The 53,044-nt window shown below is 52.0% G+C and overlaps 1 protein-coding gene, 1 long non-coding RNA gene and 1 other non-coding gene across 3 annotated transcripts; 1 reads left to right on the top strand and 2 right to left on the bottom strand.

Annotated features, from left to right (window-relative positions):
• Nucleotides 1-1,227: 1,227 nt before the first annotated feature.
• Nucleotides 1,228-35,105, bottom strand: C3H6orf132 (chromosome 3 C6orf132 homolog). The gene is made up of 7 exons (XM_055574682.1): nucleotides 34,961-35,105; nucleotides 24,148-24,254; nucleotides 7,526-7,601; nucleotides 3,693-5,278; nucleotides 3,483-3,602; nucleotides 1,939-3,392; nucleotides 1,228-1,345 (listed from the first exon to the last, which is right to left on the bottom strand). Exons 1-7 carry the CDS (start codon nucleotides 35,103-35,105, stop codon nucleotides 1,228-1,230), a joined length of 3,606 nt encoding a protein of 1,201 aa, XP_055430657.1.
• Nucleotides 35,106-37,589: 2,484 nt separating this feature from the next.
• TRNAW-CCA (transfer RNA tryptophan (anticodon CCA)) lies at nucleotides 37,590-37,662 on the top strand. The gene has a single exon. It is a non-coding gene; the product is annotated as a tRNA-Trp (tRNA).
• A 178-nt stretch (nucleotides 37,663-37,840) lies between these two features.
• LOC129647615 (uncharacterized) lies at nucleotides 37,841-49,494 on the bottom strand. The gene is made up of 3 exons (XR_008712387.1): nucleotides 49,375-49,494; nucleotides 45,836-45,944; nucleotides 37,841-38,169 (listed from the first exon to the last, which is right to left on the bottom strand). It is a non-coding gene; the product is annotated as an uncharacterized LOC129647615 (long non-coding RNA).
• Nucleotides 49,495-53,044: the final 3,550 nt, after the last annotated feature.

The raw sequence follows: 53,044 nt of genomic DNA, 5'->3' as shown, positions 1-53,044 counted from the left end.
AGGAATACTGTTCCCTGATATGTCTGATGGCCAGACACCATCTACACCAGGACTTTTTTTGAAAGTGGAAGGGGTTCTAATTCACTGGAAAACAGGCCTAAACCCAGACTTCCCACCAAACAACAAATGGTCACCCTACTGATCAGGCTTCCCTGCTCTGAATGGGCCTGGTCCTGCACTCTTGACTTTCCAAATCACGGTCCCTACTCGCAGCAAACTCTTCTCAGACCTCTATTCCCATCTCTGTCGCCTTCTACTCTCCAAGGCCTTCTGGCATCTTGGTTACACATCACAAGGCCTCAATAATATTGGGGACCTGTAGTCCTGGGGTTGGGAGGGGTGGTTGGGATGATGCCCCTCCAAATGCCATACAGGACCTGACCACCACTCAAGGCCTTTGGTGTCAAGCCCCAGGCTTTCTGGCTCCTTGGGCCCAACCCCCCAAATCATGGCTGCCTGGGTCTGAGTAGAAAAGCAAGCCTCCACCGTGCCTTCCATCCCAAACTTGCCAAGTCTCCCCTCTCTAGGCCCTTCTGTAGCTCAAGGCCAGGGAGAAATGAACCACCAATTCCCCCATCCCCACTCATGGTCAGTGCAAAGCACTTTGTTCCGGTACCTTCCCCACTTGTTGTGCCCGCATATTCCTGATCCCACCTCAGTGTGGCTTTCATACCAGCAACCCCAGGTATCACCTCTGGATTGGCAACTGGTGGACAGGTGGAAGCTGAGAGCAACCTGTAGCACCCTGCACCCCCACCCAGACAGAGCTGGTCCCCAGCCCCTCATGAGAGCCTGACCGGCAACCACAGCCATTCTGATGGGTTCCCATTGGGTTCCCATTCGGAGCCAGTGCCCCTGTCCTTGCTTTTAGAACCTGCTCAGCAGGGCTGCTTGGAAAACTGCTTTCAGTAAGCCCTACTAAAGCAAATAGTCCCAGATAGTGAAAACTCAGGCTCTGGGTCCTTAAAGGTTCTTTCTCTTCTCCCTTCTCCTCCCTCCCACCCTCCTCTGCAGACAGTCCACAGCCACACCAAGGCTATGGGAAACAGAAGTCCAATCCTGATCTTCCTGGGGCCAAGGCTTCACTCGTTGTCCATCTGTCTTTGGGAAACAAAGACTCTTCTGTGTCTGAGTGAGGCCACCTAACACCAGTTGCATCTCTCCCAACTCCACCAAAACAAGCGCCTGGATCCGACCCCTTGCAGGAGAGCTGAGAAAACCCTGAGCTCAGGACGGGGCCTTCCAATGGGCCCCTGAGTAGGCATAGGAGATGGGATGGCGGGTCCCAGGCCTCACAGTGAATGTGTTGATGGAGCTTCCGTAGTGCGTGTTGTTGTGGGGAGACCTGGCGAGAAGCAGGAGAGAGACGAGGTTAGTATCTGCAGCTGGTTAACCATCACCCTGAGAATCTTCCCAGGGCCATCAGAGGAAGGATGGAGCTGCCCCTCAAGCCCAGGGCTTATCCTCCCCAGTGGAACCCCAGTATTGACTCATCAGCCACCGGGTTCCCTCCTGTCCAGGCCCTGTTGCCAGAGTACATGCCCAATACCCTCCTTCTCAGAACCCTTCCCTCCTAGCCTGGCTCTGGATGCAACTCGGTGATGGGAAATCTCAGCACTCAAGGACCACTCAGCTCTCCCCCACCCCACACGGGGACTCTAGGAAGAGGGAGTCAGGAGAGAGAAGACAAAGGAGACAGTAGGTGTTAGGGAAGCGGGCCTTCCTGCCCCTTCTCTCTGCCCTGAGAGCCAGGAGGGAGAAAACCAAATGTCCAGGCTAATGGCTGCAGCCTGGCCAGCTCCGGGTGGTCTGGGGGTGAGCCTCCCTCTCCCCTGCTTTCCCAGCCCAGCCCCCCTCTCCCCTGCCTTCCCTGCTCAGCTCCCCTCTCCCCTGCTTTCCCAGCCTGCTGTCACCCTGACCATCTGGCCCGCCTCTCACCTGCCGGTAGCCTGGGCGCAGCCGTAGTCGCCGCCGCCGCCGCCGCCGCCGAGAGCTTTGTACTTGGCCTCTCCGCGAGGGGCGCCCTCCAGGGGCATCTTCCGCGAGTGCAGGCCGCCGGGGGGCCCGCGGCCCGCCGAGTTGACGCGCCGCATCTCCGGGCCGCTGGGCGCTGCGAAGGGGCCCCCGGGCTGCGGCCCGAAGCAGTTGGGGAAGCTCAGGCTGCGGCCGGTGCCGCCGCGGGGCGGCCCTGGGTTGCGGTGGGACTCCCCGACGTACAGGCGCTTCTTGATGAGCGAGCGGCCCCCACCCACGCCGGAGAAGCGCTCCAGGCCCCGGGCCGGACCTGGATCCGCAGAGAAATGAGAGAAGACGCGAGGTGGGCCCGCATTCGCGGGCTGCCCCAAGTCTGAGTAATTGTTCCGGGGAGGGGAACCCCGGCGCCCCAGATACTGCAAGGGGGCGGCCGGGGGCTTGGGGTCATTGCTGAATTCTGGTGGCGGCGGGATGACCTCAAAGTTGAACTCCTCCTCCTTGTCTTCCTCCGGCTTGTGGGAAGGAGAAGGAGGGGACGAGAAAGACTTGGGCAGCAGGCGACCCTGGAGGAGGCTGGAGGGCGCTGGTCTCTCCCAGGCCGCGGAGGCCTGGGGCTTCACCTTCATCGAGCTGGGCCCGCGGCACGACTCCGTGTCCTCTGGGTCCCTGCGGGGCTGGAGTTCCCACTGACAGAGTTCTTTGGGTTGTCCTGGCGAGGTTTGCTGGGGGACCTTCTCAGTCTCCTTGGACACCTTGGGGACCACAGTGAAGGAGCTGGGCTGGCCCTCATTGTACAAGATGGTATCAGACCTTGCCTTGGCCTGGCTGGGGCCTTGGAGACTCCCTGGCAGGGAGGACCGGCCCAGGGCAGGCCCCCTGGGCCTCCCTTTCTGGGCCCTCTGCTTGGCCGCAAGAAGCAGGGCCATAGGGGAGCCCCTCTCCACCACCTCCCCCGTCACCGGGTGCCTGAGGAGTTCGTCAGCAGCCTGGGATGAGACCGGGGGTTTGGGTGGCAGCTCCTGGGGCTCCTTCACCTCCACAGGCTTGCCTGACCCTGCAGCTTCTCCTCTGGACAGGGTGGGCATCACCACAGCCACCTCTCTGCTGGAGCTGTTCTGGCTGCAATGGGGCTTGTAGAAACATGGCACCTCTTCTCGCCCAGGTGATATCTTTGGGGGGAAGGCTGGAGATGAGAGGACTCCCTGTGTAGGAGGCTTACTGGTCTCTGAGGAGTGCCCCTCTACCTCTGGCTTGGAGGGCACTGCAAGTTCTTCATGTTCTGGCTTCTCCCACTGCCCAGCTGGGACCAGGTTCTTTTCTGCTATCAGTTGGGAAGATGTGATGGGTAGAGGTGTGGCCTTGGGTGGTGTGGCTGGTCCAGACGTGGCTTTGGGTGTTGTGGCTGGTCCAGGTACGGCCTTGGGTGTTGTGGCTGGTCCAGGTACAGCCTTGGGTGTTGTGGCTGGTCCAAGGATGGCCTTGGGTGGTGTGGCTGGTCCAAGCATGGCCTTGGGTGGTGTGGCTGGTCCGGGCGTGGCCTTGGGTGGTGTGGCTGGTCCGGGCGTGGCCTTGGGTGGTGTGGCTGGTTCGGGCGTGGCCTTGGGTGGTGTGGCTGGCCCGGGCGTGGCCTTGGATGGTGTGGCTGGCCTGGGCGTGGCCTTGGGTGGTGTAGCTGGTTCAGGTGTGGCCTTGCGTGAGGTGGCTGGTCCAGTTGTGACCTTGGACTGGAGTGGTGTGTTTGGCAGAGGGGTGGTGGATAGAGGTGGCAGATTCTTGGCCACAGGCTTGGGGAATTTGCTGTTATCATCTCTGTTTTCAAAGATTCTTCCCCCTTCTGGCTGAGGTTTGGGAGGCAGAGACCCTCTGCTGGGCCTGGCCTCCTTCTCAGCTAATGAGGAAAGCTGGGCCTCCAGCTTCTTCCGGATCTCCCAGACGCTAGGAGTTGGCGCGTCTTGGGGGAGGTAGTCCACAGGAGGGAGGGTCAGGCTGGTGGCAGCCTTCTTTGGCCGGCTGCAGGGACTCTCCTCAGGAACACTTGAGGGGGCCTCCTTCTCTGGAGGGCTTGGGGGAACCTCCTTCTGTAGCAGACTTGGGGGCGCCTCTTTCACAGGCAAGCTGGGATGCTTGTGGTCCTCTCTTTCCTGAGAGGCTGCTGTTGGACCTGGTCTGTGACTGGCGAGCCGGTCCTCTCTCCTGGAGCCGCAAAGATAGGCTGACAGCTGGTCCCGCAGCTTTGCCATCTGGCTGGGGTCCCGCCAGTCCATGGGCTCCGAAGAGGCTGTCTCCTCCGGGCTGGGGGGTTCAGGTTTGGGTTTGGGAGCAGGAGAGCCAGACTTGGGTCTTTTCATCAAGCCAGCAGGTGCAGGGGCTGCCTTCTCGGCAAGTGGCAGAGGAGGGGCGGCTGGGGGCAGCGGGGGTGCTGGCGGAGGGAGTGGGGGTGCAGGAGGGGGCAGGGGAGGGGCTGGAGGTGGTGTCTCGGCTTGTTCACTGCTCTGGACCTGAGGCTGGCCCAGCCTCGGACCGGCCGGTGCCACAGCACCGGGCTCCTTGGGGAGCGCTAGCTCAGCAGCCTTGTCGGGGTAGGCCTGGCACGCAGAGCGGATATGGAAGCTGGGAGGCAGTGAGGGTCGAATGGGGCCCTTCTTGGTGGACTCTTCGTCCTCAGGAGGAGTCCCCTGTGCCTCTGGAATAGAGATGGACGAAGTCCTGACTGGGGTTGGGGGAGGCACCTTGAATGACCGGGGGAAGGTGAGGTGGGACTCCGGACCTGGGAGGGCCTCCGTGGGCTCAGCAGGGCTCCTGGGGGGGCTGCTTCTGGGGGCCTCTGGCTGCCTGCCATTCAGCGCCACTTCCGATTTCCACTTGGTGACACCCCCAGCGGGGAAGAGGCGTGTCCCCATGGTATGAGGAGTCCCTGAGGCTGGGGGTGTCAGGGCTGGCAAGAGGGGTAGAGGTGGGGCTTGAACGGCCTGGGGTGGGGCGGGCGGAATGAAGTCAGGAGGCGTGGGTATGGATGGGGAGGAAACGGTGGGTGGCGGGGGAAGGGCCCCCATTCCTGGGGGCAGAGCTGGGGCCGTGCTGGGTGGGGGTGGGGGTGGTGATTCCAGCAGGGGAGGAGGTGGGGGAGCTGTGGAGGGTGGAGGTGGCGGTGAGAACTCTGGAGGCTGCAGAGCGCCTAGGGGTGGCGCCGGCGCGGGGCCCGGGGGAGGTGGGGGGATGAGTAAGTCCTGGCCATAGTGCCCAGGCCTTAGGTCCCCCACAGAGCTGTATAGTCGGAGGTTGCCATTGACGAGCGTGCTGGTGCCTGAAAGGAGGGAGAGGCAGAGGTGAGGAGGGTGAGTGGGCAGCGCGGGCTTGCTGACCTCCTGAGACAGCAGCTGGCCAGTTTCGTGAATACCAAGCGAGAAGCAGCCATGTCTCCAGTCTCCTGACCTCTCCTGGGAGGGACCCTCTGCTTTCCAGGGAGGGACCCCTGCCCCTGCCTGTCCCTGGCACAGCCTCTGGAGCCTGTGCTGAATTTTCTCCATTGGCTTCCGAGGCTCAGGTTTCACGCTTCTCTGCCCTGCTCACAGTCCTATATAATCCCTTTTCTCTTCAGTTAGCCCCTTGGAGTGCACCGGGTGTTTCTTATAGGTGCCTCAGCTGGTACAAAGCCAGAAACGCCAGGTTCAAATCCAGGCTCTCCACTTACTAAATGTGTGACCTTGGACACACTGGTTAAACTTGCTGAGCCTCAGTTTCATTATCTGTAAAATGGGACTAACGTCAGCAATTGCCTCATAAAGCTGTTGTGAGCATTAAGAGAATTTATGTAAAAGCATGGAAAGAGCTTATCAGGTGCTGCTGCTGCTACTGCTGAGTTGCTTCAGTTGTGTCCGACTCTGTGCAACCCCACAGACGGCAGCCTGCCAGGCTCCCCCGTCCCTGGGATTCTCCAGGCAAGAACACTGGAGTGGGTTGCCATTTCCTTCTCCAATGCATGAAAGTGAAAGTGAAGTCGCTCAGTCGTGTCCGATTCTTAGCGACCCCGCGGACTGCAGCCTACCAGGCCCCTCCGTCCATGGGATTTCCCAGGCAAGAGTACTGGAGTGGGGTGCCATTGCCTTCTCTGTATCAGGTGCTAGGTCCAGAGAATGGTAATCACTTTGGCTACTACCACCTGTGCTTAACTTTTCATTCTGCATAAGACGGGGAAGCTGGGAAAGATAGGAAGTCATGGATGGAAGTAGGGGCCTGGACACCTCAGTGAGGAAGTTTGGGTGAAAGTTTGGGAGGAAGAAATCTGCATGAGCAACTCCTGCTTTCTAAAGATCCTGAATCTACCAAGAACCCAGAGAACCTCACAGAGAACTGGAATGGACTCTGGACTGCCGGATGGATGGGGTGTGTAGAAATGAATTGACTTGGATGATTCAGGCACTAGAGAGATACTGAGTCCTCTACCCTGGCCCCAGAGGCTCAAATCCCTATCCCCCGGCCCCAGTCCCTGCCCCCTCCCTAGTGTCTGCAGACCACCAGGATGCCCTGGTTACTCCTCTCTGAGGGGCACATATCTTTGCCTCCCCCACCTCTCAATTTCTGGCACAGAATGAAACAAACCCAGAAATGTGCAGCTCTGAAGGGCTCCTCTCAGTTTCCTGACTTCAAAATAAAGACCAGACAACATCCATTGAGCACCCAAGTGTTAAGAGCTAGGACACAGCAGAAAAGACAAACCAAAAAATAGTCAAAATACTGGCCCTCTGGCAGCTTGTGTTTTAACGGGACAATGAAATAGACAGTGAATATATTAGTAAATTTCCAGCACATTGAGGTGAAGAGTGATACGGAGGGGAAACCCAGGAGGGGTGCCGGGGGTGCAATGTGAATAGCAAGGTCCGGGAAGACCTGGGTGAGAAGGTGACATTGGAGCAAAGACGGAATGAGAGAGAGCGAGCGAGCTGTGCACGAGTGCAAGGGAAGAACAGACTGGACAGCAGGAAGTGCAACGGCCCGAGGCTGCAAACGAGCCTGGATATTGAAGGAGCAGCAAGGAGAGTGGGATGAGACAAGAAAGCCAGCAGATTAAGCCAGGTGGGGCCAGATTCTGGCCATCCTGGCAAGAACCCTTCCATTAGGTGACAAGGGAAGTCGCTGGTGGGTTTTGAGCAGAGATATGACAAGAAGTGACTCACTTCCTATCCAGTACTTTGTTTGCGCTTCCAGAACTGGAATTGTCTTGCCCGGAGATAAGGAGGGGCAAGGGGTTAAGTGACTTGCCCCAGGGAGCGAGGCTAACATGGGGGAGCTGGGATTCAAAGCCAGGACTGCCTGACTCCAGGGTTCTTTCTATCACTGACGCTGCCCTTGTTCCTGCTCTGGCCATGTCCCTAACCATCCTTCCTCCCCTGGGTCTTAGCCCTGGCTCTCCTCATCTCCCACCCACAGCAGCTAGCAGCCAAGAGGCCTGGGGACTCCAGCTTTATCACCAGCTGGAGAGGGAGGTCCAGATGCTTGGGCTTAAGGAGGAAATTAGAAAGATGGACAAGTCTCAAGCCTGGGGTCCTCTTACCTGTCACTTGTTTGTCTGCAAAGCTGTCTGGCACACAGGGCGTGGGTACAGCCAGTCCATGGTTCTCCTGGGCATCCTGAAAGACAGCAGAACCATCAGGGGACAGGGAAAGACAGAAAGTTCTTAACTTGCTGCTCCGTGAGGCTGTTATAATTGCTGGAAAATCCACAGGGATAACCTTGTGAGTATATTGAAATATGGGCTCAGTTAAAAGGGTGAATTCTGTGATATAGTCAAGTCTTGTTATTTGTGGTAGTTAGGGTCTGTGAAATTGCTGCAGTGAATTAGTAAAAACTGGACCCATGCCTTGAGGGAAATACAGGGTAAAGATTCTGTAAATCTTGGTGAAGTCACTTTCATCAGCTGATCAATATACAACTTTGTCTTTATGCATGTTTCTTTTTAAAGATACCTTATTTAATGTCTGGTGTTAACTCCCTGATATTGAACTCATGGCCAGCAGCACCATAACTCACGCCTTCGAAGCTTACCTAACACGCGTATTTTCTCTGTAAGGCACCTCGTAGCTTCCTTGCACGTAGGGATATTAGACAGCACATCAGCCCTGTGCTTAGGGGGCATTTTATTTAATTTTTAAAATTAAAAATGTTTTTCTAGCCATTCCACACAACATGTGGGATCTTAGTTGCCCGACCAGGGATCTAACCCATGCCCCTCTGCATTGGAGACACAGAGTCTTAACCATTGGACTACCAGGGAAGTCCTTAAGGGCTATTTTTAAATAGCAAAATCACCAACAAAAAGCAAAGAAATATGAAAAGCACGGCACTAAACAGAAAAGGACGCTTATTTACAGTACCAGGACTGAAACAAGGAAGCGAAATGTCCTGTTCGACCTCAGCTGGTTCCCTGTGCAGCAGGTGGCAAACTTTTCACTGCTCCGCTCGAGCCAAAGTGTCTTGAATACTGATTTGGGGGGTTACAAATAAATTTTAGCGAGTAGGCGAATTACAGATACCGAATCTGCAAATAATGAGTCAACTGTATATAAATCTCAATTGAAACAGATAAAAACAAAACAAAACTGTTCATGACTCCCCAGGGATGTCCACAAGATCAAAAGCCAACCCCCCTTGGCCTGGCCTCCCGTTCACGCTTAGTTTTCATTAGGTAGTTACAGAAAAGTAAATAAGAAAAGACCGGTGACCTGGAGTATTGACAACACTGTGGATACCTTTCAGATCTCTAGGCTTGCAGACCATAACGCGTTTACACAGCTGTTGGTCTGTACATACTATTTTGCATTCTATTTTTTTTTTCCCTCCAAACACACATTTCCATATGTCAACAAAGTCCACACACCTGTCCTTTGGAGGAGCTGTGGGGCGTTTTGTGGTAGCCTTCAAGGTCCTCAACACCCTGGCGGTATCCTTCAAGCTAGTGTTAATTTCCATTCACCTGTTACAGCAAATCCAACAATCTAACTGAACCAGCTCCCTCTCTAGGATCCTTCCAACCCACCCCTCTGGTTCATGTTCATCCCTGATACTGGGTGTTGGTCAGGCTGTGCCCCTCTTCCCACCATCCATTTCTAACAGTAACACCCCTTGCTCTGTGCTGTAAACACATGCTCACCATCACACCACCCTGCAATGAAGACGTTGTCCCCATGAGCCAGAGAACGCAGAGGTTTAGAAGTCTGACAAGTTGTTTACACTCTCACGACCAGTGGTGCTAAGCCCAGGTCTGTGGAGCTCCCACCCCTGAGCATTTTGCTTCACTAAAGTCCAAGTCTCTAATCCTAAAAGGATTCACAGAGCCCCTCGAGAAAGACGGTAGAGGGAATGAGAAAATTCTGGAGCCAGACTGCTTGAATTTGAATTCTAGCTCTGCCTTCCACTGGCTATATGACTCAGCCAATGACTTAGGTTCTCTGTGCCTCAGTTTCCTTGACTATGAAACTGATTTAAAAATAAAATTTACTGGGACTTCCCTGGCAGTCCAGGGAAGTGGTTAAGACTCCACACTCCCAGTGGCAGCGGGCACAGGTTCGATCCCTGGTTGGGGAACTAGGTTCTCACATGCCACACAGCATGGTCACAAAAGAAAAATAGAATTTACCTATTCTAGGGAAGTTGTGAGGATTAAGTGATGCAATACACAAAAAGCACTTGCTCCTGGCATGCAGTGAAACCCAACAAACGTTGCTGCTGCTGCTGCTGCTAAGTCACTTCAGTCGTATCTGACTCTGTGCGACCCCATAGACGGCAGCCCACCAGGCTCCCCGTCCCTGGGATTCTCCAGGCAAGAACACTGGAGTGGGTTTGCATTTCCTTCTCCAATGCATGAAAGTGAAAAGTGAAAGTGAAGTCGCTCAGTCGTGTCCGACTCTGAGCGACCCCATGGACTGCAGCCTACCAGGCTCCTCCGTCCGTGGGATTTTCCAGGCAAGAGTACTGGAGCGGGTTGCCATTGCCTTCTCCAACAAACGTTAGCTCTTGTTATTCCTACAGAGCCATCCCTTGTCTGCACCAGGCCATACTGACCGACTGCTGTTCAGAGCAACCCGCAGCCAAGTCCCACAAGGGAGGACTCCTGTTCGCGCTCTAGATATTCCCCCAGTTCCTCCAATGAGATCTGGTTGTTCCTTGGAGCCCAGGGACATGTCTTACATGAATCCCCCAAACATGGACACATAGTAAGCCAAGCTATTGCTCACTGATGGGCTGATGGCACCAACCCTCTAGACTTAATGGTTTAATATATACGAAGGGGGATTCCAGGCAGATGTTTCACAAACATCCACAAGACCTCGGGGTACCAAGGGCAGTCTCAGAATTACTCTCTGGTTATATGAGGGCAGCAAACAACTCATTTTATTCTTAAAGAATTCTGAAGAACTGGAACGGCCTTGCTCCACCATCTACTTTTTTTCTGCCTCTGTTTGAGTCAAATGGCCACATACTTGTTCTCAGCCTCTCTCAACCCTGCATTCTGAGATGCGGAACATACTGCACGAGAGGCAGTACACAAGACTGTCTAGCTGTTCAGTCGCTAAGTCCTGTCCAACTCTTTGCGGTATACCCACGAGTGACTGGCTAATAACCCTCATGGAGTATGTATAATCTGATTTTGATGAGATGGAGGCCAGGCCTTTAAAAGCCAGGGTTGAGCTCTCATTACTCTTTTGCACATAATTAGAAAGTAGAAAGACCTAGGGACTTTTCTTTTTTTTTTTTGGGGGGGGGACTTTTCATCAAGAGTTTTCGGATTCCAGTCGTGCTCTGGATTTCGCCTGTGCGTGTGTGACGTTGCCAGTAGTGTGAGCTTGGATGAGCCGTAGCAACTATGATGTTCATCTATCATTTATGCACCTACTGTGTGCCAGCACTCTGTTATCTCAAATCCCTTAAGAGACAGGGTGCAAACCTAGGCCTCCTAACTTCCCTTTTCTACAAATCAGAGACTCATTTTCTTCATGTATAAAATGGATGTATTTCCTGCTTTGTGGGGCGATTATGACGACCACAGGAGATAATGCTCCTAACCCTGGAATCTGTGTTCTAAATCTTCTCCCCACAAAGGTGAAAATACTGTGAACAATCAAAGCAAGCTGCCTGGAATCCCAGAAGCACCTTCTGGGTCACCCTATAATTATGTGTGAATTAGGAACACAGACGGACTTTATGGGCTGGAGGTAATACTGTCCACCCCACCTTTGATCTTAACTCTGAAAACGAATTAGATCCCAAAGACCACAGGATGGAAGTCTGTCTCCCGAGCAGCCTTGGAACGCGCACACACATACACACACAGAGTCCAGAACACACCTATCACATCCCCAGAGTGCTTGAGGTGCTGTGGTACTCTGTTACCCTTGGGGTAGGTCCCAAAGTCCAGCCTCACTCCTTCAGTTCAGTTCAGTTGCTCAGTCGTGTCCAACTCTTTGCAACCCCATGAATTGCAGCACGCCAGGCCTCCCTGTCCATCACCAACTCCCAGAGTTCACCCAAGCCCATGTCCATTGAGTCGGTGATGCCATCCAGCCATCTCATCCTCTGTCATCCCCTTCTCCTTCTGCCCCCAATCCCTCCCAGCATCAGGGTCTTTTCCAATGAGTCAACTCTTTGCATCAGGTGGCCAAAGTATTGGAGTTTCAGCTTCAGCATCAGTCCTTCTAATGAACACCTGGGACTGATCTCCTTTAGGATGGACTGGTTGGATCTCCTTGCAGTTCAAGGGACTCTCAAGAGTCTTCTCCAACACCACAGTTCAAAAGCATCAATTCTTTGGCACTCAGCTTTCTTCACAGTCCAACTCTCACATCCATACATGACTACTGGAAAAACCATAGCCTTGACTAGACGGACCTTTGTTGGCAAAGTAATGTCTCTGTTTTTTAATATGCTATCTAGATTGGTCGTAACTTTCCTTCCAAGGAGTAAGCGTCTTTTAATTTCATGGCTGCAATCACCATCTGCAGTGATTTTGGAGCCCCAAAAAATAAAGTTTGATACTGTTTCCACTGTTTCCCCATCTATTTCCCATGAAGTGATGGGACCAGATGCCATGATCTTAGGAGCCCCCAATACTGAAATGAACGCAGCCCCAAGCCCCAGCTGGCCCTGCTTCTTCTCCTCACACCTGCCTGGGCTAGCTGTCCCTTCCACCAGTGTGGACTGAGGAAGGCAAATACAAACTTATTTTAATGCAAGTGCTAGTAAAACAGACCTGGAAGGTACGTCACTCCCCTTTCAACACGGGGACCCAGGGAGCTGGCATCCAGTGCCCTGGCTTGGGTGGTGACAGAGTTCAGTGTGCAAATGCACAGGTGTGAACAGCATCCATCTCCACGGGGAGTGAACTTCCTCACCTGCCTCCCTTAGCCTCAGAGGACTGAGGTGAAGCCTCCTTTGGAAGAGGGGCTGGAGGTACATCTCAATGCGATGTGTGATCCTGCGATAGGGGAAGGGTGTGCTGTAAAAGGGTCTTAATGGACAATCAGCGATGATTGAATGTAAAAGGTATATCAGGTAATAGTATCGTATCAATATTAAATTCCTGAATTTGCTAGTTGTGCAGAGAATGTTTGTGCTTACATAGCACACACATGGTATGTAAGATTTTTTTTTTTTTGAAGAGGAAGGTTTTGGTTTTTTACTAATTGCATTATAGTTGATTTACAATGTTATGAATAGGTAAGTAGGAATAAAGGGATCCGATGTCTCAAATTACTCTTTAACATTTGGGAAGAAACAATGTGTAAATAACAAGAGAGAGAGAGCAAATTAAGCAAATGGAGCACAATGTGGTGAATCTAGGTGGCGGTGCTAGGGAGTCCTTTGTACTATTCCTGCAATTGCTCTGCACATTAGGGTTGGTTAAAAAGAAAGAGTTACTTAATACCCTTGAATGGTCCATTTAAAAATGGTTAAAATGGTAAATTGTATGTTATGTATCTTAACAATTTAAAAAGTTAAAACATAGCAAACAAAAGACCAAGGGCTTCCCAGGTGGCGCTAGTGGTAAAGAACCTGCCTGCCAATGCAAGAGACTTAAGACACGAGAGTGCAGTCCCTGGGTCAGGAAGATCCCCTGGAGGAGGGCACAGCAAACCACTCCAGTATTCTCACCTGAAGAACCTCAGGGACAGAAGAACCTGATGGGCTACAGTCCATAGGGTCGCAAAGAGTCGGACACGACTGAAGCGACTTGGCACACACTCCCGCAAACAAAAGAACAAGAACACCAAGAGAGAAAGTCTTGAGGGAGACTTACAGCTTACCCATCCACTGGACAGACATCAGCATCTCACTTCTTTCTCTCGTTTCTAATATTCCCGACCCTAACCATAACCATAACAGCTGCTCAGTTCAGTTCAGTTCAGTTCAGTTGGACTCTTTGCGACCCCATGAATCGCAGTACACCAGGCCTCCCTGTCCATCACCAACTCCTGGAGTTCACTCAGACTCACGTCCATCGAGTCAGTGATGCCATCCAGCCATCTCATCCTCTGTCGTCCCCTTCTCCTCCTGCCCCCAATCCCTCCCAGCATCAGAGTCTTTTCCAATGAGTCAACTCTTCGCATGAGGCGGCCAAAGGACTGGAGTTTCAGCTTTAGCATCATTCCTTCCAAAGAAATCCCAGGGCTGATCTCCTTCAGAATGGACTGGTTGGATCTCCTTGCAGTCCAAGGGACTCTCAAGAGTCTTCTCCAACACCACAGTTCAAAAGCATCAATTCTTCGGCGCTCAGCCTTCTTCACAGTCCAACTCTCACATCCATCTGTACCACGTGCTCTGTCTTCCATCTCTTAATTCATTTGCTTTTCACAACATGAGATGCGATCGGTGTTATTACACCTCCCCTTTACAGATGAGCAAACTGAGGCAGAGAGGTTAGGTGACTTGCCTAAGAACTCACAGTTAATTAGGTATCACTGTCTTTCCAAGCATCTACTAGTCACCTACACCCCCAGCTTTTCACCTGGCTCTGCCAGGCACATCCTGTGTCCCTCCCTTCCTGCTACCCCGAAAGCTTGGCCCTCCTTCAGTCCTCACTGTCTGTTACCTAGACAGACAGACAGACTACTGCTATCATCTCCCTGGCTTCTGCCTCACCCCATTCTTTAAGCCTGATGCCAGGATGTTCTTTCTAAAATGCATCTCAGGGAATTCCCTGGTGGTCCAGTGGTTAAGACTCTGCCTCCCAATGCAGGGGACACAGATTCAGTCCCTGGCTGGGGAACTAAGATCCCACCTGATTCGGAGCAACTAAGCCCATGGGCCACAACTGCTGAGCTCCCATGTCTTAACTAGAGAGAAGCCCGGGAGTCACAACTAAGACCCAATGCAACGAAAAATAAATAAATATTTTTTAAAAAATAAAGAAAGAAATAAAATGCATCCCAGAGCAGGTCCCTTCCCTGTTCAGTGTCCTTCTGTCGGTCCGGAAGATGACACCCAAATGCCTTCCCATGGCGTTCTAGACTTTTCATAAGCTGTCCTGTCCACAGCTCCCACCACATTCTCCCACCCACTCACAAATTCTGGGCTCCAGTTAGTGGTTCTCGTGTTTTTCCACCAGTGTCCCTGGAGACCTGCCTCACTCAAGAGCAAATGGGCTCCCTGCAGCAGGGATCTTCAGTACGGCAGAGAGACCACTCCTTGGAGGGAGTATTTGGAGGTTCTGGGGGTGAATCTATAGCTTGAAAAGCCCCTAAATGATTTGGCTCTACTTCCCTCCCCCACCGTGCAGAATCACTGCAGCTGCTTGCGATTCACTCCCACATACTCTCAGACCTCCCAAATCTTGCTTTGCTCTTTTTTTTTTATTAGAGTATAGTAGATTTAAAATGTGTTTGTTTCTGCTGTACAATAAAATCAATCAGTTATGCATATAGCTATATCCACTTTTTAAAACTCTATTCCCATATGGGTCATTACAGAGTATTGAGAAGAGTTCCCTGTGCTGTACAGTAGATCCTTATTAATTATCTCCTTTAACTTTGGTTCTTATTCTTAGATGGCCTTCTTTGTCCAGCTAACTCCTACCTATCCTTTAAACCCTAGATTAAATACCCCTCCTCCACGAAGTCCTCCTTGGCAACCTTAGCCCGAGTTCATTTCTCTTCTCAGTGTGTTCCTCACCCTGTGTGTGCATTCTGATACCTGACATTTATTAGGTGCCTACTATGTGCTAGGCACTGTTCTGAGTACTTCACATGTAGCAACCTAGTTAATCGTCGTAGTAACCCTAAGAGGTAGGTTGTTGTTTTTATTGTATAGAAGATGAAACAGAGGCACAGAGAGGCTGAGTACATCGCCCAAGGTCATAGAGCTAATAAACAGCAGCGTCGATACTGGAACTCGGAGCCTGCCCTCTTTGCCACTATTCACACTCACACTTTTCCTCCAGCATGCTGCTGCTGCTAAGTCGCGTCAGTCGTGTCCGACTCTGTGCAACCCCATAGACAGCAGCCCACCAGGCTCCCCCGTCCCTGGGATTCTCCAGGCAAGAACACTGGAGTGGGTTTGCATTTCCTTCTCCAATGCATGAAAGTGAAAAGTGAAAGTGAAGTCGCTCAGTTGTGTCCGCCTCTTAGCGACCCCATGGACTGCACCCTACCAGGCTCCTTCGCCCATGGGATTTTCCAGGCAAGAGTACTGGAGTGGGGTGCCATTGCCTTCTCCTCCAACATAAACGAGGCCTGTTGCAGGTGGCCCTGGTCTCTGCCGGCCCAGCCCAGCCTGTCTGTGGGTAGGGGGACGGCTGATTCTTTTTGCCCCACCTGGCACAGATAGGGCAATTCAGTGAGAGTTGGATGAGTGAAGAAACTCCTGGATGAATGAATGAGAGGTGGCAGGAACACAGGACAGGGAGGTGTAAAGTCTGTGTTCTGGTGCCAGACCCACCACCAATTAACTGGGAACAAAGGGCCTCCTTCCCTTCCTCCTGTGAACGCTCTTTAGGATCATCTCCAGCCTGGCGTTCTGTGAGTCCTGGCCCATAAGTCCCACCTGTGCTCAGCTCACCTGTGCCATGTGGGCAGCGGCCTGAACACCGGAGGCCACCCTTCCATGACCAGGTGTTGAGATGGACCTCCGCCCTTGTCTCGGGAGAGTTCTTGGGGCGAGGGGGGCGGCGGAACAAGTGGGGGCAGGGAAGGAGGAAAGGGGAGGAGGGGGGAGGGAGGAGTCTGTGAAGCTGCTTTTCCAGGAGTCACAGGGCGAGGCCAAGCGGGCAGGACTGGGCCTGAGGTCACCGCTGGCTCCGATGTGGGCCTGTGACCGCCGCAGTCAGCCGAGGGCTGCCCCACCCTCAGCACGCTTGCCCTGGGAAAATCACAGACCCCACGCCCCAGGGGGCTGCCTGCAGGGGCTGGCGTACCCCTCAAGCAGACTCAGGAGGGAGACGTGTCTGGCCCTTGGGGACAACGGCCCCACATCGAGGGACGGGGTGTGGCCACCCGGTAGGCAAGGGAAATGACCAAAAACATGCAAATGAGCATCTGAGCCCCTCTGCTGGGGCAGCCCCTTGGCGCCTCAGTCCTCAGCCAGGCCACCCCCACTCCGCAACAGCAGCCTTGCTCAATGCCTGGGGCAGAGTCCAGGTGGAGCATTCCCCCTGAAGCTGGGCCTCAGCCCTTCCCGAACCCACACCCGGACAACACCCAGAAGCTAAGATCCCCATCACCTTGCCCACTCTTCAGCTCAGTCAAGCAGCCCCATCACAGCCTCGTATACTGAAAGGTCACCCAGCAATGATTAGCTGGCAGGGAGCCTAGGGACGGAAGTGCCATTCTGAGAATATTTATATATATTTCCTTCCTTATACTTGTCTCTATTTTCAGTTCTGAACAATGAACTTCTGTTTCCTTCACAATTAAAAAATACACACACACACAATCCGTAGTTTTTTGTTTTTGTTTTTTTAAGTTCTTGTAATTAAGAAGAGCATGGGACTTACTTCCCTGGTGCTCCAGTGGGTCAAAATCCACTGTGCCATTCGAGGGATGTGGGCTCGATCTCTGGTTGGGGAACTAAGATCCTACATGCTGCATAGCAACTAAGCCTGTGAACCGCAACTAGAAACTCCAGGTGTTGCCACACAGGTTCCTGCGTGATGCAGTGAAGATCCTGCGTGCTGTCCCTAAGACCCAGTGCAGCCAAATAAATGAATGCTTAAAAAAAGAAGAAAAGCATGGATTTTGTAGGTGGGTAGACCACACTGGAGAAGGCAATGGCACCCCAGTCCAGTACTATTGCCTGGAAAATCCCATGGATGGAGGAGCCTGGTAGGCTGCAGTCCATGGGGTCGCTAAGAGTCGGACATGACTGAGCGACTTCACTTTCACTTTCCACTTTCATGCACTGGAGAGGGAAATGGCAACCCATTCCAGTGTTCTTGCCTGGAGAATCCCATGGACGGAGAAGCCTGGTAGGTTGCAGTCCATGGGGTCACACAGAGTCGGACACGACTGAAGCGACTTAGCAACAGCAGCAGCAGACCACTCTGGCAATCTTAATTTAACTCCATTGTCTCAAAGATAGAATCACACACTCCGTGGTCAGGAAGTGTGCCCCCTTCTTGCCTTTTGAGGTTCAGTTTTCTCATCTGTAAGATGGGGTTGATCCCACCTCTGTGGGTTTGCTGTGACATCAGAGGCCTCCCCACACCTAAAGAGATCCCGCAGAGAAGCACTCAAGGAGGGGGCATCTCTTCGGGCCCCCACCCCTCAGGTCCTAACAAGGCTCAGTGGGTGAGCAGTGGCCCGAGTCCATGGATACTCTGTTCTGGGAGGGACTCCTGGGATGTGTCTGTCTGGTTGGGCTTGAAGAGATAGATGGGTGCTTCCCCGAAGTCAGGGCCAGGTCACCGGGAATCCCCTACTGCCCTTTTGACCACAAATATTTCAGAGTTAAAGAGAAGGAGGAAAGAAAGCAGAAAAGAGGAGGGGAGGAAAGCATTCACTATTTGAGGACTGAGGTTGTCTCCCCCTTAAAGTTATAGGGAGTCAGAGCCCACCACTAGCCCCCTGATGCACCACCAAGGATCTGGGGGACAGCCTCACCCCACCGATGGCCCCAGCCCAGTCTCCTTGCCCTCCCTGGGCCGGGACACACATCCTCATACCTGGGGTTCCTCAGATCGCAGGCCAACCCCAAGGGTGGGTCACAAGGGTTGGGCCAACGGGCTACACACAGTTGACCTTGAGTGCGAGCCAGCTCAGAGCCTTAGTGACACACTATGGAATGCAAACTTCCTCACAGATCCTCCAGGAGCCTGGCTGGGGCACCTCAGTGTGGGGTGCAGAGCTCGGGGGGTGAGGGAGGTGACCCTGAGTCAGAGTCAGAGCCGGGAATGGTTGGGAACACTGCGGAAGGCTGGGGAGCAGGGGGATGGGCCCCGGAGCGAGGGCCACAAGGAAACCCCTCCCGGCACCTAGTGTCCCCAGCTGGGTGAAGCCCTGGCGGTTGTTTCCCGGCTTTGGGGGACCCAGTGAGCATTTAAAATCAAGAGCTCCAGGACCTTCCTGGTGGTCCAGTGGTCAAGACTTCACCTTCTAGTGCAGGGGGTGTGAGTTTGATCCCCGGTTGGGGAGCTAAGACCCCACATGCCTTGTCAAAACCCCAAAATAGAACAGAAGCAATACTGTAACAATTCAATAAAGACTTTTAAAAAAATGGTCCATGTAAAAAAAAATAACCTTAGGAAAAAAATTTTTTTTTAATATAAAAAGAGCTCCAGGACTTCCTTGCCCCAGCCCCTGCCCTCTGCTGAAGCTCATGCCTCCTTTCTGGGGGACAAAGAATTCCACCAACAATGTTGTCTTACTCTGGACCGACCTGCCACCCCAGGATCTCTCTCATCTGGGGGCTGTGCTCTGTTGCCCTACAGGGCAAGGAGTCCATGGGGTCAAGGAGACAAGCCCTAAGAGCCCACCCCGCCCCCTTCCTGACCTTGCTCCAGACACCAAGGTCCCTAGAATCCTCCATTCAAATGGGCCTTAGGCCTCTTCTGGTGCCTCAGTGGTAAAGAACTGCAATGCAGGAGATCCAGTTTCAATCCCTGGGTTGGGAAGATCCCCTGCAGAAGAAAATGGCAACCCACTGCAGTATTCTTGCCTACAGAATCCCCACGGACAGAGGAGCCCAGCAGGTTGCAGTCCACGGGGTCAGAAGGAGTTGGACACAACTGAAGCAACTAACACTTTCACACTTTAGGTCACTTCTAGAGATGCTTTCCCAATCAGTCCTTCTGAAGGCAGCCTGAGTAGGGGGCACACATCCCTGAACCCACAGGGTGGCCAAGTGTGTGTGCTAAATCACTTCAGTCGTGTCCGACTCTACAACCCTATGGACTATAGCCTGCCAGGCTCTTTTGTCCATAGGATTTTCCAGGTGAGAATACTGGAGTGGGTTGCTATTTCTTCCTGCAGGGGATCTTCCCGACCCAGGGATAGAGAACCTGTGTCTCTTACGTCTCCTGCGTTGGCAGGCGAGTTCTTTACCACTAGCACCACCTGGGAAGTCCCATAGGGTGGCCAAGGGGTGGTCATATGTGGTTGGGATGAGGGTGTATGTTGGGCTTTGGGGGTTCAGGCTGAGGCCCTCCCTGTGGAAGAAGAGCCAGGTAGGCAGCAGCAGAGTGGCTTCGGCGGGGAAAGGGTGCTCCATCTGTTCACTGGCTGCAGGCTTCCGACACCCACTCCCACAGGAACACCCAGAGCTCCCCTATCCAAGAGCCCTGACAGCTAACGTCAGCCAAGAGAATCACTCAAAAGCCAATCATGACCGACCGCCCTCCCCAGCTCACCCAAAGGAGCGCCAACCCCAAAGGGAGCCTGGGCCTTGGCTTCCAAGACAGCTCCCGGGGCTGGGGATGGAGAGGAAGGGTGGAAAGGAGAAATCCAGCTGACTCGGGCTGCATCTCTGCTGAGGAATAGAGGGTGGGCCTCCAAACAGTCAGGCTTCCTGCCCGGAGCCCAGCCTGACATCTCCCCAGGCCCTGCCAGCCCTGCCTGACTCAGAGGGTGGGGTGACCCAGGGAGCTCTCACTGCCTGAGGCACCCCGGGGGACCTGTCTGGCCAGTTTCCCCATATTTGCCTCATTGGCATTTCTTTTTCAATTCCTCATATGCACTGCCCTGGAGATGGTCGGGTTCAGACTGGGGTGGGGCCAGAGGCAGCCCCAGAGACAAGTTTGCCCTTCCCACCACCAGCCGTCCTACCGTCTCAGCTCTGAGAAGCTAGGGACAGGCTGTGGCTTGAGTTCTGGGCCGAGCTTCCCCTTGGAGGGAGAAGGAAGTGGGGAGAAAGGCCCCTTCCCAGATTTAGCACAGGCCCATCCATGGTGGTGTAGATGGGAATTGGGAAAAGACCTGGGCTTGGGGTCTGTCTCTTCCTCCATGGAGCTGAGGGAGTTGCATGCATCCCCCCTCCCTGGGCTTCAGTTTTCTTATTCCAATGCTCACCAAGGACCATGCCCACCCCCACCCCCAGTTTTGAAGTTTGCCATGCTAATCCAGCTCCTTGGAGCTCTCAGAGCAGGAAATTGGGGCAGGGTGGGGTGGGGGAAGCCCTGGTGGCTAGAGGGCCTCCTTTTCAGAGGGCCTGGCATCTCTGGGGGCCTCCAGAGAGCTGACCCCACTTCCTGCCCCTCTGTTAGTGAGTTATTTGAACACAGAAAGTCACAGCTGAGGAGACCTTAGCAGACCATCCCATGTAACTCCGCTGATGGGTGAGGAGCCAGAGGCCCCGGGAGAGGAAGGGCCTCGTGGCCCAGAGGCAGAGCTGGGACTGGTCACCCAAGGATCAATCCAGAGCCCGCCCAGTCACCGAGACATCCCAGGGTCCTTCTCGTAACTGGCCTTTGGCGGCCAGCTGCCTGGGAAAGTATGGAGTAGGCCAGAATATTTCTCCATCCTTTGAACTTTCACCTCAATAGGCAAGGAAGGTTTAGGAAGGAAGCAGAAGCGCTAGCCATGCCCGTCCCCTCCTCATCTTGCCCTCCCCTCTCACACCATCCCACGGGGGGCTCATGAGGGGTCATGAGAGCAACTGTGTGCTCAGAAGACGGCCTGGCCTGGTTGGCACTCAAGGAAGAGCATGGGCCTGTCATGGGCACTGCAGCCTGGCAGCTCCCCTGCCCCAGGGTCAGGCCTGGGAGGTGCCCCCTGAGTGTGGGAAGGCAGGACAGGGAGGGGCGAGGCCCAGCTGTGAGGCCGTGTCACAGCCCAGCTCCCCAGCCAACCTGGCTCGGGGCGGCGCTGGGGGCAGAGTGTGCACGTCTGCGTGTGAACCTGCAGTTCTGTCCTCCTGCCTCTCATTCTCCCGGCCTTCTGCCCCGGCGAGGGGAAAGCAGAGGCCCCAGTCCAGAGCCTAAGGCAGAGGAGATGGGTTCCCCATAACCCAGATGCTGGAGCTGCTTTGTATCTTAGGACCTGAGTCAGGAGCAAAACAAGTCCCCGGGACACAAGCGGTCAGCCTCAGGGCTCCTAATCTCGAGGTGCATCATAGGTGGGCTTCTGGGGCCTGAGATCCCTGTGCTGGAATTGTAAGCAAGATCGTGTGGATGTGGCCCACAGCCTCAGCATGGTCTCAGAGGGGTGTGTGATCCCCAAAAGGCCAGGCAGGAGTGCAGAGAGGCGGACACAGGAGATGCAGGTGGTTCTGCAGGCTGATGTTGGGAGGGAAGAAGGAAAAGTTTCTAGGTCGTGGGTGGAAGGGCAGGTAGGATGGCCCAATAGAACTTGGACCCGGGAGCCTGGCTACAAACCCCAGCTCTGCCACTTATGAGCTGCCTGTCCTTGACCAAGTTACTTCCCCATCCTGAGCTTCAGCTTCTCTATCAGTTCAGTTAACACATGCTAAGCACTTGGGATGGTGCCTGACACACAGGAAGGGCCCCCCACAAGTCAGTCACGATCTCATGGCCCTGCTGTTGGCTAGGACCACGCCAGCTGCACAGTTGGCATTGAAGGCACGGAATGACCTTCCCTTTCTGGGTTCAGTTCCTGCCAGTGTCTAGGGAGGCTGGTGTGGACCCCACGAGGTCCCATTCAGTTGTGGATTCATGGCGTGTTCATTCCCTCGTCCTCACCAGTGAGGGGCTGTGAGTTTGCTGGGGAGAAGCCCCATCTCCTGGGACGGGGTCTGAGGCTTGCCCTGAAGGACTGTTCCCAAGCCAGTACCAGCCAGCAGCCCCTAACCCTGTGCAGCGCTCCCAGTCAGGCCCTGGTTGGCCCAGATCAGATCCAAACCAGAGGACCCCAACCAGAAGGGAGGAGGGCAGAAAGGTATGGACCTGTGCTGTTAATCAAGTTGTCCAAAGTGGGTGGGTGGGTAGAGGCAGGGATACAGGATGCTAACCAATCAGAACAAACTCAGTTATGCCTCATTAACGCTTTACTTGCTGGTGTAGACCTGAGAGAGGAGCTAAGAGACCAACAGCCACTCAAGGGGCAACAGCCATTTATTTCAATATTTTATCAACCACAATGGGCACGGGTGTGTCAGCCCTGGGTGCCCACTGCTGTAATTCTGAGTATGCGGTAGATGAAGGGAGAGAATCAAATTCACTTCTAGTGACAGACAATCTCAAAACTGTTTTCATCTGCATATATGGGTGCGGTAACCCTGGAAACAGTTTTATGCATCTCTGGAAACAGTGAGGAGTGGAGTCATTTGCTTTATACCTTTTCACTGGTGGTGTTGTACTTTCTGTATTTGTCTGCGATGTCCATGAATTGCTTTTGTAACCGGAAAATAAATTATAGCCGTATGCCCAGCAGTCTGTATGCTGAGCCCTCCACATACAGGCCTTGGGGACACAGCAAGGAGAATGTAAGATTCAGTCTCTCCCATCTAGAATTTTAGGTCTGTGGCGAGACTGAACAACCAGAAAAAAATTGACGATGGTGCGAGGGAGGTGGTTGTGCCAGGCAGTGCTGGGCAGAATTTGTGGGTGCGGGGACCAAGGTGTCGGGTGCTGTGAGGTCTAACGGGCCCCTGAAAACTCAGATCACGATTTGGTGCCTTTTGAGTTGAGGCAGAACAGAGCCTCATGGAAGTATGAGATGCTGTGACCCCGGTGTCACTGTCCCAACAGGGACCCAGGTCTGAACCTAGAATTTATGAGGCTGGCTGTTTAGGTCTAAATCTGGGCTGTTGTATATAGTAGCCACTGACCACAAGTGGCTACTGAGCCCTTGAAATGTCACTGCTCAGAAGCAGGATGTGTGCTCGAAGTGCGACGCGCTAGACTTTGATGACTTAGTGTGAAAGAATGTAAAACATCTCAGTCGTACCTTCTACGTTGGTTAAATGTTGAAATAATCATCTCTAGACTAATTTTACCTATTTCTTATTCATGTTGCTACTAGAAATAATAGTTATACCTGAGGCTTGCATTGTATTTCTATTGGACAGCACAGGCCTAGGCTGTCTTGGAAAAGCCAGAGCTCTCGTCACAGTAAATAGAACCAGTCACGGGGAGGTTGTTTTGAGTCTCTTTCCCTTGTCAGAGAACAAAAGCCCAATCACAGGCTCCAGAAGGGAGTGTTTGGTTTCTGGCGGTTTCAGACCCACACATAAAGCAGTCCACGTGCTCTTCTCCCAAGGGTCACTGCTATTTGACCTTTGAGACAGTTCAGGTGTCACCTCTTCCAAGAAGCCTTCCTTGACCAATCCCTGTGGCTCGGTAGGCTGCTCCTGCTCTGGTCTATGTATTAACAGTCTCTTACTGATTCATCCCCTATACTGGGCAGTGGGTTCCTTGAGCAATCCTGGGTCAATCATCTCTGAATCCCAGCATCCTATGCAAGGCCTGGCATGGAGCAGGCAGCCCCTGGTGAGTGTAAAATAGGAATCCCATTGAGCTGGAGATACCCACCGCTCCATTGCTTCTGCACCCAATTTCCCCATAACCCCTCCTTAGGTTTCGACTCAAAGGAGCTGACACTCCTAATCTCAGCCTTCCTGTCGTGAGCCATGCCTCCTCCCAGTAGCCGCCCTCAGTTGGCATCAGGAAGGAAGAGGATGGACAGAGGGTGAGGCTGATGACCACTTGGACCAGGGCAGGTGGGGCTGCCTTCTCTGTGGCAGTCCAGGTGGCCCGCCCAGAGCAGACCCTCCGACCTCAGGGCAGAACGTACTCACCAACGGAAGAAAGGTGAGCAGGGGCCGGACTCTTGGCCGAGCTTTCAGTGTGGCGGTTCCCGACTCACTCACAGTGTCAAACCGGTTGTCTCCATAATAGATCCCATCTAGAGGAGACAAGATGGGGGAAACCATGACTGGGGATCAAGGGCATGGGGGCCAACTGAGTTTAGTCTGCCCTGCAGTTCCCAGTAAGGACAACCAAGCCCCTTGGTGGCCCCTGCTTGGCCCTGCCAGGCGCCTCTTCATGACAAGATCCTACAGGTGGATGTGCGCTGATGGGGCCACCGGAAACAGCACTGCGAGGGACTCCAGGGGTGGTTTCTCAGGGTCTCCTGGGGCTTTCGGCCCCCAGCTACCATCTGTCTCCTGATCTACCCACTGCAGGATCTGAGCCTTCACTCCCACAAGACCCTCCTTTGGGGGCACTGAGAGCTTGGCCAAGGCCCCAGCTAATGCTTATCTCTGAGAGAGGGAAGAAAACAAGTTGTTTTCTCTTGAGTGTTTGAATTTCTAATCTGAAACTAGTAGAGCAGATGAGGCCACCCAGTGGCTTAGCACCCACCTTCTGGACTCTGCTAACCTGAGATCTCTTTTATTTGTTTGTTTATTTATTTGGCTGTGCCGGGTCTTAGTTGCAGCATACAAACTCTTAGTTACAGCATATGGAATCTAGTTCCCTGATCAGGAACTGAACCCAGGCCCCCTGCATTGGGAGTGCAGAGTCTTAGCCACTGGACCACCAGGGAAGTCCTTAACCCAAGATTTCTTTAGCCCCCAAACCATCAATGATTGGGGGTCATGGCTCCATTTGAGGTGTCCTTGAGGGCAGAGCAGAAAGAACAGGACAGTAGGGTCCACCTGATTTAATACAGATCCCAGCTCTGCCATGGACTTGCCATGTCATATAACCAGTCTGGATCTCAGTTTTCCCATCTGTACAATGGGAGCAATGACGGGGCCAGCAAATGTGGTTCTGTCCCCTGTAGAAAGATGATACAGAACATTTCTCTTCCTCTAGTTGCTGGCCCTGTGCTCTGGGTTGTTTCTACAGGAGTGGGAGGGAGTGAGACGCTAGTCACATTTTCTCAACCAATCGCCCTCATGACTCTTGGCACACATGGATGGGAATTTCCCATCCTGCCCCAGATTCACACTGTCACCTCCGAGAGGCAGGAGTCACTGCAGACCTCCTATTACATGGGCCATGAGCAAGGAGGACTTTCTCCATTTATGGGACGTGGGAGACTTCCTCTTTAGCTAGGGAGGACAGAGGAGAAAAGTCAAAATTCCACGAACTAGTATGCTACTAACTGAAACATTGGATGAACGGTGATTACTTTTCCTCTTGTATGTGACTTTAGGAGGAAATTACGAGTTTACAGATCTGACATAGAGGGCCTTGAATATGACATGGAGGCTCCAGGGGGCATCTTAGAAATGGGACCCAGAAACCTTTGTGTGTTGCCCTACCAGGCAGAGAGTTGGCTGGCACATTCCAGATTCTCCACCTTTCTGAGGGACCAACACGGCAAGCTTTCCCCTCGTCCCTGGAAATTCCAGTTTCCAGCACTGCCCTGTCCCATACACTCTGGGCAAACCCGATTTCCCAGTGTGGCTGCCAGCCTCCACGCCTGGGCCTGGAGACCAAGATGCCAGGGGGTGGGTGGGGAGGGAGAAGGAGGTTGTAAGAGTGTAGATTTGGCCCAATCAGAAACAAGAATAGTAGAGATAACCACACCTCCAACCGCTAACACTAAAGCCCACCCAGTTCTCACTGGCTCTAATGTCTCACCAGCGTGTTGACACCAGGGTTTCCGAGGACATTCTCTAGACAGGGCTTTGAAACCAAGGACCTAGATCTGACCTGGCAGCCAGGTCCATGGCTGCCTGGCCCCTTATTAGGACATGGGGTAGGGTGGGGACTAACCCAGGCATGCTCCCCTCCCTCTCACTATTTCATTTAAATCTGTACCAGTGTTGGGGTCAAGGGAGCATCCTCTCTGCAGTTGAGTTACCACAATATTAATAGTTACTATTATTGTGTACCAAGGAGTTTTAGAGGTTCCCTGGTAGCTCAGCTGGTAAAGAATCCACCTGTGATGCAGTAGACCCTGGTTCGATTCCTGGGTAGGGAAGATCCCTTGGAGAAGGGATAGGCTAGCCACTCCAGTATTTTTGGGCTTCCTTGGTGACTCAAACAGTGAAGAATCCACTTGCAATGAGGGAGACCTGGGTTCAATTCCTGGGTTGGGAAGATCCCCTGGAGGAGGGCATGTCAACCCACTCTAGTATTCTTGCCTGGAGAATCCCCACGGACAGAGGAGCTTGGTGGGCTACAGTCCATGGGGTTGCAAAGAGTCAGACACGACTGAGCTGACTAAGCACAGGAGTTTTAGAAGCAAGCAACCTGGCAAGCTGATCTCTATAATAGCAGTAATAATATAATTCCAGGTAGAATTTATTGGACACTTGTAATGGGTCAGGCACGCTTCTAAGCATCTTTCATGCATGCTCAGTCACTCAGTTGTGTCTGACTGTTTTCAACATCATGGACTCCTCTGTCCAAAAATGCTCAAGTGGGTTACCATTTCTTCCTCCAGGGGATCTTCCCAATACAGGAATCGAACCTGCATCTCTTATGTCTCCAGCATTAGCAGCAGGATTCTTTACCTCTGAGCCACCTGGGAAGCCCACAGAGTCCATGACTCAGCCCATCTTCTGAGGCACTGTTGTCTTGGTTGGTTTGTGGTTATTTTGAACTGGGAAACCCTTTCTAAGAATATGATTGTTCTCTAGAATACCTGTGGAAAGGGAGCAGCTCTGGCAGAGACAGGCGTGGAAGGCCCAGGTGGCTCCCTTCCACGGGAGCACCTCTTGGAAATTCAAGTTGCTTTCCCAGTTCTAAGAGGTGTGGCTGGGATTCAGGGAAGGAAATATGATGAGGGAAGCAGAGGCAAAGTGGTGTGATGTGTGAAAGACTCAGCTGGCCATTGCCAGCTCTGAAGATGGAAGGGGCCGTGAGCCAGGGAGTGCAGGCAGAAGGAGGAAAAGGAGAGAAAACATTCTCTCCTAGAACCTCCAGAAAAGAACAAAGTGTTGCTGACATTTTAATTTTAGCCCAGTGAGATCAGACTTCTGATCTACAGAACTATGAGATATTAAATGTATGTTATTTCAAGGGGGAAAAAAAGAAAAGAAAAAGAGGTGTGTCTAGAACCTGATACACTTTCCTGGGCCCCTCATACCCGGGCACAGTTCCCAGCTGGTCAAGTCACACCAGCAAGTGGGGTAAGTGTGACCGCTGCCATAAGCTGGGATGCCCGAGTTCAAGGTCAGGGCTGGGGCTTTCTGAGCCTCAAGGTCAAGGTCCAAAATAAAGAGAAAGACAACAGAATCAAACTTTGGGGATTTTCCTGCAGAAGTAAATGAACTCTGCTGGGATCAGTCTCAGGGACACTAGAATAACTTTCTGGGAAGCGCCCTCCTCAATAGAGGAGATAAAGAAGGGCCTCTTGAGGAAGATGAAGTCAGGAGATAAAGCTGGTGACAGAGAGGAGGCTGGACAACTCTACCCAATGGGGCAGAGCCACCAGGAGGCGGGTGGCCCTTTTCTCCCTTGTCAGGGAGAATTCTAGAGTCTGGACCCTTGGGGCTGCCCTCTGTGCCAATGGGGAGACTGAGGCCCAGAATGGCTGGTGGGGGGTGCTGGTCCAAAGTCTCAGAGCAGCTGTGGTGCCAGGGCCCAAACGGGGTGCCCCCTTGCAGTGCTGGGCTCCAGGCTCAAATAAGGGGGTGCCCTACACATGGCACGTGGCTTACTGCCTCTCCCCAAATAGGCTAACCTAGTTTTCTCGGTTTGGAGCAGGGTGTGTGTGTGTGTGTGTGTGTGTGTGTGTGTTATGTGGAGGGGGGAACCGCCAGCTCTGGGGGAGCTGAGGACAGGGTACCTATGGCTGCCTCACTCCCAGCCCTTCCTTTCTGCTTCTCCCCAACAGGAGGAACCTCTCACTGGGCCTTCTTTCCTCACAGAGCTCAGGGTTGAAAGCCTGACAAAATGCTCTTCCTGCCCCAGCCCCAAAGCTGCCCATGGGTCTCCATGGAGGCTGAAGTCCAGGACAATTATTTATCTCCTTCCTCACATCCTAGATAGGTCCAAACTAGAGAGGAAATGAATGATAAAAATGTAACTCTCTGGGACTTGCCTGGTGGCCCAGTGGCCAAGACTCCAGGCACCCAATGCAGGGGGCCTGGGTTCGATCCCTGGTCTGGAAACTCGATCCCATATGCCGCAACTAAGAGTGTGCTGCAACTAAGCCCTGGCACAGCCAAACAAAATAATTTTTTTTGTAACTGTGTGATACCTGATACACAGTATTATGAGCTAGGACCATTCTAAGCTCTCTTTACATCCCTCTTCACACACCTGTGTGGGAGGCACTTTTACTATCCTCATTTGCCAGATGAGGAAACTGAGGCTCAGAGAGGTTAAGTCTTCGGCCCAGGGTCCCACAGCTGGTGAGGAAAAGAGGCCAGGATTCAAGTCCAGGCAACCTGACTCTGGAATCCAATTCCCTCTGGCTACAGCCAGCACAGCAGGGATTCGACATCCCTTTGCTCCCTCTCCAGAGAGCTTGAAGAGTTGGTGAGGCCTGGAGGAGACAAATGCATCCGGGAATCAGGTCTGAGGTCATGCCCCAGCTCCTCCGGGTAGCACTCGAGGACTCTGAGCACTTGCTCAGGCTGGGTTTCCCCTCCGCCAAATGGGGATCCTTTAGGGAGAAGCCTCCCAAAATCAAGGGAGAGAAAAAAGCTAGCAGAGCTGAGAGGAAGGCTGGGGTGACAGTGTGGGGTCCCAAATTGCCAGGAGCCCCCACATGATCCCACGAGCACTGGCCACGGGTCTCATCAAATTCCAGGTGCTTGGGGCTTCTCTGGTGGCTCAGTGGTAAAGAATCTGCCTGCAGATGCTGGGGACAGAGGTTCGATCCCTGATCCAGGAAGATCCCACATGCCGTGGAGCAACTAAGCCTGTGCTCTAGAGCCGGGCAGCCGGAACTACTGAGCCCTCATACTGCAACTACTGAAGCCTGCGTGGCCTGGAGTCTGTGCTCCAGAACAAGAGAAGCCACCGCAATGAGAAACCCGTGCACTGCAACTAGAGAAAAGTCAGCAATGAAGACCCAGCACAGCCAAAAATAAATATTATGTTTTTTAATAAAAAATTCCAGGTGCTTAAAAAGGGTGGGGTTTCTAGCTTGGAGAGTTTGTTACCTTGACCAGAGTAACCCAGAACCCCAAAACAGGCCCCAACCTCCACCTCACCGAGGTAGGGCATGGGATCCTTGTCACTTGGCTGGAGCCCCAGCCTTTTAGGGACGAAGCTAGGGGGCCCCATGTGAATGTAACCCACAAACGGCTGATGAGGCCCTTCCTTGCTAATTAACAGGGCCACATGACAGGAACCTGAAAAGGCTGGTGTGTCCCAGCAAGTCTCAGCAGGTCTGACCCAGGGTGCCAGAGAGAAGCCTTTGTCCAAGGGCAGAGGGGACGCGGAAGGTGGAGTTGGGCTGGGCTGGGAGAGCCACAGAATAGGGGAGGGGGGACCACGGTGGGGAGGAGCCTCGGGGTTGGGGACTGGGGAAGCAGGAGCGTAGCAAACAGGCACCCCCAACAACCCCGCCCGCTTCCAGGCTAGGACACGCTCCCGAGTACGGCCTACAGCCCTGGTGAACTTCACCTGAGAACGTGTCTGAAGTGCATCAGAATCTAATCTTAACAAGGTCCCGGGTGACTGGATGCACTAATTTTTGAGCTGCCTGGAGTCAGACTGACAGCCTCTGAGTCTTTCCTCAACTGAGAAAACAGTTTTTAGCATGGTGCTTGTTTCAGTAGATAAGCGCTTGCTAATGCAGGAGACTCAAGAGACATAGGTTCAATCCGTGGGTCAGGAAGATCCCCTGGAGAAGAAAATGGCAACCTACTCCAGTATTCTTGACTGGAGAATCCCATGGACAGAAGAGCCTGGTGGGCTACAATCCATGAGGTTGAAAAAGAGCAGGACATGACTGAGCATGAGGGGGAAAAATAATAATGATGATGGTGGTATTATTATCATTAATTTATTGGCTGGGAGAGAAGGGGCACCCTGTAGCCTGCAGAGGTCAAGGAAGGGCCTGGCTTTCTAAGTTGAACTACAGGAACAAGAGGAGCTTATATAATGGGACAGCAGAGATGGTGTGTGTGTGTGTGTGTGTGTGTGTGTGTACTGAGCTGCCAGCAAACCACAGCACACCTCCAGGGGATGGGAGTAAACAGAAATCTCCTTCACACCCCTGCCACGCACAGGTCATCTTTCCTTTCAGGAGGCTGGTGCCAGCCTGTCCCGGGCCAGAAATATGTGCTCAGAGCCTGGAGTTCATGGCTTTCTTACCCGTTAGCCTGGCCTGAGACATGAGGTCCCCAGGAGCAGGACTGGTAGAATCTGCAGCCACCTTAGGGAGAACGCCCAGGGGTTCTCATGGATAAGGAACTGGGATAGGCGCTATACATTTATGTAGAACTGCAGGAAGTCCTCAGTGGGGGAGAGAACGGCCCAGCTCTATCTGGGGAAGGATTCTCAAATTTTCCCATACAAAAGAATCACCTAGGGGACTTCCCTGGCAGTCCAGTGGCTAAGACTCTGTGCTCCCAATGCAGGGGGCCTGGCTTCAATCCCTGGTCAGGGAACTAGATCCCACATGCTGCAACTAAGAGTTCATATGCTGCAACTAAAGATCCCACACAGCCAAATAAATTAATTAATTTAAAAAAAAATCACCTGGCAGTTGGTGAAAAGTCCAGAATCTGGGTCTTAGCCCAGAGATTCTGACTTCCTATACCTCAGGTGGGGCCCCCAGGAATCTGCATCTCAAATAAGCATCCTAGGTGGCTGTGAGGAAGGTGACTTACATTTCGGAGGAAGGGCCCCCAGCAAGCAGGGTGTCCTATTGGTGGGGTGGGGTGGAGTGACGGAAGATAAGGAAGCTTGGCTCAACTAATCCAAGAGCCAAGAGAGGAGTCCAAAGCCATTGGCAGCCTGGTCTCCGGCTGCAGCAAGTCCCTTATCATGAGATTTAGAAAGATCGACGTCTCTGTTTTCTCACATACTTTAAAAACAATTGTGTGGCCTTTTAAGACCCTTGCGTGAGCCCAGCGGGGAGGCCTAGGCTTCATTAGGAATGCAATTGCATTAAGGGCTTCTAATAGTTACTGGATAAATAACCAGGGAATTCCTGTATGGAAAAATCTACCCATCACCACACTCACATGACTGTTTGCATTTTACCTGCTGCACCCAGCCTACCCTTGTGCAAACAGATTTTTACATGACTGTAGCCAAACAGCAAGTGCATACTCCTTAATTCCCTTACATACTCCCCACTGATTTTCTTCCCTCTGCATCCTACCAGCTGTTCTCCAAGAGTATGGATACTGCCAGCATCGCAGAGAACATCACAGACTCAGGGACCCTATGAAACTCTAATTCCAACCCCTTTGAGACCGCTTCACAGATCAGTTTCCTCTGGTCTACAGCAATGTTAGGAGGAGGAACTGAAGCAGGAAGTGCTCAGAGCTAGACATGCCCTGATAATAATAAACCATGCAGGAGTTGACAGATTTGTTCCGTAAAGGGTAGCTAGTAAATATTTTTGGCTTCGTGAGCCACACTCTCTGCTGCAGTCACTCAATTCTGCCCTTAGTTGCAAGAAGGTAACCACAGAAGATATGCAAATGATGGGTGTGACTGGGCGTGTTCTAATAAAACTTTATTTACAAAAACAGGCCATGGGCTGTAATTTGCCAATCCTTGTTTTAGTGTCTTTCCTTTCAATGCTCTTCAAAGCACTGCCATATACAAAATTCAAGCAATCATTCTGTAAGGAGCCTGGACACCAGACTGCTGGACCCACTTAACAGAAGCAAAAAAAAAAAAAAAAACTGAGGCTCAGAGAGTGGCCAGGCCCCCAGTTATTAACAGAGGTGGACCCCAAAATAGGTCTGAGGTCTTCATCAAATCTGAGAATCCTCAACACTAGTCCTTCCTGTCCCAGCCTCCAACACATGTCCTGCTTAGCAGGAAGATTTCTGCTACACCCACTGGTGCCCGGGAAATACCCTGGAAACACTGGAGATCCATTCTGCTGGCTGCACGTTGCTTCCCACCTCTCCACGTGGTGCAAGCAGGCTAAGTCAGCTGGAGACCCAGCTGTGCCCTAGGGAACGGGAGGCTCCCTGGGCTCCAAGCCCTGCTGGTGGAGGCAGCAGCTGGCCAGAGGTGACTGGGCACCATGCCCGCATCTCTTTACTAACCCCACCAGAAGTCTGTTCGGAGTAGGAAAAATGTTGGGGAATTTACCTATGGCAAAAATATGTAATGCAAAAATGTAGAGAAGCGTGCAAGGAAGGCATTCCCTTTGGGGAAGGAGTGTGGGGGGAGGTGTTCTCAGGTAGATGCCTCTCCATCCAAATTCCCCCTTGATTACCTTCCACTTGCGAGGCTTCCCTGGTGGCTCAGATGGTAAAAAATCTGCCTGCAATGCAGGAGACCCGGGGTTCAACCCCTGGGTCAGGAAGGCCCCATGGAGAAGGAAATGGCTACCCACTCCAGTAGTCTTGCCTGGAGAGTTCCAGGAGAAGTCTGGTGGGCTACAGTCCACCGGGTCCCAAGGAGGTGGACACGACTGAGTGACTTTCATTCATTCATACCTTCCACAAAGTCACCTCTGCAAGCTGGAGTGTGGTCTCTGGAGCCCCACAACCTGGATTCAAATATTGGCTCAGCCCCATGAGGGAAATCTGGGGGCAATGAAAATGTTTTAAAACTGAATTGTGCTGACAATTACACAACTTGATAAGTCTACAAAAAAGGGAAAAGAAAAAAATCCGTGAACTGTACACTTAAGAAAATCCTGGCTCTGGCTTCCCTGGCTCAGTGGTGATCCGATCCCTAACCTGGGACATGCGCAGAACAACTAAACCTGTGCACCAAAACTACTGAGCCTGTACTCTAGAGCCTGGGAGCTGAAACTAGCAAACCCCACGCGCCTTAGAACCATGTTCAGCAACAAGAGAAGCCACCACAGTAAGAAGCCCTCGCACCGCCAGCTAGAGAGTAGTCCCCACTTGCCCCAAGCCTGTGCAGCAACGAATACCTAGCACAGCCATAAATAAATATTTAAAAACAGGAAAAAAAAAAAAAAAATCCTGGCTCGATCATTTAAAGCGGTGTGCTCTTGGGCATGTTATTTAACCTCTCTGCGCCTCCGTTTCCCCATCTGTCAAACAGGAATAACAGTCCCTACATCACAGGCTAGATGAGGATTAAACAAGTCAACAACAGGAGGACTTTAGTACCTTGCACCTAAGAAGGGGTCAATAAATGTTTGGGATTCAGGTGAGGAGAGGTGTTTAGGCCTTACAGAGCTGTACTTGGCAGGACACATGTGTTTGCTAAGTTCCTAAGCCCTGCCTCCAAACTGCCCTGGCCCTCCCACCTTTGCTCCTGCTGTTTGCTCTGGAAATGCTGGGTGCCCTTCTCTCTCAGCTCGCATGCTAGTTCCAATCAGAGGTCACCTCTCTGTCCCTTTTGCACTTACTCTTTTATAGCAAAGGCTCAGAAAGGGCTAAACGGCATTTGGTCACCTCCGTTCACCAGCCAGCCGGAGAGCCTTGGGTCAGAGAGAGGCAATGTCTCATTTGCCCTCTCCTGTCCGGGTGTCTTGTGTCCTGCTTCTGATAAACCTAGGGGCTAAACTGACTCCAAGAGCAGGGTGTGAGGCTGTGACATCCTCTGGGGTCCCCACACTGTGGCCATAAAGGTCAGTGAAGGTAAAGGGGTGACAATGAAGGCAGGTGAGCTAAAGCAGTGCTGGGTGACCCTCCTTGGGCCAGAACCTCAGATCAGACACAAGAAGTGAATTCCTGGCCTCACGCGACTAGATTCTCTCTCAGTTATAGAAGGTACAAATTGCAGAAAGACGCAGTGATCAGATGACCCACAGGCAGAGCCCAAAGGCAGGGCAGGTATGATTTCAAATACCTGCAGACACATCAACCTGATTCAGGGGCCAAGGGCAGCTGGCAGTCGTGGGGTGGGGGTGGGGGGGTTCATTCATAGGCACCCGAGGTTGACCTGACAAGGGCCTGTGATCCCAGAAAGAGACTGGGTGACTGGCACAGCCTGCTATCCTTCTGGAAGCAGTGGCTCTGGGCCTCCTCAGGGTAGAGGCGGGTGTGTGGGCACCTAGATAGCAGCTCCTTTTCTGCCTACAACACCAGGCCAGGCGAGGCCCGGTTGGGAACTGGGAGAGGGGGAACAGAGGAAGAGGAAAGAGTAGGGGTTGAAGGGACCATCCCCAAGTCCTCAGATCCAGGCAAGGCTTCAGACTCAACAGAACTGCGGGGGGAAGGGTGAGGGAGGGTACCGCAAACCCCGGGAGCCCTTTCTAGCAACAATAAAGCAAACATAACTTCCTCGGAGGAGGGAAAACAAACACCTCAAGAGAGTGACAAGGATCAGATGCGGCCTCCCCCTCAAAGATCTCTGACCTTGCGGTGGGGAGGGGCCCCTCCTTCCCTTTCCCAGAGACCTCCCTTTGCCGAAGGCTCCTGCCCCGCCAGCGCACAGGTTCAAACGCGTTGCTCCCCCTCCGCCCTGGCGCGTCTCCCGCCCTCGCCGCCGCGGATCACCCAGAGCCCGGGGAGAGGGCCGCCCTTGGGGTGGGGGACCACGCGCAGGCCCCCGCGCGCTCCAGCTCCCGGGCGCACTCACCGAAGCCCCGGGTCCCCTCCTCCGGGGCCTCCTGGGTGAAGATCCAGGGAGGGTTGGTGGCGTAGAGGGAGGTGGCGGGCGGGTTGGCATGCTTCTTGCCGAAGAGTTTGCTGAAAGTGCCCTGCACCGTCGGGTTCTTTTTCATGCTGCCGCCGGCCGCGCGGGCGCCGGGGGAGGACCGTCCCTCCCTCGCCTGCCCTGCTCGGGACTGGACTCCGCACCGTCTCCCCGGGGGCCTCTACCAGGCCATGCCCCGCGCCGTCCTCCCCGCCCGCGCACCGGGCGACAGGTGCTGGGGGCGCCGCCGTTCTCCGAGAAATGCGAACTACCTGGACAGGTAAGAGGCTGCCGCTGAGCCCCGGCCCCGCCCCCCGGCCGCCGCCGCCCCGCCGCCCGACTCCCCCGGCTGCATTCCTGCCGCCGCCTTCCAAAACTGGCCATTGTTGGCGGGTCCCGGTGGGCCGGGGAACCTCGCCCAGCCCACGCCCAGCGCGGAGACGACCCACACCCTCCCCGCGGTCGCCTCCCGGGCCTCCTCCTCTGCCCCCTCCCCCGAGGAAGGGAGGGGGCGGGCCAGGTCCCCGCTTCCAAGGCGGTTCGCGACCAGGGCAGTCCAGAACTTGGGAAACAACTCGTGCGTCCAGTACTGGGGCGGCGGCTGGCCTCAGCGCGCACGCCGATGGCTCCTAGAGGCCCTGCAAGAGTGGGCCGGGAATCACCCATGCCTGTAAGGAAATGCCCATAGGAAAAAAAAGGGAAAAGCGATACATAAAAGCAATAGTGTCCCAATCTGATGACTAGGGTGGAAAATATCCTCGTTGACAAGCTCCAAAGAGAATGCAGGATGACTAAATCTTGGCGCTTTTTTTTTTTTTTTAACATCAAATTCTTTATTTTTTCTGTGAAGTTGTGAATATATATATATTAATTGAAATACAGTTGAATCACAACATTGTATTATTTTCAGGTGTACAACATAGTGATTTAATATTTTTATAGATTATATACCATTTAAAATTATCATAAAGCATCAGCTATATTCCCTGTGCTGTACAATAGGTCCTGTAGCTTATTTATTTTATCCATAGTAGTTTGTGCCTCTTAATTCTCTACCCCTATTTTGTCCTTCCCTCCTTCCTTCTCCACTATTCCCCCCCCCAACTATTAATAGTTTTGTTCTCTATGTCTGTGGGTCTGTTTCTGTTTTGTTACATTCATTCACTTTATTTTTTAGATTCCACAAATAAATGAAAACATTTAGTATTTGCTTTCTGTCTGACTTTATAAGCATAATACTCTCTAGGTCCTTCTGTGTTGTGGCAAATGGTTAAGTTTTCATTCTTTTTATGGCTGAGTGGTGGCTCAGTGGTGAAGAATTTGCCTACGATGCAGGAGACACAGGTTCAATCCCTGGGTCAGGGAAAATCCCCTAGAGAAGGAAATGGCAACCTGCTCCAGTATTCTTGCCTGCAAAAATCCCATGGACAGAGGAGTCTGATGGGTGACAGTCCATGGGGTCACACAAGAATCAGACACAATTAAGCAACTAGACAACAACAAAAGTATTCCATTGTGTGTATAATGTATATATACTTATATGTATACTTATAAATAAAATATCTTCTTTATCCATTCATCAGTCAATAGACAGGCTGTCTCCATGTCTTGCCTATTGTAAATAATGCCTCTGTGATCGGTGGGGTGAGTATATCTTTGGAACTGGTTTTTTCATTTTTTTCAGATATATACCTAAGAGTGGAATTGCTGGGTCACATAGTAGTTCTATTTTTATTTTTTTGAGAACCTCCATACTGTTTTCCATAGTGGCTTCACCAGTTTACATTCACCAGTTTACATTCCCTTTCCCTCTCTAAGTGAATGTAATTTTTAAAAACTAATGGTGGGTCAAGCCCACTGAGGTTCAGTTCATTCTCCAGGGAGATGAGCTGTGCACCTTTAAGATGCTTCAGGTATTATTCTAGCTTGGCCAGGGGGTGGCCTTCCACCAGGGGAGGTCCCATCAGATGAGGACCTAAGACACTTTGTGGAAGATTCAGAGAGTCAGGCCATGGGGGCAGGGAGACGGGGGGAGGTTAGATTTGAATGCTTTCTGGGCACCAGGGGTGGAAGGCTAGTGTGCGGGGGCGGCGGGGTGGGGGGGTCAGTAATCAGGTCACAGAGTCGAAGTGCTTCCCCTGAGCTACCCCATTAGAACCCCCAGCTGCAATTCCCCTCCTCTTTCTCCCAGACAGTTGGAATGGCACCCCTCTTTTATCACAGACCTTTCTCCTCCAAACTTTTCATTTTGAAAACATTGTAACAATAAAATGATCACCTGCGTGCACACACACGCTTCATTTTCATTTTGCTGATGGTTCATAGGTGTGGGTATGGCACATCTCCCCACCCTGACCACTACTTCAGTATCCATTGCCTAAGATTAAGGACATTCTCCTTAATGACCACAATGCAGTTATCACACACCAGAAATTTAACATCGATCGATACACTATTAGTATCTAAAATATACTCCCCGTTAAAAATTTCCCAGTTATCCCCAAGGTGTCATTTTAGTTTTTGACTTTTTTTCCAACCCGCAATTCAATCAGGATTCACACATTGTGGGACTTCCCTGGTGGTCCAGTGGCTAAGACTTCCTGCTCCCAGTGCAGGGGGCCCAGGTTCGATTCCTGGTCAGGGAACTTAATCACACAAGCCGCAACTAAGAGTTTGCGTGCCACAACTAAAAGATCCCACATTCTGAAACGAAGTTCCCTCATGCATGCCGCAACTAAGACCTGGCACAGCCAAGTAATTTTTTTTTTTTAAAGACTCACCCATTGAATTTGCTGGTCATACTCCTTTAATCTCGTAATTTAGGGCAATCCTCTGCTTTTGTTTTTCATGACTGTGGCATTTTTGAAAAGTCCACTCCAGTGTCAAAGGACAGGATGAGAGGGACCCTCAGGGCTTGTGGCTGGGAGGTCGTTTTCCCACCAAGAGAGGAGGGATTGAGGAACAAATTGGGGGACAGAGCATCTTTAAAGACACTGTGTTCCCCAAATGTTTCTGATTGGTGATACATCTGTGGTCAACCTCGTCCTACCCCACCCACTCCCAGGGCACTGCTGGAGCCAGTTCCTGTTCAGAGCATTTGTGGAGGCTTCCCAGGTGCCTGTTGTCGTGCTGAAGGTTTGAGGTAACTGGAGCTAGAAGAGAATTATAGAAGTCTTATTTCTACCTTGCAGGGTCTTGAGGTCTCATCAGGGAACTGGGTTTACATGATTCAAGGCGGCAGACCACGATGACTAAGCACAGAACAGCGACTGCTGCCAGTGATACATACACAGCAGGAATTCAGAGGAGGGGAGAATAGCATGGGCTTCCTGGAGAGGTCCAGGAAGGCTTCTTGGAAGAACTGAGGCTTCAGCTGGCCTCTGAGGGATGACAAGGATGTTGACAGAGACGGGAAGGGCTTCCACACATACCCACAGGATCCGCCCCTCCACCCCCTACCTGTACATCATGGCTCCTCCCACTGTCCACACAGGAAGGGCACAAGGGGACTCCTGAAACCGCATGATGCCCTGGACATCATCACAACCCAGTCAAGTGCTCTAGATACTCAGGCACGAGATAGGGGCTTCCTTCTTGGAGACCTCCCACCTTGGGTAGCTCCTAGGCTCTTACACCCTGGAACATCCCCAGGAGAGTTACCATCCAGCAACTCCATTCATACACAACTTCTACCATATAAATAATATTCTTGTTTTTAAATCTTTATTTATTTGGCTGCAGCAGATCTTAGTTGTGGCATGTGAATCTTGTTCCCTGACCAGGGATTGAACCTGAGCCCTCTGCGTTGGGAGCTCAGAGTCTTAGCCACTGAGCCACCGGGGAAGTTCCTATGAATAATCTTGAGAATGTCTGTGTGCCCTGCTCTAGACTATGAAGGATCCAGAGAAATCAGAGACATGGTTCCTGAGTTCAAGTTGCCTTAGTCTATTTGGGGAGACAGTGAGAGACACGTGGAGAGGTGAAGGGTGGGGAGGTAAGTGAAGAGGAGGAAACTAACAATGGGATTAACAGAGATTCAGAGTAGGAGAAAACAGGGTGGGCTGGAGGATCTGAGGAGGGCAGGCAGGAAGGGCGAAGACCTCTGCAAGGGCTCAGGGTGGTGGAACTAGGAACTGGGAGATGGAAGAGAGGTCACAGCAAGGTCAGCCAGGGTGTGACAGGCTTAAAAAGGCAGAAACAACACAGATTGTCCAGTTAAAGATGACTGGTTAAATAAATGATGGCATAATCACACAATGGAATAATCATGCAACTCTAAAAATGAGTGAGTCAGCCGACTGTGTCCAGTTTTCTACCAGATAAACTGATAAACTGTTAACAAAACCATGTGTACACGTGTGTGTGTGTGTTTTACCATTTGGGGCAGGATAGGTGGCTCAGACAGTAAAGCGTCTGTCTGCAATACAGGAGACCCGGGTTCAATCCCTGGGTTGGGAAGATCCCCTGGAGAAGGAAATGGCAACCCACTCCAGTACTCTTGCTGGGAAAATCCCATGGACAGCAGAGCCTGGTAGGCTACCATCCATGGGGTTGCAAAGAGTTGGACACGACTGAGCGACTTCACTTTCTCTATGTATAATCTTATTTGCTTGTATTGGCACAGAGACACTAAGGAAAGATAACCTAAGAAACTAGTGAAAGTGGTTACTAGGGGGACGTGGTGGGAACTGGGCAAAGAGAGTGGGAGGGAGAATTCTCACTGAACATTGTTTTATGCTTTCTAATTTTCAAACCATGGGAAATATATTTGCTGTTAAAAAATTTAAAAATCACTCAGCAGGAGAGTTTAGTTTAGAAGCACCATGGGGCTTCCCTGGTGGCTCAGTGGTAAAGAATCTGCCCGCAAATCGGGAGACTCAGATTTGATCCCTGGGTTGGAAAGATCCCCTGGAGAAGGAAATGGCAACCCCCGAAAATCAGGAGACTCAGGTTTGATCCCTGGGTTGGAAAGATCCCCTGGAGAAGGAAATGGCAACCCACTCCAGTATTCTTGCCTGGGAAATCCCACGGACAGAGGGGCCAGGCAGTCTACAGTCCATGGGGTCGCAAAAGAGTCAAGATATGACTTAGTAACTGAACAACAAATGGACCCACCACAAAGCAGCCTCTGCATCACCTGGGATTTTACTAGAAATATAGGATCTCTGGCTCCATTCCAGATGTTGAGCAACCTCTCAAGACGTCCATTTGTTCATCTGTAAAATAAGCTGTTAATTTAAAATCATTATGGATTCAGTGAGCTGTTGCTCACTGGTACCCAGCAGAAGATCTGCAATATATTTTTTTGAGAGTGTAATTTAAGCAGTTTAAAAAAAAAAAATTCTATTGCAGTATAGTTGATTTAAAATGTTAGTTTCTGCTGTACTGCAAAATGAGTGAGTTATATAACAAGACCCCCAGGTAATTCAGGAGCATGTTATAGTTTGAGAAGTTCAGGCCTAGAGTTGGTGGTTACCAGGTGGTGGAGCAGGCAAGGGTAACTGGTGGTAACAGCTCTTTGTAAGGATCTTTAGCAGCTGGATGAAAGACCAGGAGAAGGAGAAAAAGTAGGCTGAGGGACTATGGGAGGCCGTGTAATTGATCAGTTAATTGCTTAATCATTTGGTTAATTGACATAAGCAGGCGGGGATCTGGACACGTGTGCTGGCGGTAGTAAAAGAAAAAGTTGTTTGTGGGACTTTTAGTTTGTGGGACACTTCTTAGGAAGAAGGGAAGGGCATGGTAAACAGTTTGCATATAGGGAGATAAAAACAACTCTGAGCTCGTTTCCTCATCTGTAACATGGGAGTAATAACAGTACCCTCTCTGAGGGTCATTAGGAAGATTAAATAAGTAAGATAATAGATGTGAAGTGCCAGCACAGGGCCTGGCACCCAGGGGCCACTCCTTAAGCGTTTGCTCATTTCTTCCCCTTCTGGTCCCTTTGCCTTAGGGGTTAGCCTTGGTTGGGGGTGGAGGAAAGGGGGGAACCAGGGTGACACATGAACATTCAGAAGGGCTTGAGGCTGCTGAGTAGACAGCAGGGCTCTCCCTGCCCTCTACCCCCATTTCACCCAGATTCCTTTTCCATGTTGGTGCGTGGAGAGGTAGGGGCCCGTTTCTGACAACTTTGGAGGCTGGGTTCCCTGGGGCAGGGCTCGGGGCTTCATTCTCTGTCCAGCTCAGCCCCTGTTGTAGCCCCACTCCATCTAATGATGGCATCTCACACCTGGTCCCCCAGGAAAAGGAACAGCCAAATAACAGGCTCCCCTCCAAACAGCCAAAAGCCCAATCCTGTAATTAAATCTTAGCTTGGCAGTTACTTAGTCACCTCCAAGAGCCGACTTTCCTGGCCGGTTCTGGAATGTGGGGTGGGATGGGGGCCCGGCAGGTACAGTCTCCCCAGAGACCCAGCCCGGCCTTTGTCAAAGTGGTGGTCTCCCCTCCGACAAAGCCAAATGCTCCTGGCTGGGGGAGTGCACTCCGAGTGTGGGAAGGGCAGGCTGAGAGACACCAAGAGTCACCACCCCAGGTCTCTGTGTCGAGTTCTGCAAGGGCAAAAGTCAGAACTCCCATCATGCCAATTCCCATATCCACTAAGCTGTGGATCACCTCATCCCACCGCATGCTCCAGGTTGGAGATGCCTTCTACCAGACCAGCTCCTGACACTGTTCCCTTCAGCTTGCAGGGTGGAGTGGGCTTCAGTCTCCACCCACCCCCTCTCCCAACCCCAGCCTTCCTCTGGGCTGGGCAGGTGCCAGGAAATGTGGTTAGGCTAAGAGGAAGCCTGGCTAACATGGACTCCTACATCCTGAGAAGGTGGTCAAGGTCAGTACCTGGTGCCTGAGAGTATGAAGATCCAAGATCCAGCGCTGAGTGGGGAGTGGTATGTTTGAGGGTGCTGGGAAGGGATGCATTTCCCTTGATAACTGTGGGCTCTGTGGGTGGGACCATGGCAGAATGGGAAAGATCCTTGCTGGGGAATAGGTTTGAATCCTGACTCTGTTGTTTAGCAAGGGTGTGACCTTGGCTGAGATACCACCTCTCTGAGCCTCAGTTTGTTCATCTGTAAAACAGGGGCTATTAATGTAGGTGGTTATGAGATTCAATGAGATAGAGAGTTTAAATACCAAGCAGAGAGTCTGACTCATGGTGGGTACTTAGTACCTGCATGCTCTCACCCCAGTTCCCTGCCTTGACTTTGGGCATGGACATGCTGAACAGAACAACAGACAGAACAGAGGCCCTGAGAGGCTGCACGAGAGCAGTACCCATTCAGCAAAGAACCTCAAGAAGGAAAATTCAACGTGGGCCTAGGAGATGGGGTGGGGTAAGTATTTACAAGGTTAGGTTCAAAAGCCAGGCAAAAATATTCCATTGTAAAACACATCCCACCATCTGAAATCATTAAAAAATAGAGAGATTGTTTAGTACAAAAACAAAAACCCAAATCTCACGTAGATTGTGACTATAGGTAGATAAGGTGTATTTGTGAATGAACAGCCAGGGGTTCGCAGGGACCAAGACTGTGGAGCCGACTGGGAGTGTGGGGGTAGTTGGGGCGGAGCAGGTGGGGAGTGCTAGGATAACAGGTGGGGCTTTTACTTTTCAGTAATGTCCTCTGCTGGCAGATCATTTGTCCTAACTTAAAATTCTACAAATAATAAAGAACATTATTTATGTTTTAATATTGGCCATGCAGGTTCTTTGTTATGGTGAGAGAGCTTTCTCTAGCTGTGGCTCACAGGTGCCCTAGTTGTGGTCCATGAGCTTAGTTAGATGCCCCACGGCATGTGGGATCTTAGTTCCCCATCCAGGGATAGAATCTGCATTGGAAGGCAGATTTTTTTAAACCACCAGACCACCAGAGAAGTCCCAAAGAACATAATTTAGCATGGAATGTATTTTTCCTTTTTTAAAATAAAGAACACTGGATGGGGGCCAGCATGGAGATGTGGATTTCAGTGCCACTAAGCTCCTGTTATGACCAACCTAGATAGCATATTCAAAGCCAGAGACATTACTTTGCCAACAAAGGTCCGTCTAGTCAAGGCTATGGTTTTGCCAGTGGTCGTGTATGGATGTGAGATTTGTACTGTGAAGAAAGCTGAGCACCGAAGAATTGATGCTTTTGAACTGTGGTGTTGGAGAAGACTCTTGAGAGTCCCTTAGACTGCAAGGAGGTCCAACCAGTCCATCCTAAAGGAGATCAGTCCTGGGTGTTCATTGGAAGGACTGATGCTAAAGCTGAAACTCCAATACTTTGGCCACCTGATGCAAAGAGTTGACTCATTGGAAAAGACCCTGATGCTGGGAGGGATTGGGGGCAGGAGGAGAAGGGGACGACAGAGGATGAGATGGCTAGATGGCATGACCGACTCGATGGACATGAGTTTGGGTAAACTCCAGGAGTTGGTGATGGACAGGGAGGACTGGCATGCTGCGATTCATGGTGTTGCAAAGAGTCAGACACAACTGAGTGACTGAACCGAACTGAACTGAACTGAACCTCCTGTGAGACCATGCAGGCTTCCTGAGACTCAGTCTCTCCATCTGTAAAGTGGGATGCTCATGCTCAGTCCCTTAGTCATATACGACTCTGCAACCCCGTGGACTGTAGCCCACCAGTCTCCTCTGTCCACAGGATTATCCTGACAAAAATACTGCAGTGAGTTGCCATGCCCTTCTCCAGGGGATCTTCTTGACCCAGGGATCAAAACTGCTTCTCCTGTGGCCCCTGTATTGGCAGGCGGATTCTTTACCACTGTGTCACCTGGGAAGCCCTGTGCAGTCACATGGTGCGCTCCAACACTCAGGTGTAGTTTCTCATCTGATTAATGTGTTCCTTGGCTGGCAGAGCGGAGGCAGAACAGCAGATGAGGGTTTCTGGTGCCTCCTGTGCAGGGGGCGCCCCGGGGAAAGAGAGGTGAGCACTGGATGCAGGGAATATTTCCCCAGGGTGCGGCTGGCTCCTCTGCACCAGCTCTGTGCTCTGCTTCTAGCCTTCAGGATCTGTCCCTACCCTCTAGGAATCAGCGGAGCCCCGTACACTTTTCACGTGTTCTGGAGACCAACACTTGAATGGGGACTTTGAGCCCTGGCAAATCAACTCATGGTTGTGTTTCCATGCAACCTCTCGGGTCCATCTTGTCTCTCCCTGTCTTCCTGAGACCTGAAAGTCACAGCAGCTGCATCTACCATTCACTGAGCATCTTTGCTGTGTGAGGCACAGGGCCGAGTGGACTAGGTGCATTAACCCAATACCATCTTAAGACATTTTTTTTTTCATTTATTTTTTGGCCATACCACATGGCACGTGGGAGCTTAGTTTCCTGACCAGGGATCAAACCCGCGCTCCCTGCAGTGGAAGTGTGGAGTCCTCCTAACCACTGGACCACCAGGGAAGTCCCAACCCACTACCAGCAAGTCAGCTCTACAAAAGAAGAGGACAATACATCCATTTTGTGGAGGGAGGAAAAAGGACTTCAAATGACATCTATTGTTTAGTCGCTAAGTCATGTCCAACTCTTTTATGACCCCATGAACTGTAGCTTGCCAGGCTCCTCTGTCCATGGAATTCTCCAGACAAGAATATTGGAATGAGTTGCCATTTCCTTTTCCAGAGGATCTTCCCTGACCCAAGGATAGAACCCCAGTCTCCTGCATTGGCAGGCAAATTCTTTACCAGTGAGTCTTCAGGGAAGCTGCAAATGACATCTACTCATACCCTGTGACCAGTCAATTCTCTCGTAGCTGCTGTTGCTGATGCTAAGTTGCTTCAGTCGTGTCTGACTCTGTGCGACCCCAGAGACGGCAGCCCACCAGGCTTCCCCGTCCCTGGGATTCTCCAGGCAAGAACACTGGAGTGGGCTGCCATTTCCTTCTCCAATGCATGAAAGTGAAAAGTGAAAGGGAAGTCACTCAGTCGTGTCCGACTCTAGCGACCCCATGGACTGCAGCCCACCAGGCTCCTCTGTCCACGGGATTTTCCAGGCAAGAGTATTGGAGTGGGGTGCCATTGCCTTCTCCGTCTCTCTTAGCAGTAGGCCCCAAAGAAACCTTCACCCTGGTCCCTAGAGGCTTGTGGCTGTGATGTTATTTCAGTGCTGTCTGCGCAGATGGGGAGTTGGAGGCACCTGGGAGGAAAGGCTTTGGAAGCAAGGAATGAGGCTTATGCAGCAACACGGATGGATCTTAAAAACAGAAGGTAGAGATCAAAGTAAACAACAGAATGAGATCTAGAACACACAAAACCACTTATGTAAATGAATACTACCTATACACAAAACAATATGTGTTTTGAAAACACAGTTGAACAAGAAGATACTTATTAAGAACATTAGAATAGCTGCCTCTGGTGGGCGTGGGTGGAGAGTGTGGTTGGAGACTGGAGATAAAGAGGGAAAATTAATATAACAAGAGAGGAGGCCTTCATGGACCAGTGGTGATAAGGCACCCTGGTGTGAGCTGTAGGAATAGCTCAGTTGTTTGTACTTGAAGTCCAACAAAGGAAACTCAAGTAAGGATCAGAGACGTTAAGTAATTTGTCCAAATCACACAGCAGACAAGGAGGAGTGGAAAGAGGATGTTCGAATAAGTAGGCTCCTTAAAGCAAGATGGTAGCAGGACCCTGAAAGCCACATGTCTGCACTGTAACAGCAAAGAGGGCAGGAGGGGCAGAGGGACAGAGGACAGGTGTGTGTGGCAAGGGGTGGGGATCTTCTTGGGCTCCACAAGTCAGCCTGGCATGTCACCAGCTCTCCCCATCCTTCCCAAACACCCACTGAGTGCCGTGGGGTACAGATCACCCTCCTTACCTTCCAGGAATTATGATGAGGAATAAAATGAGCTCATGCTGGGGGTGTGGCAGAGAAGTCAGAAAGAGTGGGCTTCCAGGAGGCAGGACTGATTCAGTGCTGTCTGGGGCTTAGAAACGATAATAACAATATAACTCAGCACTGACCATGCAGCAGGCTGTCCTCCCCACCCTCTCCCAAGCAAGATACCATCTGCCCAGAGCCTTGGAGATCCCAGATCAGAGGCTCCGCCAGGGCTGCCCTTCCTCCCCGCTCCTCCCTGCCTGCCTCCCCTCCTGGTCCCTCCCATCCTCTCCAGAAATTAGGGGTCATTACCGTTAGGGTGTGAGATCTGAGCACAGCTTACAAGTCATCAACACCCCAACTCCCAGTCCGCCTGGGGGCCCCCAAGTCTACGCCACACTCAACAGGCAGTGCTGAACAGGAAGGAAACAGTCCTGGGCCCAGCCCTGGCCAGCGGGCCGAGGGCAGGAAGTCACCGGCTGCCCTGCCTCCCTCACCCCGGGCCCCCTCCTTTCCTCCTCACTGACCCAGGGAGAAGCACAGGGCAGTCCGACATGGGGCATTTCTGACACATTCCTGGAAGTCTGATGTTGGGGAGATGGGACCCGAAGGAGGTGTGTCGGGGGAGACATCTGGTTTTGAAGATGGCAAGAGGGCAGCCCATTCAGCCACCTATCCCTCAATACAGTTACCCACCCACACATAATAACAGCCAGTTTTATTTATTTTTGGGTCATATCGTGCGTAATGTGGATCTTAGATCCCCAACCAGGGATCGAACTCATGCCTTCTGCATTGGAAGCACAGAGTTTTAACCACTGGACCAGGGAAGTCCAATAATAGCTAATATTTATTGAGGCTTCCTCTGTGCCAGGCACTGTCCTAAGTGCTTTGCCCTACTCTATTATTAGTAGTTAGGGACCTTTAGTCCAACCATTTTACAGATGAGTAAACAGAAGTACAGAGAGGTCAGTTATTTATGCTTGCCCAAGGTTACACAACTAGTAAAACGGTAGAGCCAGGATTCAAGCTCATGAAGTCTGGCTTTGAGCCTGCAGTCCCATCCTCTATACAGCAACCCACCATCTATCCACATGGACCATCTTCCCATCCACTCACCTGTGGCCACCCCACTTAACCACCTGTCTTCTCACTCTTGCATCCATCCCTTCATCTTCTAACCCCTTGTTTGAAGTGGTTTAGGAAGGGGAAGAGCAAATACAAAGACTTAGAAGGGAGAGAGCAGGGCATGTTAAGAAAGTAGCTGCTGCACAGAGTGAGGGAAAAGATAGCAAGAGATGAGACTAAGAAGGTGACCAGGGCTCCAATCAGGAGGGTCTGCTCATCCGTCGTCTATCCAACTACTCATATCCATCCATCCCCACTCTGCTTTCCTACTCCTCTGTCCATCCGTGTGTCCATCCATGAGTTCATGTGTCCATCTATCCATCTATCCATCCATCCATCCATCCATCCATCTATCCATCCATCCATCCATCTATCCATCTATCCATCCATCCATCCATCCATCCATCCATCTATCCATCCATCTATTCATCCATCCATCCATTCATCCATCACCCTTCATTCCTGTACTTGAGAAGGCAGATAGAGAGGAAGAAAGAGAATAGAGTTAGCTGGTTACATTTCTTCCATGCCAGTGATTTTTTGTGAACTTTTGTGGGGCTGGGGCAACATTAGGACTTCCCAAGGTATCTGAATAAACACAATGATTTCCTCCACTCTCCACTCACCCCACTACCCATAGCTCACCAGTCCTGGGTACCATGGGAAGAAGGAATTGCAGAGTGACTAGATATTAAGGTTGGAAGAACCATCCAGACCTTGAAACTTCTGCCCCCCAGCCCCACCCCTGTATCTCCTTAGGAAGACAGAGGAATTATGTTGTCAAAGAGGTGTCACAATGCCCCCAGCCCCATACAAGTTCTCCTAACTTGGTGTCCCAGTACCCTCCCAAGAGTCCCTGAATACCTCTGGAGCCCTTGGCTGCCAGAAGTTCCATCTCACCACCAAGGAAGGCACTGGTCAAGGATGTTCCAGGTGGGATGACATCATGGTGTGGGATGAGGGCAGCCCAAAGGGGCAAGAAGTTTGATTGGCAGGAAGGAGTGTGAAGGCCCCAGCCCAGCCCACCTGTGCAGCTGGGAGCTGCCCGACTCCTGTTCCCCAGCTGTGGAGCGTCCTTGTGTCCCCGGGCCGGGGGAGGGCAGGTGACCACCATTCAGCTCCTTTGTTCTCTGCCCCTTCACTTCCCTGAGAGGCTTCCTGGACCGTTAGTTTGCACGGCCCCACCTCCTAGGCACACTTGTGATAAGTAATAATGCTGGTCAACATTTACTGAGGGCTCAAGACGTCCAGGTGCCTTAAGGAGAGCATCTCATTAACTCATAGTAACCCTATGAGATAGAGTCTCTATTATCCTTCGTACATGGAAAAACAGGCAGAATGTATTATAAATTCCAGAGAGACTCCCCTGGTGGTCCGGTGGTTAGGACTCTGAGCGTCCACTGCCGGGCGCACAAGTTTGATCCCTGGTTGGAGAACTAAGATTCTGCACACTGCGTGGTGTGGCCAAAACTAACTAACTAAATAAATTACCGGAAGAGCAGGTAGCCAGTGGGTGGTAAAGGCTTCCTGAGGAAGCCGAGGCTCCCCCACTTGGCTTCCTCACTGACTCCCTTCAGAATTCCCGTCCCCTCACTGAAGGCAAATAAGTGCTCCTAAAGCTTTGAGCATGGGTGACAACTCTGTGTAACTTCTGGACGGGGCTGATGATAATTACCACTTTCTTTTACAGCTCCCACGACTCATGGTGCCCCCTCCACAAGCTGTGCAGTAGATAGCCTTATTAGCCCCATTTTGCAGATGAGGCAAGTCAAGCTCAAAGAAGTTCATTGACTTGCCCAAGGATGCCCGACCTGTAAGGGCAGAGTCAGGTCCTGAGCTTAGACCTTCAAACTCCAAAGCCTGGGCACATTTCCAGCATCAGGTGCCCTGGGAGGCTTCACCAGCTGCCTCACCCAATGCTATTTGCATTTTGACAGGGCACAAGGCCTTCCACAAAAAAGGGAGGTGCAAATGGTGGCATGTCAGGCACAGGCTAGGCCAGCAGATGGGCAGGGGGCTGAAGAGGGGCCTGAAGTATTGAACCTCATCTCACATATGAAGTCTTCTTGCCTTACTCAGAAAGTGCCGCCCTGAAGTCTCCCTCTTCCCCATTCTCGGTCCGGGTATAAGGGACAGATGTATACATGATATATCTAAAAAGCCTGGGTGGGTCTGCCTGCGGGTGTGGGGGTCATGGAAGGAGAGGGTCAGATTCCTTCTTTTGGCTCTTAATTCAAAACCCAAGTGAAAACAGGGGAGTGTGATTCAGCAGGGAGCGAAAGGGCTGGTGGGACCCTCTCCTTGCCCTTTAAACTTCATTCCCCCTGTGGAATGGGAGGACTAGGAAGCTTAAGGCAGCAGAAAGCAGACAGGGGAGATGGGGCCCTTCCTTCCACCTCTAAACTCACCACCTCAGCATTTCTCCACCTCAGCATTGTGAGCTGATGATTCTTTGCTGTGGGCGGGGCGGGGGAGGCCGGTGTCCCATGGGATGTTTGGCAGCACCCCTGGGCTCTGGACACCAGTAGCACTTCCCAGTTCTGACCACCGAAAACGTCTCCCCGCATTGCCACAAGTCCCCCGGGGGTGGGGTGGGGGCGGAAATGCCCCCAGGTGTGAACCACTTCCCTAAGTGCGCACACACTGTGTATTTGACAGGGAGGACCTGAGAGGGGAGGAGACGGTTAAATGAAACCAGCTGTTAACCTGGAAAGTACGCAGTAGGGCCCCACCCTGCCTCCAGAGCTGGCCGTGCTCCGCTGAGCATGGGATGGGGTGTTCTCAGTGCGCGGAGCTTAGTCACCTGGAACCTGGCTAGGCCCCCGGAAGGGGTGGGACAAGGCTGGGGCTGCCCGACTTCCTCCTCCTCTTCCCATCTGCCGCCTCCTTTCTCTCTTCCTCCTCCCTCGCTCCCCAGTTCCTGTGCGAGCCTCATCCCTGAATGTGCTGGGGGTCCTGGGGTTGCCCAAGCAGGGTCTCGAGTAGCAGCAGCAGCAGCTGGGGCATAGCTGACAGGAGACTCAGGGTCTAGGCTGGGGCGGAGCAGGAGAGGAGGATTCAAACCCTGGTTGCTGCACTAACTGGTCACTAGTTGTGCAACTTCTGCAAGGTTCTTACACGCCACTCACTAACCATGTGCGCTTACACCAAGCTCAGAGCCTCAGTTTCTGCATTAGAAAGATAGGAAGTTCCTCTGTCCATGGGGATTTTCCAGACAAGAATACTGGAGTGGGTTGCCATGCCCTCCTCTGGGGGATCTTTCCAACCCAGGGATTGAACCCACGTCTCCTGCATTGCAGGTGGATTCTTTATCGTCTGAGCCACCAGGGAAGCCAGAAAGATGAGAATAACATCTCACAATGGCTCTTTGGGGCTTTTGCAGAGGTCAGTGGTTAGTCCCTGGCAGTTGGTAGATTCTCGATCCTATTAGTAAAGAGTGTTGCAAGCCCTTCCCCTTGCAGGAAGAGCCCCCCACGACAATTCTGAAAACACCTGCCTCTGTCACCTCTCACACCAGCTCCGGAGCCTGAGGGGCAAGGCCCAGCTGGCCAAGAGCTGCTGCGGAGCAGGGACTGGTTGGGGGCAGGGTCTCTGCAGTTCCCTGTCTCCACAGGCACAGGCTGAGCCTCCCTGCCGTGTCAGGAGGACCAGAAGCCCACATCCTCAGATTCATGCTTAACATGAAAAACCCGAGCCACTTGTGAGCCCCAGGAAAGGAAAATTCTACAACTCCAGGCTATCAGCCTCAACACTGAGGATAAGGAAACTGTCATGAACTCTATAGCACTGATTCTCACCGCCCTTGGAAGGAGCTGGCAATACCGAGAGATGTCCTCGGCTGTCACAGTTGGTGGGGGGTGCTACTGGCAGCTAGTGGGCAGAGGCCAGGGCTGATGCTAAGCATCCTTTGATGCACAGGGCAGCCCCACAGCAGATGTATCCAGCCCAAAGTGTCAACGGGGCCGAGACTGAGAAGCACTGTTCCCCAGGGCTTCATATTTGTGTTCATATGTGTAGTGTCTCTGCTACTTGTATATCCAGAGCCTGGTACATAAGAGGAGCACAAATGGATAGAACAACTGACGTCACATCCTCAGCTGTGCTGAGAGATACTTCATAGAATAAACCTCACACTCCTTGGGGTGTCACCCTGTCTGTGCCAGGTCCAAGGACCCAGAACCAAAACCCAGCATTCAAAACCCCACAGTGTCCCCGCCACACCCGGGACATCAGGCCACCCTCTCTCACCAGCGAGCCTGGGGACTGGGGAGGGGTCGCCCTAGCTGCTCACCTGCCTCCCAGCACATCTAGCAAGGAGCCAGCAAGATGATGAAATGAGGACAGAAATGAACTGGCAGGCCCCATCCCCACAGTGCTGTGGACATGACATGTACTGTGGGGTACAGGGTGTGGCCCCTGGAGTCAGCCAGGCCTGGGTTCCCATCGCAGCCTAGCTCCTCACCAGTCACATGACCCTAAACTTGGGAATATCCTCCTGACTTCTGTTTTCTCAATTATAAATGGGGCTCATAATGATACCTTCCTTAAAGGGTTATTGTGAGGATTCTCAGAGGAAATCCACTGAAAGAGTTTGGCGCTGTGCTCATGGGTGGTGGTGAAAAACGACCGTGAATCATGACTATTCATACCTCATTTCCGGTGTGAGCCCCTCTGTTTGTCATCTGTGTCCCAAGGCTGAGCCTGGACGGGTCTGGGAAGGCTGCTGACCGCTCGCGCACCCCTCTCTCCAGGTGAATGGGATGTGGTGCTGACCTCTGAGAGCATGTACAGGCTGTTGGGACATTAGCCAGAGCCCTAAGGACCACTATTTGGGATTAAGATGAGGCAAGCACAGGACCTAGGGCGCAAAATATTTGAAAGGAAGCACTCACTGTGCCCTTGCATGAGTCTGAATATGAGCCCCTCCTGAAAATGCATAGCCTTGCCTCACCCTAGTCCCAGCCCAGTGAAGCACCACCTCCCAGGAGGAGGGCCTGATGGCACGGAGGATGGTGAGATGGGTGCAGAGGCCACAGCATCTGAGGCTTCCTGGAGGAGGTGCCATGAGAGCTGCTGGTGTGGGAGGATAAGGGAGAATTTTGAAGTGCAAGGCTGAGGGTCATATATTGCTAGGTGGGAACTTATGGGAGCAGAGACTGCCTTGGAGAAATGCCCTGGGCAAGTGTGAGTTGGGCAAATAATTTATAAATTAAACACAACAGAACGTACATTATGATTTGAGTAGTGGAGGTTTCGTCAGATGGCAGGGGTTCAACTTCCAATAGCTCTACAGCTAGGGGTTTCCTCCCAGTTCCCTGGGGCCTCTGCAGACAGGAAATGGGTCTTCTTGAAATTGCAGCCTGGGGGAGTGCAACAGAGCTGCCTGACAGGGATCTCAGCCTTTGGGTTGTTCCATCACAGCTATGAAGATTCCTAGTGAGAGGGCACCCAGGATCTGGGAGATGGTATGGGGGTTCAAAGGTGAGGAAGATGATTCAGTCACAGGATGGTCAAGGAGGGTGGCAACAGAGGACCACATAAATGTCAGTACCATGAGATAAAGGCTGCAACAGGGACCTCCTAGGAGGGTGGATCTCCATATGCAATCACCCAAGAGTGGTTATGAAGGGCAGACATTGTTGGGTGGGAGACACAGTCTGTAACAATGAGAAGTGTTCTAAATTAGAACAGGGCTGGCTGGTTGGAAGGCCAATGACCCCTTACTAGAATCCAGTTCTGTTGAACCAATAGTTATTGAGTGTTCGCTCAATGTCTTGGTCTGGAGTAAGAGAAGGAATAGGATTTTGGAGGTTATTATGTCAAGGGTAAGGGTGAGAGAGCGCTGCTCTTAAGGGGCTCAGAGCTGAACAAGAAAGAGTATTCCTGATGGGTGGGAGGGAGGGCAGGCTAGTCTGGGGGGGACAGCCTGAGCTAAGGTGAGAATGCCTGGAAGGATCAGGTGTGACCAGGAAGTGACAGGCAGATGGGATGGCTGGAACTCAGGGTTTGGGGGAGCCCTGTCCTTCCATGCTAGGGACTTGGCATTTATTTTCTGGGCAGCAAAAGATGCTTTGAGGA

The sequence above is a fragment of the Bubalus kerabau genome, chromosome 3 (assembly GCF_029407905.1).
Source record: "Bubalus kerabau isolate K-KA32 ecotype Philippines breed swamp buffalo chromosome 3, PCC_UOA_SB_1v2, whole genome shotgun sequence".
NCBI lineage: Eukaryota > Metazoa > Chordata > Mammalia > Artiodactyla > Bovidae > Bubalus > Bubalus kerabau.
The sequence above is the reverse complement of the archived record's forward strand: the minus strand, read 5'-3'. Positions and strand labels throughout refer to the sequence as shown.

Excerpts from the sequence above, each read along its gene's own strand:
- C3H6orf132 (XM_055574682.1), bottom strand. The coding sequence starts at position 35,105 with ATGAAAAAGAACCCGACGGTGCAGGGCACTTTCAGCAAACTCTTCGGC. Across the intron at positions 3,603-3,692 it reads ACACACCACTCCAGTCCAAG|GCCACGCCCGGGCCAGCCAC; the intron begins GTCACAACTGGA and ends ACACCATCCAAG. Across the intron at positions 3,393-3,482 it reads GACCAGCCACACCACCCAAG|GCCGTACCTGGACCAGCCAC; the intron begins GCCATGCTTGGA and ends ACAACACCCAAG.